Raw genomic sequence first — 72089 nt, 5'->3', positions numbered from 1 at the left:
TGCATACTATAATAAATAACATTTTAAATATTTCATTTTATAACTGTTGTTAGTATATACAAATATATTTAATTTAGTTCTAGTAGTTTTTAAATAAATGTCACAGGATTTTCTATGCATAATTATATCATAAATGAATATTGATATTTAATTATTCCTTTCTTATACATTGGTATTTCATTATTATTATACACATGTACAAGAATGGAAAAATTTTTTCCTGTTCCAGTTTTAAAGAAAAAAGATTGAATACTTCATTGAGTATGATATCAGATTCTATATTTAACATTTCAATTGAAGTTATCATTTCTCTTCCTTATTTTGTGAAAGTATTTATCATAAATGACTATCAAGTTTTCTCACATACTTTTTTTGTATATATTAAAAATTATAAGATTATTTTATCCTTTCACAAAAAGTGAAAGTTATACTGTCTAATTTTTGAATATCAGATATTCATGGGATATAACTTACTGATCATGAAGAATTCTTTGTATTTATCATATTTAATATTATTTGATTAAGAATTTCAAGTATATTTTTATGAGAACTGTTTTACAGCTTTTTCTTCTGGTAAATTTGACTGCTGTATTAGAATATTAATGTCCTAAAATGTGTTTGTAAATATTTCTTCTTGTGTTTTGTTTCTTGAAAGTTATATACGTTTTGATTATTATTCAGTAAAGATTTTTAGGCCAAGTGTTCATTGCAGAAAAATTTTTAACCACAAATTTAGTTTCTTTGTCAGATATAGATTTAATTAATTTAAACTTTTGTGTTAGTGCTAATAATTTTTGTCTTTAAAAGATCTTATACATCATGTGTGGAATGTCAGTCTACTAGACTCTATAGTGATAACTTTCGTTTTTATGATACAGTCTGTGTTATCTGTATTCTTGTTAACTGTAGAAATTATTACACTTTTTAATAAATTTAAAATGTTGGTTTTTAAATAGATTTGTGAATAAATATATCTTAATGGCAAGATGAAGCCATCACATAGAAAATCCATTTTACATTTCTGAGCCTAGCATCAATAACTAAACACTGTAGACTGGACTTTCATTACTACTCTGGGAATCTAGTCCCTTAAATCCAATAATTAAAGTTCAAAATTTTTTCATTATTTGTGTGATTTCTGTTCTTTTATTTTTTCTTTAATTGTATTTTTAAAATTTTTAAATTATTTTACTTTATTAGTAAATGTTTGCAATACTTAATGATTATGTTTACTGTAGGGAATTGGTGTGTGTGCATTACACAATTCAATTATTTTCTTTTACCTCCACTCTCTACCCCCTTTAATTTTGAAGCATCAAATTCACTTATTTATCTTATAAAGCCTTATAAAGTTAATTGTCATATATCAGATTGAAAAGTAGATTAATAATACAGTGGGAACTATGTGCCTTAATGTATACCTTGATGTAGTACAATTGTCCTGTATGTTCTATATGTTTGTATCAGTCAGATTTTACTAAAGATACAGATATAACTCAAGATACACAAATGTATAAGAAATTACAAGATAGACTTATGATGGTCAATCAAATTTAGATAAGGAAGCATGTAGAGGACGTCTGTTTGCTGGAGTCTGAAGGGTACAGTCCAAGGTCTAGAGCTCACTTCAGTGTTCTGTGCGAGTATGGAACAAGAGGCCAATGGGTATGCCAGGGAACACTAAAGCATCTACACTGCAAGGCTGAAGGGTCCCCGGCAGAAGCCAGGGGATGACATCTAACCTGGAGGCAAAGACTAGAGCTTCTAGCCGGGCATGGTGGCACACTCCTGTAATCCCAACACTTGCGAGGCTAAGGCAGGCAGATTGTGGCAAGTTCAAGACCAGACTGGGCTACAAAGTGAGCCTAAGGCCAGCCTGAACTGCATAGCGAGACCCTGTCTCAGAAAGACAAAAAGAAAAAACAAAACAAAACAAAAGAAGACTGGAGCTCCTCTGAAGAATCAGCAATCACTCCTTCTTCATTTCCCTTTTGGGAATGCCTTGGCTAACCAGCTAGCACCATCGGTCTGCACATACCAGATTATTCAGGTCATTCTTCAGCTTTTGCTATCCATTACGGTAAACAGGAGGACCCTCCCCTTGGTGACTGAGTGCTCCTACCTGACCTCTGCTATTCTGGAATTCAATCAAGCCCATTGCCCTTAACTGTCCTAACTGAGTAAACATAATTCCCTCTGTAACTTCTGGCACATAGAGAAGAACAATGACAGGGCTATTCAGGGCTGCTGGTGCACCCCTTATTGTTTCTCAAGGTGTTAGTGAAGGGTACATTTTCAGGATCATCCCAATACAGAGGATTAGGTGTAACCTGACAGATCTACTCCAGCATTTCCACTTCCCTAAGTCTCTGTATCCTCTCATTAATAGTAAACTATGGAACATCAGGTATCTCTATCACATTTACAGTGGGCTGTCTTTGAGTCATACTTCTGTCAACCAGCCAGATGAACTGTGCACACCTTTCTTTATATCACAAGCTGCAACATTAAATTGAGAATCTCAGGGCTGAGGGTTTAGCTCAGTGGTATAAGTGCCTGCCCTGCAAGCTTGAGGTTGCGGAGCTCACTCCTTGGTACCAAATAAATAAAATGAGAATTGCTGCTTAATGAGCCCCTATCAACAAATGAAACCTGACCCAGGGGTATATTTTTGTCAGTATTATCCTGCTTTCATAAAATTCACTCCCAAGATTCCTTATTAGATCTCTGCCTATAAGAGTTATAAAACTCAAGAAGTTCTTTGGGATAGTAGTGGATTTCTTTATGGGACACACTGTACTCCTCACCTTTAGGAGACATCTGCAGTTTGAGCCTGGTTATGGGTCTAGAGACAAAAATGGATGGTGAGGGCGAGTCCTGAGGAGCATTAGTATTATCCTGCATGTTCAACACAAGATTAGTTTCCCTAGACATACTGGGAGATGGCAGCACCACAGTGGGTGGAGGCATCACCATCTCCACTACCTTTTGCTATCTTCTGCTGCCTTGAAGTATTGTCTCTGTGCCATGCCACTCTAGCTTGGAGCCAGATGATTATGGACTGAAGCCTCCACAAACTGTAAGCTAAATAAACCTGTCCTTCCTTAATTTTGGGTGATGAGTATTTTGTCCCAGCACTGAGAGAAAAGTAACTAAGAGAGTACCAGGAGTGAATCTAGAGAAACATAATTACAATGATGGCATTCTTTAATGGCTTTGGGGGTGCCAAGAGTTGGTGGAGGATGGTGAGTTTCTAGATTGTGATGAGATTATTTTGCAGAGCAAGAGATTTCTCCTCCCACAGTAGCAGAGATGATACCACCTTCACTCCATTTTTCTCTAGCTGCTTTTTCTATCTTCTGCCACCTTGAAGTGCTGCCCTGGGCCACATCATCCTGTTTGGAGCCAGCTGATTATGAACTGAAACTTCCACAAATGGTGAGCTAAACAACTTTTCCCCCTTAATGTTACTTAAAAAGAATTTTGTCACAGAAATGAGATAAAATAACCAAGACAATGTTCTTTAGTCATTACAGTCTGTTCTTTTATTTTTGAGGGAACTTTGTGCTTCTTTTCCTAAATTCATAACTGTGAACTTTTCTCATAGAGAAGGGAAGGAAAGGGAAGGGAAGGGAAGGGAAGGGAAGGGAAGGGAAGGGAAAGGAAGGCAAGGCGAAGCAAAGCAAAGAGAAGAGAAAGGAGAGATGATGGGAGAGGACCAAGAGGAGAACGGAGGAAAAGAAAAGGAAATGGCAAGAAAAAAAAAGACATTTTGATACTTGTAGATCAACAGCAAATAGCATTTATGTAATAGCAGGTTCAGTATAAAAAGAGAAAATGAAAAAATGCTTGAAAAACATCCAATTTCAAACTTTCCAAAATGTTTAACCTATAGATATTAGAAGATTACTTGAAACAGAGCAGAATACATATGTAGAAAAGTTATTAACTAGGCACAGATCTTAAAAGTAAGGTGAAAAGGCTGGATAAAACTCTGTACACTTAATATGCACATAGGAAAAAACCAATAAACAAGACAGACAACTAAACAGTATGGAAAGATAAAGATGTAATAGCAAAAATATAACATATCAAAATTAAACCAATATATAACAGTTACAACCATTAATGTAAATGGTCTCAAGTTACCAATTAAAAGAAACAGACTGGCAGAATGGATCAAGAAACAACATCCAACCATATGCTTTCTACAAGAAACCCATCTAACCTAAGAGAAAACTCATAGACTGAAAGTCAAAGGTTGGAAAACAATACTACATGCAACAGCAACCCTCTCCCCCTCCAAAAAAGCAGGGGTAGCTATCTTGTTTGCAGATAATGTGAACTTCAAACCAAGAATGATCCTAAGAGATAAAGAAGATCATTACATACTGGTTAGGGGAAAATTTCAAGAGGAAGAGATAACTGTCTTAAATATATATGCACCAAATTCTAGAGCACCCAGTTATACAAAGCAACTATTAATAGAAATGAAAAATCATATTAACAATAACACCATTATAAGAGGAGACATTGATACACCATTGACACCAGGGGACAGATCAACCAGACAGAAAAACAGCAAAGAAATAACAGAATTGAACCACACTTGTGAACAAATGGACTTGATAGACATATACAGAGTGTTTCATCCAAAAACATCAGAATATACATTCTTCTCAGTGGTATATGGGACATTCTCTAAAATAGGCCCACAGAACATATTTTAAAAGTGCAAAAGAGTTGAAATTATCCCATGCATGTTATCAGATCATAGCACCATGAAACTAGAAATTAATGATAAAAGAAACTGCAAAAACCTCATAAACACATGGAAATTGAATAACACACTCTTGAGCAATCACAGAGGAAATTAAAGAAGAAATTAAACAAATGAAGATACAAGAAAATGAAACACAAATACAACTTACTGGAATCTGTGGGATGTAATGAAAGCAGTCCTCAGAGAAAAATTTATTGCACTGAGTTCCCACATCAGGAAAACAGAATGAATACAAATAAACAACCTGATGCTATACCTCAAACATCTAGAAAAAGAAGATCAAGTCAAGTCCAAAGCCCAAAGAAGAGAGGAAATCATGAAAATCAGAGCATAAATTAATGCAATAGAGACTAAGAAAACAATCCAAAGAATCAATGAATCAAAGGGTTGGTTCTTTGAAAGAATAAACAAAATTGGTAAGCCCCTAGCCTACCTAATTAAAAAAAGGAAACAAAAAGCTCAAATTCATGCAATAAGGAATGAAAAAGGTGAAATCACTATAGACCCTGTGAAAATACAGAAGATCATCAACAGCTATTTCAAACACCTCTACTGTCACAGGTTTGATAACACAGAAGAAATAGACAGATTCCTACAAACATATGAAGTACCAAAGCTGGGTCAAGAAGATGTAAAACTGTTGAATAACTGAATTTTTATTGATGAAATTGAAAATTTAATTAAGTCCTTTCCTACAAAGAAGAGCCCAGACCCAGACAGTTTCACTACAGAATTCTATAAGAATTCTACAAAGAAGACTTAATGCCAACACTCCTCAAACTCTTCAATGAAATCAAAAGGGAAGCAATTCTTCCTAAGTCACTCCTAGAAGCAAATGTTACTCTAATACCAAAACCTGAGAAAGACACAATTAAAAAAGAGAACTTTAGATCAATCTTCCTAATGAACACAGATGCAAAAATCCTCAGTAAAATATTGGCAAACAGGATGCAGCAAATCGTCAAGAAGATTATACACCATGACCAAGTGGGGTTCATCCCAGACATGCAGGGATGGTTCAACATATGTAAGTCAATAAATGTAATCCATCATAGCAATAAAGCCAAAAGTAGGAATCACATGATCATTTCTATAGATGCAGAAAAAGTTTTTGATAAGGTCCAACACCCATTCATGATAAGAACTTTACAGAAAATTGGAATTGATGGTCTTTACCTCAATATGATAAAGGCCATCTATGACAAACCAACAGCCAGCATCATATTGAATGGCCAAAAACAGAAGGCCTTTACCTTAAAATCAGGCACAAGACAAGAATGTCCCTTATCACCACTCCTATTCAATATAGAATTGGAAATACTAGCCAGAGCAATTAGACAAGAGAGAGAAGTAAAAGGGGTAAAAATAGGAAAAGAAAAAGTTAAATTATCATTGTTTGCAGTTGACATGATACTCTACATAGAAGACACCCAAAACTCCATGGAAAGACTCCTAGATATAATAAATAAATTCAGCAATGTAGCTGGATACAAAATCAATGCTCAAAAATCAATAGCATTTCTATACACTAACAACAAAATTACGGAGAGAGGAAAAGAGAAGCCACACCCTTCACACTAGAATCCAAAAAAATGAAATACTTAGCAATTAATCTCATGAAAGAAGTAAAAGATCTATACAGGGAAAATTATAATACCCTGCAAAAAGAAACTGAAGAAAATCTCAGAAAATGGAAAAACATCCCTTGTTCATGGATAAGGAGAATAAATACTGTGAAAATGACCATTCTCCCAAAATTGCTATACAGATTCAATTCAATCCCAATGAAAAAACCATCACCATACCTCAAAAATCTAGAGAAATCACTCCTAAAATTCATCTGGAACCAGAAGAGACCTAGAATAGCAAAGACAATTCTAAGCAGCAAAGGCAAGGCAGGAGGCATCACAATCCCTGACTTGAAACTATACTACAAAGCTGCTGTAATAAAATCAACATGGTACTGGAATAAAAATAGATCTGAAGATCAATGCAAGAGACTAGAAGATACAACCACAACTACCAACACATTCAACTACCTTCTCTTTGATAAAGGGGGCCAAACATATTCACTAGAAAAATGACAGTCTCTTTAATAAATGGTGTTGAAAAACTGGCTCTCCATATGCTGAAAATTAAAACTAGACACATGCCTATCATCATATACAAATCTAAAGTCTAAATGGATCAAAGATCTGAATGTTAAAACAGAAACACTAAATCTTTTGGAAGACAAAGTAGCTAAAAATCTTGAAGATGTAGGGATAGGTAGAGATTTCATGAATAGGAATCAAACCAAATGGGAACTACTTCCCAGAATCAGTAACTGGGACCACCTCTTATTAAAAAGTTTCCGCATGTCAAAAGAAATCTCCAGCATAGTGAAATGAAAAGCTACAAACTGGGAAAAAAATCTTAGTGAACTGTCTCTCACAAAAAGGACTTCTGTATAAACATATAAAGAATTAAAAAAAAAATCAGACCTCCAAAATTCAAAGACCCCATCCAAAAATGGGCGTCTGAGATGAATACACAATTCTCAGATGAAGAAATACAAATACATACATGAAAAAAATGTTCATCATCCTTAGTCATTAGAGAAATGCAAATTAAAACAACACTGAGATTCCATCTCACGCCTGAAAGAATGGCCAGGATCAAGAAAACTACCAACAACAAATGCTGGAGAGGCTGTGAGGAAAAAGGAACTCTCCTGCACTGTTGGTGTGAGTGCAGACTGGTGCAATCCCTATGAAGGTCAGTCTGGAGATTCCTCTAAAATCTGGAATTGGAGGTCCCATTTGACGCAGCTATTCCATTTCTGGGGCATATTACCAGAAGAACTGAAAACATTGTACCACAATGATATATGTGCACCCATGTTTATAGCAGCACAATTTGTAATAGCCAGATCTTGGAAACAACCTAAGTGCCCATCAACTGAGGAATGGATAAAAAAGGTGTGGTATTTTTATACAATGGAGTACTACTCAGCTATAAAGAATAGTCACATTGAGATATTTCCTAATAAATGGGCGCAGCTTGAGACCATACTCAGAAGCAGACTAAATCAAAATCACGTGTATAAATATCGTATAGTGTCCCTTGTGTAAAAATGGTAAGAGTGCATAAGAGTTTAAGGTAGTCATGATTCCGCATTACATTGATTTGAAGCCTTATAATGATCGCAGTTGTAATGTGTTTGTCCAGGTTTTTATATTTTGTTTTCTTTGATGGCATGAACAACTAATTTGAGGAAAACAAATCATTATAGTAGCCAGTATTGCTATAATATCATCTTATTCTGAAGTCTTACCATGCTCTTGCTCTCTGTTTCCATTGGCTGTTATCATGTTGTACTTTATTGGATTGTATTACGAGTGAAAGTATAAACAAATTTCCTATGGAAAATGAGATAATAATAGTAGCCATTGTTTGTTTTCTGTTATTTGGTTCTGAAAGCCCTCATTCTCTTGAATGTTTTTATACTTTTTGTTATGTTTGATACTATTGTATATGAAGTTATACTCAACTCTTACAAAGAAAGAGACATCGTGGTAGTTACTATTAGTTATGTGTTGTTTTCTGGTGAAATACAGTGTTGCTTACATTGTTCTGTTCTAATCTGCTGTTATGTCCTGTTTTGTCTTAATTTCTTTAAAATAAAAAAAAAAAAAAAGAATTCTTGCCTAGCATGGTAGCCTGAGTTCAATTTCTGTCTCTTGAAAAAAGGCAGTGTAGAAAACTAAAAACATGGCCCAGAAAAACAAGGTACATTACACAAACAAGAACGATAAAGATGATGGCTGATTTTTCACTAGGGAAAAAAAAACTATGCAAATAAATTAGCATAATACTTGATCCAATACTGTTAGGATAGACAGTATTATACTTCAAATGACTACATTAGGCTATTGCAACTTAATGGCATTACTGGTTAACAACTTTATAAACTTGTTATTGTAACAGCCAAGCATGATGGATCATACCTGTAAGCTCAGCCCTCAGGACACTGTGGTAGGGTATTGCAACTTAAAGCAAGTCTGGGGTACGCAGGGAGTTAAAGGACATCCAGACCAGAGAAGGACCGTGTAACAAAACAACAAAACAGAACCCGACAGCAAAGCATTTTACCATTGTTTCGGCAAACATCACTCAATATTTATTGTATCCTTGAAAAGCAGCACCAATGTCATCACATGACTCTTTAATCTGAATTCATATTCATACAGCAACCTTTCAAATTTCCATTTTATCTTTGGGAAGAGAGCAGGCCAAGTGCTTGATAGGAATACTATGATCTTTCAGAAAATAGAAATAATATGTTTTTCAGAATAAATAAGTGTGTTGGGATTCAGGGACGTTATTTTCAACCTTGTGAATTTATTAGTAATGTGAACTAAACTTGGGTAGCTTGATCAGATAATTTTTTAAAATTCAAGACACTAAATGGGGTAAATTGAAAAGTAACCGTTCAAGCGAGTATCTCTTTAGTGTTGATGGTGTGTGTGCTTTATCCTGCGTCAATCATGCTAAGCCCTGACCTCCGTATTTCGCAAGCAAATATTTTCATATGTAATAGTAGCCACAGCATTCACTTACTTTATTTAGTTTATTCAATGAAACACATAACCTGTGAAATATGAAATTTATGACATATAATTGATTTTTCTTGCCTTTTTCATTATAAAAACTAAATTTTTTATCCATATTGAAATATTTTTACTAGTCGATCACAGGGATTAGGTGTTATTTCACAGTGAATTTGTACCTAGATAAAATGTAAAATATATTCTGAGACCTGTTAAATGATTTTAAAAGTATGTTAAATACAGAAAAAGGAGAAGTCCAGGAATATTTTTGATAATATACTGCTTTACCACGTAATCAAAAAATAATAATGTAGTGGGAAGTAAAAGCACCACGCATTATTCTGACTCAGAATGAAAGAACACAGAAGAAAACAAAAAGTGCTTTATCTTTTGAATTACTAATAATATTGAACCTAAATAACTGGCAGGACAGAGAAGCTGGTACTCCTCTCTTTTCAAACTGTGCTTCTCCTGATGTCAGAGCAACCCGAGAAGGTCAGGGCTGCTGCTCATGCTCTCTGGCTGCAAAGCAACAGAAGACTGCTTTCAATAGTGAGATTAAAGCAACATATGGCAAGTAACCTTAGACAAAAAAGAATTAGATTTCTGTTTAGGAAGATAATTTTTGTCAAAAGTGTTGAAGGACTTGAAAAAATTGATAATTTTGCTTTTCGTTAAGCAAATTGGTATAGAAACATAATACATATTGTTATGCAATTGTAATATAATTATATATAACGTAACATATTTTTATAATAAAATGTATACTCACAATTGTTTCATTTTACTTGGACTTTGAATGTAGTTTTGAAACTGATTAGAAGATTTGAAGAACCATTTAAGGAGCTTAATTTTTGTTGTTGTTAAAAGATAAGTATTGAGGGCATTTTCTTTATCACTTTAATCTTCATAGAGCTAATGATACCGATGACTCAGATGTCAGATTAAGTTTTAAGACTGAATTTGATTGACCTTCACATTTTTAAAGGCTATTTCAGCTCAAGAGGTAATTTCTATGAGGTTGGCTTTTGTAATTTTCTCAACAGTAGTAGAATCTCTGTAAAGATTAGACACAAGACATGAAGAACTTTAGAGTAATGATTAACATAAATATTTAAAAATAAATCAGTAACAAATGTCTTGTAGATCAGCAGTCCAGAGTTAAATCTATACTCAACTGAAAATCTAATGCCTATACCAAGCAAGTTTACTGTTTTCTACTCTCAATTCTATTACAAAGACAGAAAGTTGTTTTACAGAGGGGGAAAAAAAAACCCATAGTAGCCCTGAAAAAGATAATGATAGAACAAGTTCATTTAAAATGGAAATTGTGAATGATTTCTGGAGAATAAGATTTTATTGACAAATAATTCAGATTAAGAGAAACCAGGAGGAGTCTAACATAGTTCAGCTAACCTTCTTAGATGTGTTGGGGAAAGTTCCAAATTCAGTTAGCAAGCATGAGGAAAGACAGTTTGTGCAACAGCAATTTGGATAATTATTTGTTCTGCTTGCCAACTAACAGGACTTGTGTGAATGACAGCAATGACATTTATTCCCTGGCTCACACAAGAGAACTTCCTTATAAAAATTACATAGGTTACACTGGATGGACTAACTCTTTGGAGATGATACTTGTCACTTGAGACAGAAGTAAAATTGACTTGCAGGTAATCAAAGTTCTACAGCCATACAGAGGAGATTTAAGAGGAAAATTCTCTCAGATAGGAGAAAAATATGCTGAAATGCTCCATTCCCACAATGATACTGATTTTTGGCATCTAGCTCTTTTTTCCTTGGCCACACATCCTAAAAGAATGCCTGATATTTATGTCCTTACCTATTTACAAAGATTCTTTGAGTCACCAAACTTTAGTTAGGCTCCTGAACTTTCTTTTCTATCTATCTGTATGCTTGTAAAAATAAGCTTTTGGAAAATTCCTATTGAGCCATTTTAAATAGAATCCTCCACTGCTTTTGTGTATATATGATCATTGTCAATATCTGATCAGGTTCATTATTCCCCACTGCTTCTCAGCTGATGTCTAATCACCATGGTCTGTCTGTCACAAGAATCTTGTTAGGTTGGGTTAGCTAGAACCTGCCCTAATTCCAATGTTTCCTCTTAGTAAATTTTGCCCATTGGGTTTCACTCTCTGTTATGGTTATAAATTCCTACTAGCCCAATTTTTATTTGGAGTTAAGCACAATCTTTTGGAGTTTTTATTTGGAGTTAAGCACAATCTTTTCCCCACTGCAGAATCCTGTGCAGAAGTCTTTTTATATATCAGGATGATCTTTGGTAAAATCTTTCCTATAGTGCTTTAATAGTATCATTGAATAATTTTCTATAAACATTACACAGAGAAAAACAGCAGCCTATTCTTTCCAAGGATGGACTCTTTGGAAAGACAGATCTAGACCATGCAGAAAAGATATGACAGCTCTCCTACTTAATCAGTTAAGTTCTCTATTCATTAGTTGTGAACTGTCAACTAAATATCATCAGACAGTTTAAGAAAACCAGTACCTAAATACAGAGAAAAAAGCAAAAGAGCTAGGGAAAATGAAATAATTCAATGAACAAAAGAAAACTTGAAAAATAATTCAATCACATTTTCAGAAGATTGAGTATACATGTGCACTTTAATGAAAAACAAGAGAAAATCAGACCCTTATTAAAATCAAGCAAAAGTTTTATACTTAAGAAGTATTTTTTGAAAATTTATAATAAAAATCAATTGAAAATCTCTGTATCAAATTAATGATCTATTTTGAAAGGTAAAGTTGCTAAACTCACAAAATTGAATAAAAAATGGGAAATATGAACACAAAATCAACTCAAAAACTCTAGTATATTTCTAGGAGTTTTTTTTAAGTATGGGAAAACAACATATAGAAATAGGAGTTTGCCTTGAATATTGAAAAAGCAGGAACAGATGTGGTATTAACTTATCTGCTTCTTACTCAACTTCTATTTTCCATTTCATTTTTATGGTGTTATTTGATTCCCTGTTTCTTCTACTGTAAGAGATCTCAAAATTCTTGTATTAAAAAAATTAAACATTAGCTTAATAAAACAATTGAGTGTGTTACCTAAATGGAAAAAAATGTAGGTTGACATATTTGTATTTTTGAGGAAATTAAATGAAAATAATATGTGATCCTCAACTGTTTATAGGAGGAGTTACTCATTTCTGTGCCAGAACCATTAGTCTGTGATGTCAAAGATGCAATTAGATGGTTAGTGGGAAAAGTCAACTAAGACTTTTCATACGCACACAAAAATGGAATCTCTAGATTAAGCATTCAAATTACAGAGTTTTCTACTTATGCCAAAGCAAAAAAGCTAAACCAAGATAAAGCAAGGATATCTGGTGTGAGAAAGAGGAAAACAGATTGTAATGCAGCCAAGACAGTTGTTCTAGCATAATTTGTCACAGGATGCTTAAAGGAAAACAGGATGTTGAAGAGCAATATGGTGTCCCTTTTCATCAAGAATCATGAATTTCCATAAGTTATTTTTGGAGTAAGATATTTTAAATTGATAAAACAAAGCCATGGCAAATCTGAGTCAGTAAACTGATGAGCAAACTTCATTGAGTACATTGTGTTGCAGAAGTCCTTATTGGCTATTTTAGGAAAGCATTGTCAATATCAATGCTGATGACTACCTTCGGGAATGCACTGGTGGCATTCAGAGTTCGCAAAATAAAGCCAATTCATTTTAAGCTTTTATGATTACATTTTCTTTGTAAATTCTCATCATCACATTATTTAGAATTAGAGATTAAAACAATGAATCTTACTTTGTGTCATAAAAAGTAATTTTATAATATTACTTGATCAGAAAAACATGCAATTTAGAATACAGTAGTCTATGTGAGGTTTCATTGTAGTTACACTTAGTTGAATTTATTAAAATTGACTTATGTGGCCCTTCACTTTGATTGTATAGATTTGGTTGGTGAACATTCGAAAATAAGTCAGACAGTGTGTAGCTTTAACACTTTATTCTACAAAGAATATCTTTTTAAAAATTCTGACATAAAAAAAACCTTTGAAATCCATTCCAGAGGCTTTTTTGTGCATCTTTGGCAAAAAAATAACGAGGCTTGCTTAAGATGGCAATAATGACTTACACAAGGGATTGCTTCTGAGAAAAGAAATTTATGCTCAGGTATACTTCAATGCACTGTTTTGAGCACAAACAGTCATTTAGTAGACTCTTCAGTTTTATTATTTGTATTTGTATTAGTTTTATGTTGCTCAGACAAAATATCAGGCATACACAAAGGAGAAAAGGTTTATTTTGGCTCAGGGTTTTAGAGGTTTCGTTCCATGATCAACAGGCTCCAAGAGAGAAGCAATATCGTGCAAGGGCAAGGCAGAGGAAAGCAGGCCAACTCACAGAACTTAGGAAGCAGAGACAGAAGGAGCCCAAGGAAAACATGTCCTCTAGTGCACACCCCAGTAACCTACTTTCACCAGTTAGGCTCTACTTCTTAATAGAATACGCAACTGGATGTTAGAGCTCCATGTAAAAGTAATGGTTGGATCACTTTTTAAAATCCCCACTTCTGAACACATGACCTTTGAAGGGCATTTTTGATTCAAAGCATAACATCACTTACAGGAAAACTCTCACTATTTAAATTAACCTTATGTTACTTGCTCATAATTTTTCTAGTGATTTGAACATAATGTTCAACCCTTCTACTCAGAGCATTAAGGAATTCCAACCTCTTACCCCAAACCTTCTTCCATCAATGGAAATTTGCATTATAATTTCCTCCTTCTATACTCACCATATTTTCAGTTTTCTCTTCTGTAAATGAGGCTGGAAACCTTGATGATCTTGATTCCTGTTTTGGCCCTGATGGTCAAAAGATTCTTCAGCTCACTTTGTATTTTGTCCCTCCCCATAACCTACATTTACTACCATTATGCCTTAGTCAGTGTTTGCACAGATGTCTAATTGACTGAATGTTTGTGTCCTCATTGTCTAATTTATACTGGAGCTTCTTGACAGGCAAGAACCATGTCTTACTTGTTTGATTCCAGCATTCTCCCCATTGAGACGTGTGGTGGGAAAGTACTGAGTCTGTGTGTGCTTATCAATAGGTGAATGGTATCGCTTTTCAAATTCATAGACACACAAAATATTCATTCATAGAATTGTGGGAAAGTAGCTGAAAGAAAACAGAAGTGGAGACTGAAGAGACAGGGACACTTTTTTTAAACTAAGATTTCCATTTTCTTAGACTTTAATGTGTCTTGATGTTTTATCCAAGCATGCCAAAGTAAAGGAAGCAGACCATAAATCTTCTACTTACTAACATATTCTGTATTTCTTTCATTAGCTAGTTTTCCAAACAGTTTGAGAATTTCCAAGAGTAGACCCATTAATCAGTGACTAAAGAGACCCATTACCAAGGGAACAGAAAACAGGTAGCAATTATCTGAATTTTCTCAACTTTCTTTTAGAAAATCAATTATATGGGGTTACAGAGAATGTCTATAATCAAGATCATGTCTACTCAAAAGTCCATGAAGGCATCAGAATGTGGAATAGTAGTTTCAATGTACAAGTTAGATTAAGGAGTTTATGACTGCAGTATTTGAATTAGATTTAAAAGCCCTAGAGTATTGTTGTGCTTAGCGGTCGGTGCCAGGCCTGTTGGGCTAAAAATTACGTAAGAAAATACCAAAGGGTCATATACAGTTATTTTTCCAGTCATCTGATTACTGCTTCCTTCTAGCTTTCTGTGTCACCCATCAGCATCAGGCTGGTAAATACTGTAATTGTATTAAGGAGACATTTGGTAAGATAATTTTTGTGTCATTTGAAGACTGAGTCAGATGACTGTTTCTCATTGTTATCATCTGGATGGTCATCATCAGTTACTTCAAATGATTCTTTAGAGGACACATCATCTGTGAATTGTCTTCTTTCATCCTTCTCTATATGACCCCTCTCCTGTCAGGACAACTGCTACTCACTTGGCAATCAGGTGTCACTGTAGAACTTTCTATTTCCATCTGTATCAGTGGGATTATGTCTTTACTTGTTCATCTGTGAGCTCCCTGTAAACTCAGCATATTGTATACATTTACTGTATATGATCTGGCTCTCATTCTAGCATATTCATACAAAGTATTTATAATACACTTGTAATTTAGATGATACTCTAGGTAAATGGAAAATTTCACCTGCTACCTCTAATATTATCTAACTTGATGTAACTCTTTTGCTGGAACACTCTTAGAAATTATACTCTTCATGTGTTGTTTTATTTTTCTTTTAACACTATTTTGTTCACACAAAGTGTTAACAAAGTAACTGGGAAATTCATTCACAAAAAGTAACTGATTAATCCTGCTTATAAGGACTCTTATCAACAGAAGAAAATGTGGTTATATCAAAAAATTGTAATGCACATTCTAATTTAAAATATAGATTCCACTATTCTACTCAGTCCAATAATTCTTGTATTCTTAAAACTGCTTTCTCTCATTAAAATGGCTCAGCTTACAGTGCTCTAAGGCCTGGGATCATTTATTCTCTGCCTCGCCAAGACAGCGCAAGATTTTTGTCATCTAGAAGACCTAACTTATGAGTATCTCAGCTGCCAGGAAGTATTTATAAAATAAACGTGCTATTAGACTTTTTATTACTTTACTGAAATAGTTAATTTTAATAAATATTCCAAAAAACCCGAAGAATTATAAGTATTCATAATATGTACATTGACCCCATTTTCTTGATTTTCTGACTGATTTACATTTCAACTATTTTAGTGTATTCTCCCATTATCTCACAAGTAGAATAAGTACTTTGACTTATTCAATAAATATGATTATCATATAATGCAGTTCTAATGACTTTGAAACTAATTGAGTAGGAGTTAAAAGTTAAGTAACCAGATGTTTTTGGAATTTAAAAAAATCCAACAGAAATATTCTCCAGGTTTTATTTCAAAGGCAGAAAATGAGTGGGACAATAATCACCATTACCAAATAAGAGTGGTTGCCAGATTTCTCAAAAGTAGCAAAGTATTGATTGAAAAAAATTTTTAGAAGGCAAAATTAAACTGTCCTCAAGTGTTCTAAGATATTCACAAGCTCAATTTTGATGCTCAGAACAGATAGTTTCATTTAATGTTTAGAACAGATATTCTCTGGAATGTAGCAGGATGCTGTTTCTGAAAAATAATATTAGTATAGTAGAAGAAATTTAAGTAGCTTCAAAATTCTTTTCAAAGAGTTGAATCAGTAAGCTCTTCTTACCGTAATTATGCTACATCCGCATGAGCAATTTACTTATGTAACTATAATACATAAGCTATAGAAAGAAATAAGGTAGCACATTCTGCAGTTAATAATGCAAGATTTACTCTAGGAGTTACACTTGAGTTTTTTTTTTTTTTTTTTAAAGGCTCGATCACTAATAGGAATATATCCTTGATTTTATACTCTGTCACTTCACCCAAAGGAAATACAGACTTTACTGGATCATATATACAGTGGCATCACTGAATCAGATGGTAGTTTTATTTTTAATTATTTCAAATGCCCCCAACTGTTTTGCATGCTAGTTACACTAATATTTCTACTAGGAATGCACACAGGTTTTTTTTTTTTCCCTCTTTTCTTACTAGTATGTATTATCTTTCTGATAGTAGCCATTGTATCAGTTATGAGTTGATATTTTATTATGGAGCTAATTGAATTTTCCTGATGATTGTGACATTAAATTTTATATACTTATTGAGTATTTCTATGCTTTTTTAAAAGAAATGTCTATTCAGATCATTTGCCCATTTTATGCTCTGTTTCCCCTGAGTTATTTGAATTTCTCATATATTTTGAATATTAACTTGTTAAATATGTAGTTTAGAAATATTTTCTCCTATTCTCTAGTCTCTTTATTTTGTAATTGTTGCCTTTGCTTTATAAGAACTTTTAAAATTTGATTGAATGTCACTTTTCTGTGTCTATTTTTATTGCTAGTTAAATGGACTATTATATAAAACAAATCATTGTTCAGACCAAGGTCATGGAGCTTTTCTCTTGTGTTCTTCTAATAATTTCACAGTATCAAGTCTGAGGTTTAAGTGAATTTCTACATTACAGTGCTGAATAAAGGACTAGAAGCTGGAAAGGGAGATTTAGAATTGCCTGATGAGACCGAGGTGTTTAATGAGGAAGAAAATAGTAGAATAGCGGCGATATGGAATGATACCTGGTGCACTGGAGATGGGTGCTATGGTTTGGACAAGTGTATTCCAAAAGTCCAAGTGTAAAAATATTGGTTACCACCCTGTGCCACTCTTGGAAAGTGGGGCCTAGTGACAGGAAGGTAAACCATTTTGAAATATGCTCTTGAACATGATAATAGGACCTTTGCCCATTCTCATTTTACTCTTTGCTTTTGAGCTGCCATGAAATGAGCACTTCCCTCCACTACGCATTCCCACCACCATACACTGCCTTGCCACAGGCCCAAAGATGATGCATCAGTTAATCTTAGACTAAAGTCTCTGAATATGTAGGCAAAAGTAAATCTTTCTCCTTTATAAGTTGATTTATCTCAGGTATTTTGTTATAGTGACAGATATTGGACTCACATTAAAGATTTGGTTATTTTGATAAGAACAGTTTAGATTTAATCGGCCTACTGGGCAAGATTTTGGTGAGAGACTGAATAGGAAGAAAGAAGAAATTTCGTTACCATGTTTTCCAATGAGCAGGAAAAATAATTGAAGAGGTTTGTAAATACAAGCAAAAATTTTTGTTTTATTTTAAATAGTGCAGATATGAGAGGTGCAAATTCCTCAGTCTTTAACTTCTAGACGAAGAAGGCTCTATGGAACAAAAATGATTGTAACCATAGAACTTTTGACTTGCTGATTGCTCTGAAAGACTCATTGCCTACTGGTAAACTCCTCGTGATAGGCCATCAGTAACCAATCAATGAGCAGACTCCAAACACCAGGCTAAGTTCTTTCCTACACCAGAATTCTTGTTTTGTATCTATCTGAACCTATTCTTCCTAGCTCATACATGTCTTCTCTACACAAATAAAAACTGTCTTTGCCTTTACTTAATCAATTGATTAGTGCTTTCTGGGAAGAAGAAAGATGTTGAAAAGTGTATTTACTTATTTGGGTTTTTTTTTGTTTGTTTGTTTGTTTTCAGTATTGGAGACTGAGACACCCAGAACCTTCACACTGATATATGCCCTCATCTGTTTTTATTTTTATTTTTTATTTTGAGACTAGGCTTTTCTAAGTGTTTGAGTTTCCTAGTCTGAGCTCAAATTTGATTTTCCTCCACAGTTGCTGGCATTAGAGATGCAAGGCACCATGCCCAGCACAACTTCTTGATGAAGTGAAAGAAAAAGATGAGGGCTTTTGGAATCTTTGACCAAGGAAATAACACTGCAATTTTTAAAATCTGCTTTTTTTCCTGAATGATGAGGAGTATACTTTTCAAAGAAAATATTCTACACTTTGTCCCTAGAAAACTTAAAAGTATATTTTCAGACAGTGGGTCCTGAATACTACATGTTTCTTGAAACCTTAGGATTCATAAAGATTCTTTTATTCAAATTCATGTTAGGAAAAAACATTACTGCTAAATTTTCTGTTACTGATACTTCATACTCAACACAGAACACCTCTGTGATCCCAGGTATGTGGACTTTTTTTTTCCACAGTGTTTTCCAATACTAACTGACTGTCCTTTTCTCTCTTTCTTTCTTTCTTTCTTTCTTTTTTTGTCTTTTTTATTTTTATCTGCACCAGGGATTAAACTCACGACCGCACACTTGCAAGGTAGGCGCTTACGCCACTGAGCTAAATCCCCAGCCCACTAACTGACTATCTTATGATTAAGTTCAATTCTGAAACTTCCTACCAGGAGTTAGAATCAGAGTTCACATATTCAATAAAAAGTCCAGTTCTTGGTCACTTCTGATTAATTGACTGTAAATGGGATCTTCTAAGCCCCCTCTTCTCAGGTTCAATCATTTGCCAGATAACTAAGGTTACTATAGCCAATTTTACACTGGATATTTAAAGGCTACAAATGAATACATTGATAAAAAATGATGAGCACAGGAATACAGGAGCATCTGCTCTAAAGGAATTTGATTGGGTCAACCTAGTGGCAGGTGGATGTTCTTTGTGGGTTTTTTTTTAGATTTTATTATGTAAGACTAATTTAATTATTTATCACTGGTTATCAGCTCATCCTTTAGAGCTCTACTTTAGAGGCACAAGAGATATGGTGAAAATGGAAGAAATTGCTCAAAAACAAAGGGGAACTAGAGATGGGGGAGGAAAGAAGGAAGGGCAAAGAAAAAGTAAGAAAAGGAGGATAAAGTGCAAAGAAAGCCTTGTAAATAAGGAGTGGAAGGGGGGTTGAAAGGAGGGGAGGAGAATTGGAGGGAAAAAGGATAAATCAAGGTACATCATGTGCAGGTACAAATTTCCTGAGATGAATGTGATCATTGCGTATACCTGAACTCTACCAATATACTTGATTAAATTTAAAAACAGAAGCGGCTTGATGTACCAGTTATCTTTCCTTTTATCACACAGTTGGCTTCCGTGGCAGTCAGCTCTCGTTCAGAGCACAGCTAGAAGCCCCAGCCAAGCAAGTTACTTCACTAGGACACAACGGACACTTGCCACTTGAGAGTCCTCAAGGGTTTTACAAGCTGTGCTACAGGACATGGCATTAGAAAACAAATACATATTTTATGTCACATCAGGCTACTTTTTTGCATTTTTAAAAATCTGACCAAGCTATGAACTAGAATATCATTTGTTTATAACTTTATTAGTTTCAATACCCAGAAATACTCATTAATATTATTATACCAAAGTAAAGTTTATTGGTTAAAAATAAAAGTATACTTCTCAAAATAAAAGAATAATGATTCAGTTAACTGCAAATAAGTATTCATCAATGTCTTTCTATATATAAAGTATTGTGATAAACCATGCAAAAATCCCCAAAACTGATTTATAACCAAAGATTAAAAAATGTATACCACTTAAGAGCATATATTTAATACTAAGTATACTTATACTAAATATATTTTCATATTTTAATACTAAATATATATTATATAGTACATAATATTTATTGCATATATTTTTCTACCAGCCCTGACTTTAAATACTCTTACTTTTTTATATTGCATCATATTTGATTATTCATTTTACCCATCACACTGTAACTACTAACCAATCTTAAATCCTTTATGGTTTAATGGTTAATGTATTATACAAAAGTGAGTGATTAGATAAAGAAATCTATAAATTAGGAAGTACATACATGAATAAAATAAGAAGCATATTTTATCATAATGGGCAATTTTAACTTTGAGGTATCAGTTAAATTTTGTGATAGACAATTAGACAATATTAGTAACAATTATGAACAAAGTAAAACTCTGTATTTAAGAAGTATGTAATTTTAGGAAGGATGAACAGTCCAACAAATGAATAAGTGTGGTTGCACAGGGCTGGAAATATACCTTTGATTTACAGCATGCAAGAATTAGTTGCCTGATGTAAGAATTTTAATAAGTTCATATAGAATCAAAGAAAGGAAGTCCTGTACTTGGTTCTATGTTTCAGGGAACTTGTGGTGAGCAGGAATGTAGCAGGGAGGAATGTGGAGGTAGGCTTCTTATTAAAAGACCTATACCTAGGCCACCTTTAATAATGGGAATGGAAGGAAGAGGATATTGTGTGATACACTGGAGAAAGAAATATTTTCAAAACACACCAGGAGGGAAAAGTTTTGAACTTGAGTGACTGGAAGAATGGTGAGATGAGATAGGACAGTCAGAGGAAGACTTCTTTATAGTGAAGTGCCATTTGAAACTCAGGAAGAGTCTGGCGAGAGTAATGGGTCAGCAGCTAGATATTATAGATTTGTGAACACTGGTTTAAGGTCACAGATGAAACCACTGAAGGATGACCATCGTGGGGCTATTACAGATGGAGAAAATAACATAAAAGAATAGCTCATAAAAATCAGTGTTTGCTTTTATTTTCTCCCATGTAGACATCACGTGAGGGTCTGACTAGGAGGGTGAATTGGTGACATGAATGGGTGAAGTCTCTAACAAAGAACAGAATTTTCAACCAATATATACTAGTGTCCAGAGAGTGAATGCGAATGTGGGTCCAGGAAACAAATGCAGGGTAGAAAGCAGCAGAAATAGTAGAGGCAATGTAGTAGAAATACTTATATTTGGGTACATTTTGAGTATAATACATTGCCCTTGAGACTATGAATTCTATTTAGGTAGAAAATTAGGTTTATGTTTAAAATGTAATTTAACTTTCTTTAAAAATACTAATGAATCATAAAAAGAAGTTCTGGGAGGGGCTCAGCACCAGAAAACAGATGGTATGAGCATGGAGTAGATAGAAAAGTCATTATTAAAAATAAATGTTTCACCTCACTGTCTTGTATTTGATTTGGTGGCTGTGTGTCAGAACTTGAGCAGTTATTTGGCAGCTAAATCTTTTTTTTTTTTTTGTCTTTTTCTTTTTTATTGGTACCGGGGATCGAACTCACGACTACCTGCCTGTAAGGCAGGCTCTTATGCCGCTGAGCTAAATCCCCAGGCCCTTGGCAGCTAAATTGATGTAGGTATTGCAGCAAAATTGATGAATAGTGCCATGCAATTTTATACAGAATGATAGAGTGTGCGTGTTATAATTTTTTCACATGAATTTGTTACTAAATTTTGCAAATATAACAAATTAAATAAAGATGCCCAAATATTTGTTCCATAGTCCTAAGCGTGTTTTAAATGTAGCGTTGCACATTTTGCATAAAGCAGTCCCTATGAGACCTGCTCTGTGGGTTTCATCCTCTTTGTTCTCTTTTTCGAACTTATCTGCATCCCAACTATCAAATTACATTCCAGTGTGCTGAATTGTTCACTATCCTACAGATCTGTGGTCCCTGAAGTGAGTGCGTGGCTTGTTCTCTGCTCTGTTTATCTCATGTGACTTACACAAAGTAGAGCTCAAAACCATTTTTTGACTTCTAAAAAGGAGGAATATCCCCTTCTGAACTGTATGAATCTAAAAGACGGATTGTACTTACTTATTCTTATTTAACTCTGTTTCCTTCTGTACTCATTTGCTTTTGTATATGTGTGTGTGTGTTCACGTGTGTATATGAAAATATGTCCAGCACTTAGAATAATGTCTGACATGCAATTGACACTCAAAAAAGTTGTTAATGAATTTGTGAACATTTTAACTCACCTATCACAAATGTGTCTGCATATTCTATCAGATCCTGAATATGTAAAGGGCATGGACACTCAAAACAAACTAACCAACCAACAAACTAACATAATTGCAGACTAAATGTTGTAATGACTGCTTTAGAGAAGTGCATCCGGGGCTGTAAGAGATGTCAGGTATTTAGTTAGACAGTGAGAGGAGAGCCATGTGCAGAAAGATGAGTGTGAGTAAGAACTTCCTCGAACTAGGAATTTAAGGAGAATCACGGGTCTCAGAAATGCCTCAAAGTAATGTACTAAGTTGAATTTAACACCTTATCTTTTAGTAACTTAGGGAATTTCAAAACTGATTTTCAGGTGTGGGTGATGCAAGAAAAAATTGAAAAAAAAATTCAAAAATCTGTATCTTTTTTTCTTTTCTCATGTTTGAGACTATCATACAGAAGAATTGTGTTTTTGTAAAGCACCAATCTACAATAATTTGGCATGGACCCAGATCCCAATCTCACCCTGGTAGAAGAACCCTATTCTAATAAAAAGGCTTTTGCAGGCTAAAATGATGTATTTATATGCTGAAAAGATCTTATAGGCTGATAGGTATATATTTTTATATAATGATTTTATATTTTTAATATAGAGAATTTTTTCTATTTTTTTCTTTTTATTCCTCATTTGATAGATTTGTGGAAGTTAGTGTTACTTCAAATATCTTTCAGCTTTAAACACATGCGTGTCTTTTACAATAAATGATCCTTGAGATAGAATAAAGCTGACATAAGGAATTTTTCAGGGATAAGCTAGTGAACATTTATTGAGAGAAATGGGAATATCTTTCTTTAAGATTCTACATTCAAATTTTCCTTTTGGAAGGATACATGAGGGCTATGTAAGTGAACAGTGTGTGTGCTTTCTCACATGTACATTTGGATATATCTAAATTCCATCAATAAGCAGCAAACAGATATCTGTAGAAACCTCTTCACGTTAATGCTATATTTATTAAACCAATGGGCTCTTGTTTCTTTCATTTAAGGCTCTTAGCAAATGTTTGTTGACCCTTACCAAGTGATACATTTATTCTTTTTCCCTAATACTCGTTTTTTTGATATTAGTCAGTACCCCTAATGTCACAAGAATCCTTAATGAGTGGCAGTTGAATGTACTGGTGATCCTAAATGATGACTAACTCTCTTCAAATTTTAATTTTCAATAAAATGTCAGAGAAATATCATTTTCTCACTGACCAGAAGAGAAGGAATTTCTGTGTTATGGTTTAGTTCGAAAACATCAGTCCAAAGTCTCATGTATTTAAATGGGAGCTGTTGCATGCCACCAAATCAAGTGCATGGAGGGAGCCTTTGGAAGGTGATTGGGTCATGGTGCACTGCACTCATTCGTTGGTTAATCCAGTGATGAGTTCTAGGTAAATATGCTATTAATTAGGCTGTTAGATGAGGTGATTCACCGGAAGCATACCCTGGAAGGAAGGGTATGTTTTTGTTCTTGACTCTTCTCGCCTCTCTCTTTGCTTCTTGGTTTCCATGAGTTTAACAGCTTTGGTTTTTTTTTTTTTTTTTTTTTTTTTTTTTTTTTTCTTTTTCCTTTTTATCGGTACCGGGGATCGAACTCACGACTGCCTGCTTGCAAGGCAGGCACTTTTGCCGCTGAGCTAAATCCCCAGCCCAACAGCTTTTTTCTGTCATGGACCTCCACCATGCTGTTTCTGTTACAGAGCCAGTTGACCAGAGACTGAAATGTGAACCAAATTAAACATTTCCTTTAAATCGTGGGTGTTGGGTATTGTGTCCTAGCAATGGAAAACTGACTAATACATTCCTTTAAACTTTAACATGACACTTCCAGGAATAAAATTGGCAGGCTTTTCTTTTAGAAATAGTTCTTTCTTGTTGTTTTAAAGATAAGTATTTTCTCCAAGTCATTTTTTTCCAGAAAAAGTGAAAATGTTGAGTTTTCAAATGTAAATATAATTTACAATGTATAAACCCCAAAGTGTGTATAATTCACTGTGATGGATACCTAAGTATAATTTGTTTTCTAATATATGTCTAGCTTCTAACAAGAATATTTGCATCATAATTCTTCTTAGTTCTTGGTGTTGAATAATATATTGAATGAATTAAAGAGTCTTACTTAGTTTCGATCATTTTAGAATTCCAAAGTCAAATTTAACTTAAGGGGCTTATTATTGCTTCTTCTTATTGTACTCCAGTTCTTTCTTACTTGTCTCCCAGCCCCATCTGCTTTCTTTCGCCCCTTTTAATCTCATGGTCCTAATGGTTTATAGTGTGTGTATGTGTGTGTGTGTGTGTGTGTAAGAGGGACTACGGTTTTGATTGGAGACATGATTTGGGCTGGAGACATTGTGCTGTGGAGATAAATGTTTTGGTTACCACGGAGTTCATTTTTAGACTGCTTGCTATGGTAGGACCAACAGGTTGCCAAAACTACTTTTAATCTTAATCTATTAATTGTTCTTGTATAAATCTCTAAACCCAGAGATAATTTTTTAAGCTCTGAGCATTAGAAAAATCTAATTCCCAAGCATACATTTCACAATTTTTCTTTATGAGTTCTTTCTTCACTCCAAAGACTTGAGCACAATTCTTTACGTTATAAAAAAATCTTGTTTGTGAACTTAAAAATTTTTCTATTCTCCTGAATTCTGCCCTTAGAAAGTAGCCTTTTGGATAAAAATTTTGACTTTCCTTGGAAAATTATAACTATAGTGTAGAATGTATTATTCAAGAAACTGTAGAAATTGTTAATAATGGCATATCAGATTTTAGGTGTCCCACTACAAGAAAGATGTTTTCCTTAGGGGGGAAAAAAAAGCAATTTTCAAATAGTGTTTCATCCAGAGCGTCAAAGCATTCAGGAGACATTTAGAGAGTGGCATGCTATTTCTGAGCACATATTATTAGAAGCGTCTGCTGGAAGTGTGATGCAAACTCAGCCTGGCCAGGAAATTGTGTACTCAGGCTGCCGTGCCGCCTATGACTTAGGTCACCACTGGATTCAGATCATATTGGTTTGGTGTGAGCTAAGAGACTTGCTTTAAAAAGTTCTCTGTTCATCCTCTGGGTCATTGTGTTCTAAGTTACAAGCAAATGAATTCTTTATTAGCTGCATAATTTGCTTTAATAGAGTTTTTGATGCACAAGTGCATTCATGAATATTACTCAGTCTTTCCCAGAACAGCCAGAGAAGAGTTAGCTAAATTCCTTTGGCTAACGAATGCCTGGAGGTGTCTCTTCCCTCACCACAGCAGATCTCTTAAACCAATAGGAGCTTTGGTGCTGTGAAAGAACACAGTAGAAATCATTTTCTGTACTGGTGGAGTTTCTACTCGAAGTAGAGAAATAGTACTTGATAGACAAAGAGATTAAAATTAGTGCTAATTAAGTGAAAATTAGGTTGGTAGATTATACAGGATTTTAAGCAACTAATTAATTTAAAATCTAATAGGTTTTTTGGAGCTTTTGATGAAGAGATGTGCATTGGACCAAGAATTTTTTATTGAAGGAGGAGTTACGATAATGGAGAAAGTAAGGATGACTGGACAGCCCAGCGGCCTATGATGATGCAGAGGGGGAAGACAGATTTGGAAGGCTACTGTGCTGGAGTCAGTGTAGAATTTTCATGAAGGATAATGAGCAAGAAGTGGAAATCCCGAGGACAATGCCAACAATGTAAAACTAGAAAGATAAACAGCAACTGGGAAGGTAGCAGAAAGAAAAATCTGTAGTTTCTAAAATCTGTTGTTTCTAGAGTAACAGAAGATATAATCAAATTAGCAAGATGAGTCCCATCCTAGGAGTTAAATCGAAAAAGAAAGAAACTGTAGAGATAAGGATCCTCTATTTACAGGAATGTATGCATTTTTCTTTTTAGAGTCTTTAATTTTCATACATCACAAGAAAATATTATGTATATCCGTGGAAAATTCACATTAAATCACAACTGAGTGCAAAAAACTAAGATGGTGGTTCACATTGTTTATCAGTTGGACTATCAACTAAAATTCACTGGAAATGACAGCTGTCGTTTCAGTATGTTTTTCAATTTTAAGCTTATATTTGAAGTACAAATTTAATTTTTAATAATTGTTAAATTTGTCAAATGAATAAAATATTCATAAGATTTTATTTTTATCATTGATCCATCATTCATTTTCCTTATTCTCTGTAAAGGCAAAATTTTATTAGTTATTTAACTTAGTTTTTTTTTTTTTTTTCACATCTGCCTGGCTGCTGTTTTCAAAAACAATGAAATACTTACCGACCTGCAAAAATATCTAGTACTTCTATAATGAATTTTCTATACTTTTTGAGTTAAATATATCTTGGAACTACTTTTTCTCTGTCTCTGTCTCTGTCTCTGTCTCTCTTCCCTTCCGTCCCTCTTTTCTTCTTTCCTTTATTTCTTTCTTGCTTACTTTTTTTTCTTGGATCTAGAAATCTTCCTTGTTGCACTTTCAGTGTTCCCTTTAGTGTACTTCAATAGTATATATTCAACCACTTTTTAATGTTGATGGATCTTTAATATTATAGCTAATAACTTTGCTCACAGGATGTTGACCAACATAATATAGTAATCCATAGATAATTTAGCTGAATATTTTCAAAATTTTCATCATAAACTTTATAACAATGAATGTGTCTATTATATCAGTTTCAAAAATGTTTTGTTGATCGTTTACAATTTCAAAAATTGGAGAGTTGAAACATTATTTCAGTATCTAATTTGATTTTACCTATTTTTTCCTAGCATATGTGGAACTTTTCTAGACATTATGGCTATGCTTCCCATTTTCATTTTTTGCTTTAAATCTGCAAATACACATGAGTTGTTTGAATTGCAGATACGTGTTGATGTAGCTATAATAATGTATCATTAATGAAAACTTAGAGACAATTTTGTCCTAGTGTCAAATTATAGCATAAGTAGAGAAACGTAGTTTGTTTGAGCTATATACCAAATCTTTTATAGCTGTTGCATAAAATTCAAGCAAAAAGATGTATTAAACCAATATTTTCCTTTAGAAACCAGGATGAAAGTTTCTAAGTAACTTACAACATCAAGCAAAGCAAATTTCAAAGATACTGAATTAAAAGCAGTCTCTAATTTAAAAAAATTCAAAATTTGTTAAGTGTAAGGCTTTAGTATATTTATCTAATACATCTCTTCATTAGTAATATCTTGATATTCTCATTTAATTTTAGATTAAATCAAACTGATTTTCTTTTGATATAATATACAGAATTAGAGCTACAGAATGAAAATTATGAGTTACAAATGAACAGTAATCAATATTATAAAAAATCTCAATAATCTGAGACTGATATAAATCTACCTATTTCTTGAATGAATCTATCTATTTCTAAGAATGAAATAAATCTACTGTAGTTTGTGGTATTTCAAATTATATTATTTTGAATATGCATAATTGAAATTAATTATATCATTCCAATTAATCATTGAAATTAATAATATCTGCATCTCTGAAATCTAATTTTTTGTTCTTGTACTTAGCTATTTCTTCACAAATGCACAGCAGTCATTATAAGAAATACTTAAAAAAATGAAGGACTCTGTCATGAAAAAATATTTCTCATATACTCAGCTAGTGATATTTAAACAAAAATGTTAAAGTCTACTTTATCTTTGATTGGGAAAGTGGATATATTAATTATCTTTTCTCTCCTTGTTAATGACAACAGAATGTAGCATTAAAGAGATATTTGATGTAATAAAGCTAGCAGCTGTATCAATTCTGTTTCTTAGCATTACTCTTTGCAGGAAGATCCTAGATGTTTTTTCTTGTTTTTGTCAATTGATGTTTCTACAAGGTCCAGGCATTAGTGAGCTGCAACTACAATGCTTTAAGGCCATTTGTCTCATGCCTACCAATTGTGTTAATATGAATAATAATTAAACCAAATATTGTCTTAATTTATGAAGAAAAGTAACCTTAACAGAGCAATCTAAAATTTTCATATTACATCACCATTTATCCATCTGGGGTTTCCCCTTTAAATGCATTTTTGTGTTAATTGCTTTCCAATAATAAAAGTATACTCACTGTAATGAGATAGTTTAGTTAGTACTTAAAATATCCTTAATATGCATGGGAAAACAATTAAATTTAAAATAAAGGTCATTTTTGTCTTAAGATGGAAGATCTTTAAAACTTTTGTGATTCTAGTAATGTGTGAACTTAATTATGAACTTTCAAATTCAATACATTCTAGTTAGCTCTTAAGTATTGGGTAATAAGACAGTAGGATCCCTATTAATTAAATACTCTATCCCCAAAGAGACAAAATGTCCTAAGATACTAAAATTCTAAAAGATTTCTCTTGATTTTCCATTGTTGAATTATAAACTAAGGTTTTTAAATTTACTTTAGTTGTACTTCTATACTGCTAAAATTTTTCTTCACTGTCTTGATAGTCATTGTAACAAATAAAATTATAATGTTTAATTTAGAAAAATATAGTTTCCAGTTTAAATTCTCCTATATGGGATTACATAAGATATATAAATCCATCCATTATGGTTTAATATTGATATTAAAGACTTCTTAAAATTTCATTCATTAAAAGGAGACATTGGATGTGAGGTATGCTGTTCTAGTCCCCATCTAGGAAAAGAGGCATTGAGTTTGAAAGATGATGAGGAACAAGTTAAAGCTTCACAGATCTTTTAAACACTTCTTAATTTTAACCTAGCATCCAGTCTCCTTCCTGCCTTAATGTATGCTGTGTGACTCAGCAAGACATCCTTTTGTTACTCACGTATGCCTTTGAAAGCTAGTTTAAACTCCATGAGCCAATATATCAGTGATGGCATGACAGCTCTTAGATTCCTACCACTTTTTGAGTTAAAGCAAACATCTACCTTACAAAAATCACAGTGAAATTAAAAGCAAACCAGTCTAACATATTTTGATGCTATCATAGTTATTTTATGCTATTAAAATTTTATTTTATGAGCACAGCATTTGAGTTAATAATAGCTTCATTTCAGTAATCCATCAAGAAAAATAAAAATTATTTAATGCAGTTTTCCTGCTTCTCCTCTTCTGCTCCTTCCTGCTCTCCTCTTCCTCCTATCTTTGAATTTATAGAAAACAACAGCTTTTATTATTTAAATCAAAACTATAATCATATCCTAAAGTTGCATAGATACAATCCAGGAGTTGGCATCAACATTTAACATTGTGGATTTCTATCTTCATTATTTATCAAGATTTTAGCTTTCTCATTAGGCAGAGTTCTATTTCTTATGAGGGTGCCAACTGCAAGAAATGAAGTTTTCATTTTAATCTTTTTTGGTTGTTATACTATTCTCTCTAAAGTTTAAAAAACTTCTATTTCATAAAACATACTAATAATATTACATTTGATAGCATTCACCTTATAAATTCAATTCTTAAAAATCATACTTATTTTAATAACTTTTAAAGCTCCATGTTCAGTGGTCTTCAGAAGGTTGTATATGCCAAAATTACATCAGTTTTACCTAGATAAATATTCCTTGAAGAGGGTAAAATAGTTTACAAGAAAAGAGGGAAAAGCAACACTAAATGAAGCCAAAGTACGTGGGAAGAAGGTATAAAATACAGGCCACAGCATTGGTGGTCATTTCTAGTTTTATCTTTCTCCTTTTATGTATTATGTTCTTTGCATATACTCATACTTCTAAATTTATTTTTCCATGTTTATTTTTGTATATTTATTGTCTCATAAAAAGACACTGCAGATGTTAATCTGTGTTTATGGTAACTAAATTTACAAGGATTTATAAAATAAATAAATGAATCTGATGCTGGCCAAAAAATATTTTTAAAAAGAAGGTTGGAGGGAAGGGAAAAGAGAAAATTGAGATATGTTATGTTTATGCATTAATTCCCTACAATAAATGTAATCATCATGTACTGCAAACATGCTCTAATAAAAATTAAATATTAAAAAAAGACAATGAAAGTGTTTAGAATCGGAGCTGAGTGGGCAAGCTTATGCCACATTCATCAGAGTGAAGACAATCTGTAAGAATCTGAAGTTGTGACCTCCACAGAAAAAGAGAATGAGAAGTAGCCAAATCTCCACATGAGAGAGATGTTGGACTATTTTCCAATGTCAGCCCCATCTGATTTATACAAAGTAAGCAGATTTTCTCTCTAAGACTTCCAAAAAAGAGAATAGGGAAACAACAAAAAAAAATTTTTTTAAGGATTCTAATACTGACTATGCTTTCTGATAGTCTTGAAAACAAAATAGGAAAATAAAAATTACTAAAATTATCTTTTCACTGTAGTAAATTCATATACAAAACACAAACTTGCTAACTCGTACTTGTTAAATTTTAACATTTTAAATTTTCCAGTGGATTTCATACACAAAATGAAATGGCAAAACCCATTGTTTAGCGAGCTGCATAAATCTCTTAACTCTTGGAAGCTATGAACTTGAAATTACAAAATATTTACTTCATACCAATTATTCTGATTACTAAGATAACACTTACAAAACTTCTTTGGATTGTCCAAGATTTTAACAGCTGTTAAATATTATTGTTTGACAATATCCCACCTGGAACAAATAAGGTTCTCAATCTTTAGCCATTCATTTTAGACATTCTAGTTCTTTATGTCTTGAAATAACTTGTATGCATCATGAAGAAAAAAACTGTACAGGAAAACTATTTATTTACTTACTACTTTCACTGAAGCATATTTAGAGTATCTGGGCTTCACGGTCATCTAGATTTTAGTTTTAATGTCAGCTGACTGAGTCTATTGGGTTTCAGTTGTATCATATTTGATATTTAATGTCTTCTTTCTGAGATCCTCAAATTTAATTTTAAAATGAAAATACTGTTAAGCGTTACACATTTATTTGATGAGATAACATATGCTGAAGATGGGTTCTCAGCTGGTAAAGCCCCCTTCACAGCATTTATCATTTATCCCCAACTCCCTCACCCTATAAACAATTCCCACTACATTCTACATTGTAAAGTTTGTACACTTCACTAGATTAAGAGGCTTATGAAGACATGATTGGATCATGATCAATCCATTTACATTGATAGCCGAATGTGCCGTTAGTAGGTAGGTCTCAGTAGAAGGTCGATCAGTGAGAACAGTCTTTTGCAAGGCATATCTCTTTCAGATCCTGATCCTCAATTGTGCGATGAGTGAGGCTCCACCTTGTCACTGCACCATGATGCTCCTGTCTTGGAGTCAGGGACGATGGACTGAGTCCTCAGAAACCTCTCTCCTTTAATGTGTGGGCATTGCATATTATGTCCATTAATGAAAAAGCTGATTATACCTTCCTTGGAGGCTGAAATTCTGCACAACTATTATCATGTTCAAAATTCTTTCCCCACTTTCCTTCTAGCATGCCTATGCAGAAAAATTACAGTCCTAAATAAATGTAGCTGAGTAGCTTTCCCTTGTCCAGTAGCATTACATAATGTTCAGTTTCTATGCAGTAAATACATTACCAGAACTTATTTTTCTTGTCTAAATAAAAGTTTGTGTCCTTTGACTAGTATGTCCCCTTTCCTTTAGCCTTTATCTCAGCTTCTGTTAACCACTATTCTGTGTGGTTCCATATCTTCAGATTTCATATATAAATGAGATAGTGAAATATTTGTATCTGGTTTATTTCATTTAGTATACTGCCCTCATCCAGGCTATGCCAAGGACAGATTTTTTTATCATTTTTTTCACTGAATAGTATTTCATCAAGTATATACCACATTGTAAAAATCTATTCATCTTGATGGACACATACATGCAGGTTATTGTGATATTAATTCAGTGGACATTGGAATATAGTAATTTACTCAAGGTATTGATCTGAATTTTTTGGAAGTATATTCAAATATTGGATTATACGATCATTCTATTTTTGCATTTTAAGGAATGTTTTTTAAAATGGTTGTGCTAATTTACGTTCCCACTAACAGTGTACAATGGTTATCTATTCTTCATATCCCTGCAAACGGTTATCTCTCATGTTTTTAATAAATCATCTTAACAGAGAAGAAATGAAAATTCATTATGTTTTTAATTTACATTTCCTTGATGCTTAACAGTGTTGAACATTTTCCATATATTTGTTGGCTGCTTCCTTTTGAGAAGTATCTATTTGTATCCTTTCCAGTATTTTTTAAAAGCATCTTTCTTTCTTTCTTTCTTTCTTTCTTTCTTTCTTTCTTTCTTTTTCTTCTTTCTTTCTTCTTTCTTTCTTTCTTTCTTTCTTTCTTTCTTTCTTTCTTTTTCTTCTTTCTTTCTTTCTTTTGTCTTCCTTTTTTAAGACAGGGGCTAACTATGCATTCAAGTTGGGCTTCAGTTCACTTTGTAGCTCTGGCTTGTCTTGAACTTGCAGCAATCTTCTTGCTTCAGCCTCCTGAGTCTTTCCAGTCTTTAAATTGAATTGTTTCCTTTTTCTTTAGTTGCTTGAGATTCTTATGCATTTTGGCTATTACATCCTTCTCAGCTATGTAGTTTACAATTATTTTCTCTGAATATTTTGATTGTCTCTTTACTAATTGTTTTGCTATTGTGAAGAAACTCTCCAGTTAGTCTGATTTGTCTATTTTTACTCCTTTTTTTTTTTTTGCCTGTGCTTTTAAGGTCATACACAAAAGTTATTGTTCAGACTAGTGTGATAGAACAGGTCCAATCTGTTTTCTTCTAGTAGTGTTATAATTTCAAGTTTTATATTTAACTCAATCCATTCTAAGTTGCTTTTCCCAGCCATCTTTATAGAAGAGACTATGCTTTTCCATTGTGTTCTGAACATTTCTGTAAAAGCTTAACTCACCACAGATATACATGGGTGGATTTTTGGGTTTTCTGCTCCATTTCATTGATTGGTGTGTCTGTCTTTTTGCTAATATCATGCCATTTTTATTACTAAGACTGTAGTATCTTTTGAAATCAGATAATATAAAAACATCATTCTTGTTATTTTGCATAAGATTATCCTCATCCATGCTATGCAAATGCCAGCTTTTTTTAATTAGGGTATTTTGTAGTTCCATATGAATTTTAGAACTATTTTTCCTGTATCTATGAAGAATAATCTTAGTAAAGAATCTTGCCAAAATAATACCAATCTGTATTGAATAGCACACTGAATAGATATTTCAGACTGGCATTGAATACTACATTAAATAGATATTTCATTCTGATCATATGGTATTTATTCCTGGGACATAGGGATAATTCAACATTCAACAATCAATAAATGTTATTCAACAGAATGAAAAACAAAACCATTATCTTCAAAGAAATGCAAAAAAATCTTTTAAAAATTTAATATCTTGTGGTGAAACACTATATTGCTTAAATTGTTCTGTTCTGACCTGTGTTATTATGTTATTATGTCCTCTTTTATCTTAATCTCCTTCTTTCTTTTAATTTTTAATAAAAATTAATATTTTCCTTGATAAAGTCAAAAAAGTGTCTCAAATTAATAAAGACTGTATTTGACAAGATCATCATTAGCATCATAATCAGAGGTGAAATTTGATAACATTTATCAAAGACCAAAAAGAAGACAAGAATACCTAGCACTTCTCAACATAATTCTGCAAGTCACAGCCAGAAGAAATAGGTAAGAAAAATAATCAAAAGACCTCCACTTTGAAAATATGTGTAATTGTCTCCATTTGATAACATGATCTTAAGTACAGAAAACTCTAATGGCTTTACCAAAGAAATATTTGAACTCTTAGGTGAATTCAGTAAATTTAAGGATAATAAATCAATGTATGAAAATACATTGATAATAATATAGAAATTAAGGGAGCAATTCCAATTATATTATTAAAACAAAACAAAACAAAAACCTTGGCAGTATTATAAATTCAACAAAAAGGGTAAAAGCATTTGTATACTGAAAATAGTAACAATTAAATAAATCTAAAGATAAAAAAATAGAAAGACTATATTTGCAGATTGAAAAAATAACATTTTCAAAATATTCATATTACCAATAAAAGGTCTACAGATAAGCATTCTTCCTGATTTCCTATGCTTCTTTGTAATAGTTTCAAAATTACTTTTGTAGCACATTTATTATTTTATCTCATAATGTTTTTTCTGATTATTTCTTTTGTTATTTCATAGGTCTATCTTTTTCTCCTATTCATATTTATGTCATATTTTTGCTTTTTCTTTATCTGCAGACAGACATTTATACAATGAGTCCAGTTAGAAATAAAAGATCTGAGTCACTCATTTCTCTCCATTTAATTGTAACCAGAACCCTACGATAACAACATATGTGTAAGAGATGGTCATGCCCTAGGCATTAGACCACTGCTACCAAGACAGAACCAGTGGGAGGCACCTAAAACCAGAGGCATCTGGCCTTGAAATCCAGAAAGTCTGAGATACTGGGCTCTTTCTATCCTTTCTTCTTCTTGTTGCTCTCTTTTCTGTGATCTTAAAATAGACATAGCTCTTTACTACTGGGTGTACCTTTCACAATTTTTTCCTTCAAAACATGAGAACTTGGACTATTATTGGTCCATTCAGCTGTAATATCTGGTGATACAGTTAGGATATTCTCAGCCCTTGGGAAACTTCAATAGACAATGATCCAAAGGACTTAATAGTAAGCCAGAGACCTCACCAAACATGGGAGGCATCATAACACAGAGATCTTTGGATACCTCAGCAGAAGTAACCAGCCAGTAAGAAAGATAACTTTACACTCCCTTGGGAGACCCTCTCTCTCTTTCCCCTTCAGATAAGAATGGATTCCTAAGGAGAAAGGTAGACTGGTGTCACAGAAAAGACTATTTTGGAGAACAAGAGGACCCTATGGGGACAAGAGAACCCCTGTTCATCATTAGTTAGGTGTCTATTCTTTTATTAATCAACGCAATGTGGAAGTCTATCTTGGAGGCCATGGCATATGCCTCAGCAAAGATGAATGTAAACCCAGAGGAACAGGGGATGCGACTGCCAGTAGGCAAGTGGTTTGGCATAGCTGCCCACAGCAGGGGACAAAGAGACGAGGAGCCGGCCGGCCTGAACTGTTGCTTTTCTCTGTGGAGTACTTGGTAACTTACCCTGACTGTGGGCAGCTCTTTGTTTAGCACCAAGTGTGTTTGTGCTTCTATGTAGGTCATGGATTCACGGGGAGTATTTCCTTTCCATAGGTTTTAGTAAATTTCCTTCGCCTTTTTTTGATCTCTTCTGCCTTGTTCGGCTTTTGGCTATCACAGTGTTCCATTTATTTAGTTGTCGGTTCTGCATAACTGAAAAAAATGGGGTTAAGAGGTATAGTGTTTTCCTATAAGGAAAGAGAAAATGTTTTTCTTTTTAAATCTCTTATAGCATTGGCTCACTCCCAGCTTTAGCTCACTGGTCTCTAGGTCCCAAAGCTCACCTTCCCAGAGCTGTCACTTCCTGGGCTAGTTTGTTGATGTTGCTTTTGTTTTTTTTTTTTTTTTTTTTCTTTTTTTATTTCGGTTTTACTTCCATTGTGATAATTTGTTGATTGAATTTACACAGTGCCTGACTCTCACTTTGAGATTTTTTCATTAGATGTGCTTGCTTTGTGACTTGATCTAGTGAGTTGAGTTTCTCTAGAAACAGGCTTTCTATTTGGAGATTTCCAGGCAGCTCTACACCACTGAGGATGGACCCAGGGACCGGCCTGCTGGCAGGAGAAGCCCTGTGTTGTCCCCAGTAAAGAGAACTAACCCAAGGACAAGTTTGCTAGATCCCAAGGAATTCAGTCTCACCAAGTCATGCTCCTGGGATTGAATGACTCAGGCTATTAGGAGATGCCCTGTCACATTTCCCCTAGTGGGGACTGATGGAGGCAAAGGCCAGCTTGAATTCTAGAATCTAATCTTTACTCCTTTCTTCTGCAGTTAGGAACAACCACATCTTTTTCTTCTGAGTCTCTGCTCAAATGTCTTCTTATCCAATGGAACAAGTTCTACACAAAGGCCTTTTGATGAGATCATCTTATATTTTTGTGTAATAAAAAATGGCCTATACATACAGTTGGGGAAAACAAGATGTGGCCACCCCTTGATGGCCTGAAATATAGTGCCGTATTTTAACTATATCTTTACTGTAAAGGTAAAGAGGTATCTCATGTTCAAGCTCTTATAGTTTTCTGCCAGAGACCTGATCCGTACCCAAGATGTCATTATTCCTCAAGGGCTGATGACACAGAAGTTTCATTCCTGTCATCTGTACCTCCCCACAGACTTAACTCCTGAGCAGCATGTTCAGTCAGTACCCTCAGGAGATACAGGCCATCTCCCGAGTCCACCCCATTCAAGGTCTGAGTCTACCTACCAGAACGCCCCATATTCAGGTAGCACAATATCTGAGCCCACCATACTTCTCCCCGGGTCTGAGGTCCTTTTTCAGTTATGGATGTTCAATAATGCCAGGAAAAACGGAGTAGATTTTCTGAGGTTCCTGAAAGTTTATTGACAGCTTTACTTCCTTGTTTCTGAATTCCAGGTATGAATTTCCTCTCCATCCCGCAAATCTCCACTTGTACTCATTCCCCTTTGAAGTTCTTAATCAAGATCTAACATGTCTCTCTTTTAGTTAGAAATAAGCCCTATGAATTAGTATCTTTCCATTTAATCTTGCTTAATGTATCTCTCTTTTATGTTCCAGTAGCCACAGTGATATTTTAAAAACCTACATCTTTCATGTTGTCCTGCTATGTAAATGGTTTAATGATTTTTCACTGAACTTTGGAAAATTTTCAAATACTAAGGGAGCACGCAAGGTCCTTAAAAGTGATTCAAGTGTATCATTCATTTTCTTATTAACATATGGATTGAGTAAAATATCCATTAAATATCTAGTACGGTTTTATGCATTGCAAATTTAGTAATGAAAAAATATGTTCCTGACCCTTTGAGAGCTATGTACTCTTTACACTTTATTGCTACTGCCTGGCTCTTCCCATGCTTCATTGTCATTAGATTTTTAATGGTATGCGTGGCCTGTCTTTGCTTAAAGAGACCTTTGTAGATACTTTTTATTTATTTATTAAGAGAAATGATTTCTTCAAAGTCCTTAAGTCTGACTGTCTGTTAGTCTTTTTGGATTAGGTAGCACCCCACCTCCGTTAGGAATCAGAAAAGCCTTGGTAGTATTCCAGACATACAAGAGTGAGGTACTAAACAGAAGATAGATTTAAGAGATCAAAATCAACATGGCTTTAGTGAATAAAGCAATAAGTTGAAAGAAAAGTGCTGGTTAACTCCAATACTTCTGGTTTTCTAGATTCATGGAGATGAGGATGCTTGTCAGGTGGGTAATCAGTGTGAGAAACCATGGGACCACTAACGGGAAGAGTCTGGTGAGGATGGAAAACAATTAGAGTTTAATGTAAGCTGTTGACTGAAGTTACAGGATTGCTTATAATACCCTGAGAAAGTACATAAAGTAGGAAGCATAATTGAAGTTTCCATAAGGAATCAGGAGTTTATAATTAAAAGTCGAGGTTCATTGTTTCGTACCCAATTTAAGACACAGAAACTAAGCAGTGAAAATCAAACTTTACTATATTACAAGAATCAGTATTTTAGCACTTGGGAAGCTGAGGCAGGAGAACTGTTTGTAAATTCAAGACCAGCCTGAGCTACAAAGGGAGCTCAAGGCCAGCCTGAACTGAATAGCAAGACTCTGTCTCAAAAACACACACAAAAATTCAGTACTAACATCATCTCTAAACACAATTCATCTCAAATAAAAATAATTATCAAATGTCTCAAATAAGAAAATAATAATCAAATGTCTCATTAATTTTCAAATAATTTCTTATATGACTTTCAAAAATATTTTATCTTCTTGATATGTTGAAAATTAAAAATTCATTTTACAAATAAGTGAACAAAGAGTTTTGTAGTACTTGAATCTATTGTGTATTTATAAAGGTGCCTCTATTCTGCACAATTTAGCGTGTTTCTCTGATTTATGTGTATCTGTTTCTATTAAAGATGTACAATAGGTCTTGTTGCTTTAAAGAAGCAAATAACTGAAATCTGTTAGTAGTCATGTGTAAGTTTTCAAAAATGGAACTCTATATATTCTACTCCTGCATTCTTACCATTATAGTTCTATAATACATGCACATTAAAAGCTTATATATAGCTCTTTGATATTTTTACAAGTCTTCAAAAAGTTCTTGTTCACCAAGTAAGGCGTTATTAGGGCTCAAGAGTACAGTTTTTAAATTTTCACCAATGATAGTCTGGTGAAATATTGAAATTTGTTTCTAAACCTATTATACCACTGTGTTCTATATTGTATATTATCATTGAATTTTAATAATACGAAGTCATTAATTTTATAAAACTTAAGAGTAAAGAAGTGGCTAATTTAAATATTTATGCATTTTTCATTGTGACAGTTTGCATTCTTTAATTCAAAAAGATAACAAATAATAGTAGAAATCATGTCACTAACTTATAAATGATTGCCAATAATGATGGTGACACTATTCATACAGTATATATAAATATATTCTTAGTATATAAAATACTAACATATTTTAGTATTGAAATATATATATATATGTATACTGTACAAATGCTATATACAAATATGTGTGAAAAATATTTTATATAAATTTTTTAGATTTACAAAGTTTAAAATTAGAGCAAAAGTAAATTGTTGTTTCCCTGAGTCCAGGACTTTTCAAACTGTGTCTTTGTCGTTCATTTTTTAAAAAACTGCTCTTAATTATGTGTTTTTTAAAATTTTTTTTTCATTGTGTAAATGCTTTTAATTCATGGCTTTAGAGAAAAAAGTGAAAAACTGAAAAACTCTGAGCTATTTTAAAAATCAATGATTTCCTAGTAAATCTCAAAATAAATACTCATAAATGTGTGTGGAATATTATTTTATGAATATCTGGCAAAAAATTACTATTTACTATGTCATCGGGAGTGTAACAGGAGCAGTTCTGCATTGTGTGTGTTCCTTGGAATAAAGCTACAAACTGTGGTTCTGAATGAGCCAATGAGAGGTTGCATTTGGCATTGAGCTGCCAAGGCTCTTCTGCATGGGCGATTCTGGCTTGTTTGTTACTGGGACGTGGCTGACTGCTTTCTGATGAGTTCTGATGAATTTAGCAATGTAAATTAAATGCTCATTAGCTAAAACATCTAGGGAAGGTCTGTGTTAATAGTTTAGAAGGTTGTCTCACCAGCCATCAGAAACATGGTTTCCCTCTGTAGTATTTTCTAATTATATTCTGAAACAATTATTCATATATGTATTTGAGTGGTCTTTTTGTGTTTTCTAAGGCTTTCCCTATCTATTAACTTGTTTTAGCTTCACACCAATCTAAGAAGGTAGACAAGGAGGAAGTTGTTATACCAAACAAGACAATGCATGGGAAAGTGATTTATGACCTACAAATCAATACAAATGATAATGTTAGGATTCTTGCATGCCTGATAAGAAATGAGACTAGTGACCTTATGTTCTGCTTTAGATCACAAAACTCAGATAATGGAAACACAGGTCAACTGATTTGTCCTAAAAGTGCTTTTCATGTTTTGATATTAAATGCTGACTGGTAAAGTTATAGGTAGCCAGTATAAGAATGTGATCAATTTTATCAGTCACCAAGTGCAGCACCGTCAGTCCTTCCCTGATAGGTATATAGAGAGCATATATACTTGATTGTTAGGAAGCATTTTTGCTCTAGTATCTGCCTGACATTCATGGAGCTCAGTGTGTACCTGATACTGTGGTCAAAGTTATGACATAAAATATGACAATGCAGCAGGTTTGAATCAATAATTCAAGGGGAAACTTCTTGATTCCTTAGTAAATCTTGGCTCATATTTCACTCATTAGTCTGTTTCAGATACGTTTTATTAATCATGTTCAAACTTGCAGTAATCATTCTTTTTTCCCTAGTTTCACAGTGACTACTTACTTAAGTAGATAAATTGAATTCTCAATAAACAATGAGAGTGTGGTCATGGTTTTCTCTTTTCCTTGTTTAAACATTACATTTCTGGTGTTTTCTTCTTTTCACATGCCAATGAGAATAGAATTTTGAAGGAAACATACAGCTGTGGTTTCTATCTTTTTGGCTTTTGTTTGTTTTACCCTCTGCTCGACTTCAGAACACAAGATTAGAAGGTGCATCCATAATAATACATAATAATTATGAAATAATGGAACCACTATATTTTGTGTTTACTGAACACGTTCATCTTGTCATTTTATGGAGCCTGTTGCAGGTCTTACGTGCACAGATTCTTGAAAAGCTAAAATATTTTTATATCTCTCCTTGGTGCTGGTGCCAGAACTCATATCCATATTTGCTTAGGTAAAGTTCTGTTAATCATTATACTCTTTTTCTGGCTCAACCAAAACTCAAGAACTTCAGGATAAATCTGAATAACATGGGAGTCAATGAGTTGTTAGTTCCAGAGAACTCATATGCATTTTAGTAGCCAAAATATATTTATAAAGAAAGTACCACCAAATCATATAGGCAGTTCTCCCTATTCAACAGTTACTTCTAAGATAAAAATATGCAATATATTAACTAGGGTTAATTTCCTACTTTTTTTTTGAAATTCTATATCATTTCTATTCTTTTTTCTGTTTTGCTTTTTGAAATAAAAAATAAGTAGAGGAACAAACTCAAAGATGAAGGCAATTATCTAATTATTAATGATGATGTCATGCATTCTGCTCTGTACAGTAATGATAGAAATTTCAAAGGAACCACAAATTCTAATGTGTGCTTAATGTGTATTTATTATATCAAACTTTTAATGAAATCTAAGCTTCAGATATCTCATTTGTGAGATGGAGCTAATAATTCAATACCATAGATTTTTAAAAAAAATTAAGGACATATACATGGAGAGTGTTTAGGGTATCCTTCTAAATATAATAGTCAATCTATAAATAGTATTTTTGACCCCTGTCCTAATATTTTTCTATTATGTTGTTCCCAAAGAGATAAGAGTTGAGTGTGATGTAATAACAGAACTGAGGGCAGCGGGACCAACTAGACCAGGCTAACAGGACAGTCAGGTACAGAGGAATAGTTAAATTTCAGAGAGAAAATTCTTTCTGTTTCAAACCAATCTTAATTTGGAGTAGACCAAGGTATCTCCTTTAGGTTATCCAAGTAATACAATTGAACTCTGGCAGCCAAGCAAGAACCATGTGCCTGATATTTACATGATAATGTGAGATCCTCAGGCAAATATATAGGGCTCAGATCCCTAAAAACTATTAGGCCATGACAAGAAAACTAGGAAAATCTAGATTATAGATTTCTGGGGGCTACAGGAGCAGATTATGGGTCACCTTCTCTTCTGTGAAATTCTCAACAACCCAGGAAACAGCTGCTATGATGACAGCAGATGTCAAACTTTGTAGAGACCTGTGATTGGCTTTTAGAGCCACTTCTCATAAATTTCAGATTAAGACATGAGGGCCATAACATCTCTGCCACCCAGGGAACCTTGTTGACCTGTCCTCCCAGGAACTTACAAAGCCCACTCATCAACTCTCTGCCATGCTGGGAAACATGGCCCAGAGGAACTCAGATGTGTGGTACATTCCCCTACAACATGGGATTGGCAGCCAATATGCAAAATACCCAGCAGTGGGCAATTGGCCCATCTGGATGAAACTAGGGTAAATCCACCCTAACAAGGGGAAATATTTTGCATACAAACCTCTAACTTGTGATTGGTTCTGTTATACAACTGTAGACATTGCTCCTATGCCAAAAGTACAAAAACAATAGTTACCACAATTTGTTAATTTCTAAATTGTGCTTGATGTTATTATTGCTAATCCTACTACTGTAGCTAGGATGTCATATTTATTGTAATTAATTGTTCTCCCTTGTGTAACAATATTGAAAAATTGTGGAATAATAACCTCAACACAGTGCTACACCAAAAGACTGGGAGCTGAGCCAAATAGAAACCAACATTCCACTCTCAGTTAATTGTGAATGTAGGATATGAAATAGATACAAACCAAGATTCTCCTACACACAAAAGATATCCCTGAAGACTTTTACTAAAGAGGTCTTGATACTAGTGATATTGCTACCTACCATCGAAACTCACAAGGATCATCTTAGAAAACAAAATAAAAATTTTATGAAATAGAAAATATCAAGAAAAAGGAGGAAAATGGAATCTCTGACTTCCAGCTCACCCAGAGCAAGTCCAGGAGACTTTAACATGAGAGAAATTTGAAGTCACTCCTTGAAATTTCTGAAATGACAGTAACTAGTGTAAAGAAGCAATTACATGAGTCATATAGGAAATCAGGTAGCAAATAATCTTTCAAGTAGAAAAAGAAATGACAACCAAAATAAAAAAAGAACTGCTGATGATTTCTAAAGAAGACACGGATAAAAAAAAATAGAAGAGCACAGGAAAATGATAGAAACCTTGAGCGAACAATAGAAAAAAGAATCAGAAGGCATGAATCAGATTCAAAGAGATATCTAGGAATTTAAAATCTCCACTGAAAGCTGGCAAAACCACCAAAACTGAAGATAGTCTTTCAGACCTCAAAGATAGGATTGCAGCTATTGATCATGAAAGGAAAGATTTCTTCAAAGTTACAATGAACTAGGAAATAACATTTCAACAACTACAAGATGATGCAGGAAAAACAAATGCATGACTGACAGGTGTAAATGAAAAAGCAGGAAACAACATAAATCACACAAAAAGACTATTTGCAGAAGCAATAACAGAAAATATCCTAACCACGAGAAAAGAATCCTACATGCAGATAATTGAGGCGTGGAAAATTACAATAGCCATAACCAAAATAAATCTACACCCAGACATGATAATCAAGATCCCAGAAAATCAGTACAAGAACAGAATATTAAGGGTTGTTAGATAAAAGAAATAGAATATTTGTAAAGGAAGTTCCATCAGAATCATGGCAGATTTATCAACACAAACCATCAAGTCAAGAAGAGCAAGGAGTGAATTATTGGAAGTCTTGAAAGAAAACATCTTCCAAACCAGATTCATGTATCTTTAAAGTTTAATGGGGAAACAACATACTTCCATGGCAAGAGTGACTGTAGAAATTCATATCCATCAAATCAACCCTACAAAGACTACTGAAAGATATTCTAGAAAGTGACTGAAGTTCTGAGAACAACAACAGAAAGAAACGACCAATCAGAGCAAGCAATGAAACAGAGAGGAAAAGTAGAGAACCAACAACAGGAAGATAACATGACAAAGTCAATACATATCAGTTAAAACCATTAATGCAAATTCCTCAATTCATCAATCTAAAGCAACCGACTGTCTGAGTGGATCAAGAAACAAAATTCAATAACATGCTGTAGACAAGAAACACATTTTACTCAAAAGGAAATTCATAGACTGATAGTAAAAGGATATAAGCAATACTCCATGGGGCAGGAACTCAGAAAAAAAATGGGGATTAGCTATTATGCTTGAAGACAATGTGAACATCAAATCAAGAATGATCAAAAGAGATAAAGAAGAACACTGCATACTTGTTGGAGCGAAACTTTAAGAGGAAGAGAACAATCATAAGTATAAATGTTCCAAATATAGGAATACCCAACTATATAAGACAAATCATTGTAACAGAGAACCTTAACACTCCTTTGTCACAAAGAGATAGATAAACTACACAAAAATCAGCAAAAAAAAAAAAAAAAAAATCGGAACTGAACCTAACTTGTGAAAAGTGGACTTAGTAGACATTTACAGAGTTTTCTACCCAACAATATCAGAACACACGTGCTTCTCAGGGCATATGTTTTCTGCATGTATGCAGAAGAAGCTTTTTAAAAGGCCAATACTCATTCATGATAAAAACCCAAGAGAAAATTAACATAGATGGTCTCTACCTCAATCTGATAAAAGTCATCTAAGGCAAACCAACAGCTAACATCATGATAAATAGTCAAAAACTTGAAAGCTTTTGTTGTAAAATCTGGAGCAAGATCAGGATGTGCACTATCACTACTCCTATTCAATATAGTTGTGAGAAGAGTCAATATAGTTCTTAAAAGTCACAGCAATTACACAAGAGAGAGAAATAAAAGAAATAGGAAAGGAAAGGGAAGGGAAGGGAAGGGAAGGGAAGGAAGAAGTGAAATTACCATTATTCACCTATGACATGAAACTTCTAACATAAAAGACCCCCAAAACCAAAAGACTTCTAGATTTAATAACCAAATTCAGTAGTGTAGCTGGGTACAGAGTTAACATTCAAAAATTAATATCATTCCTGTACACAAACAATAAACTCACTGAGAAAGAAATTAGGGAAAGCATAATCTTCACAATAGCATATAAAAAAAGAAATATTTAGAAACTGATATACCAAAGTGAGCCAAAGATCTATACACTGAAAGTTACAGTACTCTGAATAAAAGAAATTGAAGAGGATCTCAGAAAATGGAAAGATGTTCCTTCATCATGGACAAGAAGAACCAACATTGTAAAATGGTCATGCTCCTTGTCTTAGTTAATTTTTACCCTTTGTTGAGACAAAATACTTGATATCCAAAATTGGGAAAGGAAAAGTTTATTTCTTACAGTTTTTGGAAGTTTCAGTCCATACTCAGTTGGCTCCAAGGCAGGGTGGCATGGCAGAAAGCAAGGCAGAGAGTGATATATACCTCCTTCCTGCCATTACCTTACATCCTGGCTCTATCCCTAGGCTGGTGTAGCACTCACACCCCCAATCCAAGGGCTAGACAATGAACCAATCACAACTGCATAATGCAAATGCATGAGGCCTGGGGGACACGACATAAACCATGACACTCCCAAAACTGTTTTACAGATGTAATGCAAAAAACCATTAGCATACCTTATAAATCTAGAGAAAACATTTCTAAAATTATTCATCTGGAGCCAGAAGAGATCTAGAATAGCAAAGGCAATCCTGGGAATTGAAGGCAAGGCAAGAAGCATTACAATCCCTGATTCGAAATTGTATTATTACAAAGCTAATGTTAAAACCAGCACGATACTGGCACAAAAACAAATCTGAGGATCAATGGATCAGAACAGAAGGTGCAGACATAGCTACAAACATACTCAGCCACCTTATCTTTGACAAAGGGGCTAAACATGTTCACCGGAAAAAAGATAGCTTCTTTTATAAATGGTGCTGGAAAACTTGACATTCCACATGTCAAAGACTAAAACATGCCAATTGTTCCTCCAACAAAGCCTTTCTAGAATATACAAAGAATTTTAAAAAATCAGGCCCCCAAAATTCAAGGGCCCAATCCAAAAATTGTCATCTGAGAATAATATACACCTCTCAGATGAAAAATGTAAACGGCAAAGAAATATACAAAAAAATGTTCAACATTATTTGTCATTCAAAAAATGAAATTAAAACACTGAGATTCCATCTCATCCCAGAAAGAATGGCTATTATAAAAAAAAGAAAAAAACAACCCAACAATAAATGCTAGTGGGTCTGCAAGGAAAAACAAATGCTTCTCCACTGTTGGTGGGAGTGTAGACTGATACAACCACCAAGGAAATAATTTTGGAGGTTCCTCAGAAATCTAGGATGAGAGGTCCTATTTGACCCAGGTATTCCCCTTCTATAAATTTTTCCAGGATAAGCATCATATTACAGTGTAATATGTGCATTCATGTTTATAGGAGTATAATTTGTAATAGTTAAATCTTGGAAACAACCTAAATGCCCATCAACTGAGGAATGGATAAAAATTATGTGGTATTTTTATATAATGATGTATTACTCAGCTACAAAATAAGATAAACTCTAGGCTTTTATAGGTAAATGAATACAAGTAGAAACCATACTCATAAATGAAATAAATCATGCTTGCATGTATAAACATTATATTGTCTTCCTAGTGTAAGAAATTGAAAGAGTAAATAAAAGAAATTGAAAAAGTAAATAAAATCCAAGAAGTACAATATATATTGTGAAAGGGAAAGAAACTACTCAAAAGAAAAACGTAACTGCATGTATGAGGGAAGGAAGGAGAAATATGTAAATATATATGCAAGAAAGCTAAGATAATTATACTATTCGTTCTGTTAGCTCACTGAAAGAACAGTTTGTGCTAATCAATTTGTCATGCCCATATCTGTTAATCTGAGCAATTATTTTGAAGACAACCATATGCAATATAAGAACCATTGTTAATTTATCTTCATCTTGTTTGGAATTCTATATCATTTTTATTGTTTTTTATGCTCTTTAAAATAAAAAAATGATAAAATATTAACACTAACTCATAAAGTAGACTGTGAACAATATAAGGTAATAAAACTGCCTGCTACCAAAAACAAAAATAACACATGAATATAAAGCAGAAACTATGCTGACTAATATTTAGATAAAAACAAGTAAATGCAGAGTCAAAACTGAAAATTGTGACTAATTTCAGGAAGCTAATGGAATTATTAATGACCTACTAATACTTATCACACTAAGCTTTTTCTGACCTGGTTTGTGTTCAGTAGTAAACCTGTTAAGTTCAAAGCTCTGTATGGTTAATTTTCCATACTGGATATAGCAACAAACCTACTTATTGTCTCACAAAAACTTTATTACTGGAATATACTGTAGAACAAATTCTTTGCCACTCAAGCACAAATGTAAAACATGGGATACTTTACAGTTTTATGTCCTCATGCATAAAGTATGAAACTGAATTTAAGACAGTTGACATTTCCTATGATAACAGCTTTGTTAATAAAATCTCATTCCCACTTTTAGGTTTAAATATGTGATCACAACATATTGGATTAAAATGAATTTTCATCACTTAATTTATTTTCTTCCTTTTCTTTGGAGGCGTGTGTTGACACAAATGCAAAGTCTCATGCATACAAGACAAGCAATCTATAACTCAGCTACGCTTAATGACTTTTCAGAAGTATCGCAGCACTACATAATGAAATAAGGATTTAATGCTTTACATTTACATTAATTAGTAAGTACTGTTTTTATGATTTCTAATACTTCATGACCAGAACCGAAGATCTAGTTATGATCAAATCAGAATGTGATTTCTGAAAGGAGATGAATCTAGCAAACTTGTTTTTCATTTCTCTGAATTCAAGGGCTTAGGAATACATATTACAAACATATATGCATACTTTTGGCTAGAGCTCTGCCTTCAAGAGCCTTTGGATTTTATAGACCAAATCATAATGATTATGAACTTTCACTTTAATATACCTTAGGCGTTATTGAGTGTTAAAGGATTTGGTGACAAACTAAGGATTTTACCTGTAATAAAATGTATTCACTGTAAGTCTTGACAGGTTCAACTATGAATGTAAAGTATAATTCTCTGACTGTGATAAAAGTTATATCACTGAAAATATGACTCAGAGTGCTTGTACACGCCATAGAATGCAGGCACAAGCAAAGGCAGTATCTCATGATGATAGGAATTCTTTTCCCATCGTGTGAGACATAAGGTTTGGTGGCTAAAATCTTAAGATCTAGAAACAGATAAATTATTTAGTGTCTAATTTGACACTTAATCTTTTTAAATCTCCATTTTTACACACATAAAATGGAAATAGTTTCAAGTCTACATAAATTCCTATCAATTTAAGGATTATATGAGGTGATACTGATAAATTTCTCAACCCAGAGAAGATACACAATAAATGGTAGGTATAAATCATAAAATAAAAAATACTGAAGAAAATGAATAACCAATAGTAGAAAAGGTAGAAATAAACTAAATATGATTGTTTTTAGAATGCAAAAATTTTGATACCCTGTAATACACATTTAAGATATTTGGTGTTCTACACTTCTGATATCTGAAACTGAACTCTCCTTAAACTACTTTAGGTCAAAATACTTGAACTGTAAATAATTTCTAAAATATGTAAAATGTGGAATAAAAATATATTTTCAGCTGTGGTAATATCCAGTAACTGAAGAAAAACTAAGATATTCCTCAAATTTAAGTGAATCGGTAAATTATGATTTAGTAAATTGGGTACTAACCACTGTGAAGAGAGCATTATAAATCAGATATTTAGGAGAGGTGAGAGAAATGTGTCACCGAGGACTGAATAGCTAGAAAGCTGAGATAGTGTAGTTACTGTTTGGTTTTCCATTTAAAGTAGTGTGTTTGTAGAAGTATTCATGACTCCACATCTTTTTCTCTGGAGATCCACAAAACGTGAAGGCAGGTGCTGGAACTGGCTCTTGGAACACTGCCTATTGAAAGAGTCTCAGTCCTTCCTGAAAGGAACAATCTTGTTTTAAGGAGAAAGTTCTTGAACTTTTAATACTTGAATTATCTTGAGTTATTTCTTGGCTATCAGTCAGAAAAAGAACATGAAGCAGCAGAGTGGACATAAGCTCCTGCTTGGAAAGCACCAGCCTGTGGTCTTCACTGGGCTGCCCAGACGCCATTAGCTCTTCTGAGGTTCAGTCTTGCCCTCATTAAAAAAATTCAGGAGTTGGACAAGAGTTGGGACTTTCAGATTTATTTTACCTGAAATTTTATTCTAATAAAATTTAAAGAGAAACTAAATATGCAAAGCAAAAAAGAAATACATCTTTGAAACTAGAGGTGTGTGTGTGTGTGTGTGTGTGTGTGTGTGTGTGTGTGTGCATACTTCAGGATACAGGCACTATTACTGTAATTTCTCTACAGCATATCTTCTTCCCCATAATTGCTCCCTCACTCTAATTCAGTTTCCAAGTAGAAACATTTAGAACATTTACAAAGTACTGCATCAAATGATCTGCATTGTCTGATCACAATTTCTGAATTTTTTGAAGAATTTAGATAGTCTATTTAAAAAGATTAAATATATATATATATATATATATATATATATGAGCTAAAAGCTGACTTGTTTAAAATTTGACTCAAAATGTTTAAAATTTTAAAAATTGTTTTAAAATATTAGCAAAGCTTAGGATAAATGATATCACCAAGAGTGATACGTTTCTGGAGAGCAAGGTGCTGTCATTCAGGATAGTTCACCAATTCACTAAAACAACTTTAACATTTTTAGTTTATGTTTGACAATATATATTGAAAGCTTTGAGACATATATAACATTGAAGCACAGATTTCCTCTTCATGTAATTTGATTTAATGAAGTAGATGGAAAAGAAGATGGAAATTTGAGCTTATTTAGAGTTACTTATAATGAAGACCGGAAAACACTTTAGTTGTGTTTTAAATTTATTATTAAATGTAAGTATTTAAACATACAAAAGATTAATTTTTTGTAATTAAAACATGAAGAACTTTGAAGAACGTAGCAATAGGGAATATAAATTTTCTGCTTCTTTCTGTGTGCTATTGGGGGAAAATTAAAATCAGGAGGTGATTAACCACTACGGTAAGATGATGTGAAAGCCCAAGGGTCTTCTAAGCAACACACAAACTGACTTTTACCCTCAGAAGTGAGATAATAAAACATAAGCAGATATAGGGCACAGGCTTCACTTCTAAAGACAGAAAAGCCCCAGAGAATATTTCTCCTTACTCCTCCCAAGACTTAGTAAAACTCTGGATCCTGATTGCAATAATGTTTGACCCTGAGGTAGCAAAAAGAGACTTAAAGTTAACAGACTTGAAAATCTTGAAATTCTAGATTCCTTTGAACAGGAAACCTGTACTTGAAGCTTAGCATTTCTCCACTGACAATTTAAAACAAGGCAGAAGCCTCTTTCTTACAAGGCAATACACAATCTTTAAGGATTGCCATTTGTCCTCCTCGTCATCAGAAAATAGCTGGATCAAGTCACAAAACAGTCCTGTGTTAGAAACACTGGGACTAACTAGGGGGCTACAGAAACGGTCCCTCGTGTATTACAGCTTCTGCTCTTAAGAGTGGGTTTTGCTGGTGTTGAATTAAGGTGAGAGTTGACCATGACATTGGATTGGAGTGAGTTTATGAGAAGACCAACTCATAATATAAGGTAATATTATCCCTTTGATGACCTTAAGAAACAGTGATAACATGCCACCATCCTCAGAATCTCTGAGGAGTAATATTCCTCAGTAAATAGATTTAAGTGGCTAGAACCACTGTGGTAGGCAGTTGAGTAAGGGGTTAAGAGGTTTAGAGAGGAAAGCATGCTGATAGAGTGAGCCATGGCAGGCAGTACTCCTCCTCTCCACTGGAAAGTTCACTCCAAGGCACCCACATTTGTGAACAGTTCGGTGATGGACATGTCCTATAGGGTAGAGGTGGCATAAAAAATAGTATTACAGTACTGAATTCCTGATAGTAATGAGGATGATTGTTTTTTATATAATACAGGCTAATGGGCATCTAAAGCAATCAAAGATCATAATTGGCACAAAAGTCTCAGAGATCTGCCTTACAAAGAGCTACAAGAGTTTTATAGAACATATTTCTCTTTCACAGATATCTTCATCGTGAAATACTCTTGTCATGAAATAATCTTGCACCGTTGCTAAAATTCCTTCTCTCCTTCTAAACTTGTAGAAAAAAAAAACATCTCACTTTGCAGTGAAGAGTAAATTCATAATAACAATTTAGATCAAAATTTTAATGGTTTTAATTTTTTAACTCTTTTATTTTTACCTGACATGTCTCTTTTGCATTTTTTTATTGATTAATTCTTATTAATTTTATTTGCTTTTTAAACTCTACCAGTGCTTCACAATGTTTAGCCTGGTTTTGGGTAGCCCCTATCAGTTGCTACTCTCACTCTGAGTTTCCTGCCTTATTTCATATAAACCCATCCCTTCTATCCCCTGCTTTTAAAAGTTTGTCTGGGACTAATTTATCTTTTTTCAGGGACTTTGTCTACCATGCCTTCTACTCAAGTTTCTTTTATTACTTATGTTCAGTCTAGGAATACTGTCAGATTAACCATATAGATTAAGAGCAAAAAAGTGACCCGCTGTCTCCAATGTCTCTTCTGGTTACCATCCACTCAATCTTCTATTCTAATTTTTTATAACTTTGAGAAAACAAATATTTGAAAATAATTTTTGGATATTTTATAATGCATTCAAAGCAGCATAAAAACAACTATAGAATATAAGATATAGATACATTTACTGAATTAAACTTAGGTATCCCAACTTCTTGATGTTGAACATAAATATTCAAGAAAAGATTGTCTGGTACAGTGGTACACATCTGTGATCCTGACCTATCGGAGGTTCATAGTGATTTCAAGGATATCCAGATGTACACAGTGAGCTTCTGTTTAAACTGTTCCTCTCCAACTAGAGAAAAAATTAAAATTTCCTCAGAAAGATAAAGCATACTTTTTATTAATTTTATAATAGATTTCATCATTTTAAAAAGATACAATGATTTTGGTATTTTTATAAATGAACATATCTATAAAATATAGAACTGGTATAAAGTGTCATGTTCAAATGATAAAAATAGTATCAAATGGTTATCACATTCATTAATAAAAAATCCATTCCCATTACTTTGAACTCTATTGTGTTTCTTTCTCCTGACCCATCTGAATTTTGCAATTTTCATTTTTGTCTGCAATTTTATTGTATTGTTTGTAGATGAAATATTGCTTCCTTTTATATACTTTCAGTATTTATAAGTGGACTTATACCATGTATCTTGCTTATAGTTGATCAGCATTATAATCATTTTATTAAACATATAAAAGTCAATTATTTTAAAGTATTTTAGTGGATGCATATTAGTTATGTATTCTACTGTTAAAAACCACAAGCAATTTCAGTTTTCACTTGTTTTCTTTATTCTATTACAGTGTTTCTATAAATATATTTGTGCAAATCTCTTGCATACATTTTCTGAGGGTTTGTTCTCTAGATAACATTTGTGTCCTTTGCATGATTGACTGACTATATGCCCAGGGCCAACTATTCTATAGTATGCTCTTTATTTTCTTATATCATTATGAAAATATACTAAAATTTTCATTTTCCATTTGTGTAAGTTATTCACTTGCCAAAGTAATCTATATAGTACTCCTTGTGTGGGAAGAGGCTGAAATACCATGGGACAGGTGATGGAATGGAAGGAATGATTTAAGTGCATGCTATTATGTGGCTCAGGAACTCTTCTTTCCTCACTAAAGGATACCTGAAATTATGGGGAAAAGTTACAGAAATTAAAGAGACTAAGGCCTAACATCTAATTGTTAGACAAATGACTAAAACCTGTAACTGCTAAATGATTACGGTACTGTGTCCATGAAAAAAAAAAAAAAGAGGAAATAGGAATATATATATATATATATATATATATATATATATATATATGGATTAAACTCATAAGCCCATGTTTGCCAGGCAAGTGCTTATGCCACTGAGCTAAGCCCGAGCCCTAGTAAAAATATTACTAATATTTTTTTCTGTAGTCTTATTTCCTTTTGTTTTAAACCTAAAATTAAATCATGATTAAAAGATGGCTTTTGCATTTAACTCAAAAGGATTTTACTAAATGGAAGCATAATTTACAAGAATTTTTATAAAGAAATGTCGTGTTAATTACCTTTTTATCATCAATTTTTTCTTTATAAATGCTGACTCAATTTCTGTCAAGATTGCTATATAAAAATTTTTCCCTTCAAATCTTTAATTAAAGCTAAAAATGGAAATTTACCTTTTCTTGGTTTGATTTTGTTTAATTTGAGATCTTACACTATTTAGATTTTACATGTCATGTTACAAGTAAATTTCTCAAATATCTTGCTGTGTTTCAAATATAATGTGCACACAGGGCAAATTAAAAAGATTCAGTTGCTTCCATGTGGAAACTTGGAGGCTGTAAGGTTTCTGGATTAGGCCCAAAAAGAGGACATTGGTAATCCACTTGACAGAGATAAAATGTCCATGCCAACAATCTTACTTTTTTATTAGAAGTTAGGACAACATATGCTGTAAATGTAAGAAGATACATCCAGTTCAGCATAGCCAAAGTCTACTCTCTCTGAAACATTTCTATAAAATAGGAAACAATAAATTTATGGAGGCTGAGAAAAAATCAATAAAAATCTCAGAACACTAAATTATGGGAAAATCAGCATTACAAATAGGTTTTAAATAAAGAACCATTTATTTTATCTAATTTGAGAGACTTTGTTGTGGCTTGTATCTAGATGTTCCCCAAAATTTCAGGAGCTAATAGGTGGGGTTTTTCAGAGGTGGCTGGATCTAAATTGTGTGACATGGGGATTAGAATGTTAACTAAATTGGTTTAGCACAGTGTAGATAACAGAAGCCTCACCCTGTTAGCACCAACCAATAGACACATACTGGGCGGGACAGAAAGAAGGTAGGCAGATGCTTGATGCTTGACTGTCTTCAGCCTGCCCTGCCATGAGCTGTTTTTCCTTTGTGATGCCGCTCTGCCATGACACCTTGCCTAGAAACCATCTGATGATAGCCTGGAATCTCTAAAAATTACAGTAAGTCTTTACTCCTTTAACTTTGGGTGTCTGGCATTTTATCTCAGCAATGAGAAAAATAACTAAGATGGTTCCCCACAAGATTGTCATAATTCCATTTTTTATTTTTCTTCTTTCTGTTCATCTTCCTTCCTGTGAGCCGTAAGTAGTGTATACAATCTCATTACAATGTGTTAAATCACTGATAGTTATTATCAAGGTGTCAATACCCTGAAGTGCTTCACTGAGTTCAAGACAATGTTGAGCCATGATGTTCAGCTATCACTAGAGATAGTAGCCCTTTGTTCACATTGGAACTCCCTGGAAAATTAAAGGAAAGGTGACTAGTAAACTCACTATGCTCAATAGGAAGTGCTTTTGAAATTGAAAGGAACTATAAAATTAGTAAGAAGTTTTGGGAAAATTCATATTAATATATGAAGAAAATCTTGATAAATCTAGTCAAGATAAATCTAATCTTTATAAATCTAAGGGAATTTAATATTAATTGAAAGGAGATAAAAAGTTATTGAAGAGGGTTATTGAAACAAACCTCAGATAATATATATATATTTATATAGATAGATAGATAGATAGATAGATAATATATATGTATGTAAATGAGTATACAACATAATATACTACATTGTTTAACATTTATCTTTTTATAAACCAAAACATATTGAGGTAAAATAAAAAATACAAATAGAAAGAAAGCAATTTGTTCAAAATCACAAAATGTTTATAATTTCACTAAAGACACTGGATTACTCTTCTATTACCACCTAGTAGTATAATTGGTAAATTGATGTAAAGTTTATATGGCTTTATAATATTATTTTTGTAGTTTTTTGATTTATTGACTTCCCAGTGTAACTACAGACTCTAAAAACAGCATTAGATTTAAATAAATTTCTAAATTTTCAGTAATGTAAATAATTGTAATAATATTTATTTCTTATCAAATGTTTTTGATACATAATAATTACTTTCATTATTATTATTTGGTGTATGTGCATGATGCATCTTAATTGTTCTCACATCTCTTCCCTTCCTCTCCTCGCCCTTCTTCGCTCCCTTCAGCTGTTAGTCATCTATTCCTTTGCAAAAGTTTCATCTCCCTGCTTTTTTACACGACCTTTTATTTTGCTCTTTAATTTATACTTTCAATTTCTTGTGTAAGAGAATCCATTCAATATTTATACTTACGTCTAATTTATTTCACTTAACGTTATGATTTCAAAATGTATCTGTTTTCCTGCAAATTATTCAAATTTTGCCTTCTTTGTAGCAAAATAGTAATCCATTGTGTACAAATACCACATTTTAAAACATCTTTTTACACCTGAATTTTTATTTTCTATTTTAATGTTTGCACTCGTTATATTTTTCTTTTCTTTTTCACTTACTCTTTATTTTTATTTTTTTCAGTTTTAATTTTTACTAATACGTTTGCAGTTTTATATACATGTACCAATTCCTCATGAGGAATGTAATCATTATGTACTACAAACACCCTTTCTGTACCAATTCTTCTGTTGATGGGTATGTATAAGATTCCAAGATCTAGCTACTCTGAATTAATGTGCTATAAATATGAGTATTCATGTATCATTGTAATATGATCTCTTTAATTCTTTCAGTAAGATGTCTTATAGGGATAACTGGTTAATTGGAATTTTTAGCTTTGTTTTTGTGGAGTCCTCATATTGTATTAATTCACATTCTCACCAACAGTAAGCTGTTTCTTTCCACTCATAAACTCTTGTGCTATTTAAGTTAAAGAAGCATTATCAATATATTTCATGAAGACCTGAATGTTTTTTTGACTGAGAGGGGCTCAGGGGATCCTGCTTGGTCCTCTAAGAAGAGGTTCAGAGAACCCTACTTCACACATTCACAAAGAGGAAACTTGCAGCACCCTGATTCATTGGCTGACGATCCAACCCACTTGGAATTCTGATCCTGCTTCACCTCTTCATTCTAACCCCCAACTAACAAGCACTTTTCAGGTCTGTTTCAATGTTAGAATCAGTTGGATAGTACCTTTAAAATACTGATACTGGTACCGCATTCCAGACCAACTATATCAGAGTCTTTAGGAGGGAAAAGACTTTCTGATAAGTTTTCTAGATGATTCTATTGAACAGTTAAAGTTGACAACATAGATGAATAAAATAGATTCCAAATGACTTTTTATGCTCTTTAATATTTAAAAAAAAATGTGACTTTTTCATAAATCTGCTAAAAGATGTAATCTTGAATGTCATTGGTCCCAAATACATGGAACTACAAACTAAGAGTGAAAGAAAGAAATAAAAATTATCTGGCCAGCATTTAAAGATTTTAAGATATTACTTTAGCAAAATTTCTAGTAAAGGATTATAAACCAAAGGAGTCAGAGGTAATTTTAGAAATCCAAAAAGTCAAATGGCTGCTGGAAAACTTTGTTTTGTAAATGAAAGACAGGCAGTTTTAAGGGGCCACTGAGATGGAAGGAGGCCTTCACAAGCAGAATTGCACAGAGGTAAAACAGTCAAATGTATCAGGAAATAATTCTCATGTAACTAATTTTATTGGCAATGACTGAAATTTCAAGGTCTAAATATAAATATAAATATAAAGCATCAGACTACATGCTTTTTAGTCAAAATGTGTTTTGGTAATTCCAGTTTAATTTCAACTTATGAAATAAAACAACTGGATGAATCATTGTATCCCAAACCATGGAATTTTCACTACTATTGTTCTCTTTTTAATAGGGTTTTAAATTTTGGCATTGACTAGCCCCTCAGTTCATATTTGCTTTGGCCTGTGTTCATTCTCAGACTGTATAAAATGTCTAAAGTGTTGTGTTATTTCTAACAGAGAAATCAATTTAGCAAGATTAGAAAGAATTTAAAATGTTAATCTTGAAACCATTATCAAGACAATATGCTATAAGCCTATTAAATTATTTGTTTTTATCATAATGCATGTCTCCTATTTCTAAAAACAGGAAGAATCATTCACATTAAAATTAGACAGATAGAAATAAGCATTTCACATTTAAATTAGACAGATAGAAATAAACACCTAATTCCAGATACCTTTATTATTATTATTACCCAAACATAGTTTGTAATCTGTAATCTCATTTATCTTTGCCTGTCATTTTGTTTGGCATTTTTTGAAGAAGAAAAAAAGAAAAACGTACATTCAACTTGTGACCTATCTCATAATTTCATAAGTTTAGGACATTGAAAAAGTTATGTTTAATTAAACATTTTTTCTTGGATTACAAGGAAATGAGTTTCTTATTCCACTTATTTTAAGTTCTAGATCCATGAAATGTTGTGGAGAGCTTATGTACAAGTACCTAATTTAACTTTTCAAAACTTGTGAGTATATTCAGAAATTGTTTTAAATGACCAGGAACTTGTTGAAGATTGAATGTAGAGATCATTTAACAGGGTATAAATTTTAGGAATCATTAGCAAGATGTTTCTCTTAGTCTGAACTGTTATAACAAAATAACATACACTAGATAGCTCACAAACAACAGAATATTTGCTGTCACTTTTCTGAAGGCTCAAAAGTTTAAGATCATGGTGTGGGAAAAGTCAATTCCTAATAAGAGTTTACTTTCTGATTCATGTGAGGCACTTTTTACTGTGTCTCCAGGTAATGAAAGTGATAAACAGGCTTCCTTGGGACTCATAAAAACACTAATCCCATTCATCGAGATCCATCCTCTGCTAGACACTCAGGCACCCCCATACTAATGCATATGAATTTGCAGAGGAAGAATCAACCTGTCTTATTTATCATAATAATCTACAAAGATTGTTAAAAATCAGTGGGGCTTTTCAGATTACAAGAAATTTTTGATAGACTTTCCATTATTAGAACCCATAGCTTTTTCTAGGACAAGAAAAAAATTTTGAATTAAGCCATTGTGAAAAATGTTCCTGATACATATTTTTATAAGCAAAACTATGGGCAATAAAAAGTCTTCTAAACTGTGGGAAAATGAGCAGAGATGGCAGAAATGATTAGATAATCCAAAGGACCAAAATTTTTCAGGACAAACTAATGTGATCAGAATAACTTGAGCCTTGACCAAGAAAGTGGAATCATTTTAGAGGATAAATTTCATGGGTTTCTGAGATAATTTTGGTTTATAACTCTATTTTAGAACACATTTTTATGCTTTAAAAACAAACAGCTGTACAAACTAAAGTTGAATATTTGTATATTTCCAGTCTAAATACTTGATTCTGTTCTCTGTTTCTTTGTTTTGATGCTAGTTTTAATCTACCATATCCTAGTTTGTTACAAAGCTATCCTCCTGAGACCAGTGGAATAAACATCAAAATGTGCTTTTCATTTTTCCTGAACTACAATCTCCATTATTTTCTGCTGTGCATTTTAATTTACTCTTAATTCCTACAAAAGGAATAACAGTACAGTGTAGTACAACTCAGATGCCATTTCCTGCTTCTTTATCAAAAGTCAGGTAATTGACAACATAAATCAATTGTGAGATTTGAGCTCCTGAGCTGGAGAAGTTCCTAAAATATGTTATGTGGTCTTAGATCCTCTCCCAGCTTTGATAGCAGCTACTCATTCTTAAAATCATATAGGTCCAACCCTATGTATATGTTTTGTGAGACTTCTCTCATAGCATTATCTTGAGGCATTAAATGATAATTGATATACTAGCTATTAAGGTTGACTAATTATGTAGTTTATTCATTCTCCACTTTCTGTAAATAAGGGGTAAAATGCTGAGCCATTTGGGAGTAGGTCTGGTCACACAGTGGATTCTCAGGGGAGTAATGTGTAAGCAAAGTAAGCTTCTCCAATCATAAAAGCCAGTGTAACTTTACAAAGCTCATGCCACAGCAAAGTCATTTATGAATGAAAACTTCCCAATGAAATTGAAAGGTGCTATGAATTTCGAGCTTCCTAAACTATAGAGAGAGTCCCATGATGACCTATACAGTTATTCAAATCTTTATTTTTATAGAGAATACCCTCACTTGTTTGGTATTGAAAATTAAATAGACTTACACACCAGAAAAAATATAGTTCCAATTTAGGATATTAACATTATATATACATGATAAGTTAATTTCCTACTTACTATGCTACTAGCCATTACTTTTTCCATCATTATAAAGTTGTACTACTACACTTTAAAGCAAAGTAATATCTATGAATCTCATTTCATTGTCTTAAATTTACCATTAAAATATTAATTAAAATCAACAGTACTTGAAACATTAGCTAGAGCAATCAGGCAAGAGAAAGAAATAAAAGTGATAGGTGTAAGAAAGGCAGAACTCAAATCATTATTGCAGACGACATACAATACTCTACATAGAAGACCCAAAGTACTACACCAAAAATTACAATTAATAAACAGTTTCAGTAACAGTGAAATACAAAATCATCACAAAAAAACCATTAGCATTCATGTACACCAATAATTAACTTAATGAGAAGGATATTATGGAAATAATTATGTAGTTTCAATAAAAGTGAAACACTTGCAAATTACCCTAGCCAAAGAAGTAAAAGACAGCCACATTAAAAACTACAAAAGTCTGAAAAAAAAAAAAGATTGAAGAGGACATCAGAAAATGGAAAGATATTTCCAATACAGGCAGAAACAATATTGTCATAAAGATCATACTTCCACAACTTTTACAGATTTGATGGAGTCCCAATCAAAACACCAAGAGCATACATTACAGGACTAGGGAGGACAGTCTTAAAATTCATTTGGAACCAGAAGAGACCTAGATTAAGAAAGGCAATTTAAGCTGACAAGAGCAAAGCAGGCCTTACACTACCTGACTTCATGCTGTACTGCAAAACAGCAGTGATAAAAATGGGAGGGTTGGAACAAAAACAGGCACAGTGATCAAGGGAACAGAACAGAAGACAGAGAAAAACCCTGGACAGTGCACATTGAACTATTTGACCTTTGACAAAGAATCCGAAAGTGTATGTTGGAGGAAAGATAGCATATTTAACAAATAGTACTGAGAAAATTGGATATTTGTTTGCAGAAGATTGAAACCACCAATATCTTTCATTAAATACTAAACTAAGATAAAAACTGATCAAAGATATAAACATTAACACAGAAACATTGAGCCCATAGGAAGATAAAATAGTTAAAAACACTTAAAGCCATACGTGCAGGTGAAGATTTTCTAACCAGAATCTCAACTATGTAGGAAATAACAGCAAGAATCAATAAAAGGGATTGTGTAAGACAAGATTCGGTAGAGCAAAGGGATCAATTGTAGAGTGAAGAGACAGCTTAAAGAATGGGTAGTTTTGTTCCCACATATTCCTAGGACAGAGAACAAATATATAGAATGTATAAAGAACTGAAACAAATTAAACCACGTAAAATTAAAGACACAGAAATGAGCAATATACTTTACAGAAATGGGCAAGAGAAATGAACAAGAATGATGGACAGATGTTCACAGAGGAAGATGTACAGATAGTTAACAAATACACGAAAAAATGCCCAACATCTTGGGCATGCATTAGTAAAATGAAAATTAGGAAAACTTTACGGTTCCATCAAACTCCAGAAAGAATGCAAATCACAAGAAATCAAATAATAACAGATGCTTCATGACTAGTAAAAAAAAAAAAACCTACATTGTTGCTGGGAATGTAAACTAGTACAGCCATTATGGAAACCAGTTTGAAGGTTTCTCAAAGAACTGAAATTAGGAATTGATATATGGTGCAGCTGTCACCCTTGGAGGTATCTTCCCCCACAAAATCTTAAGCCATCATATTACAGAAATATATGGATACCAATGCTTACAGCAGCAAAATTCATACTACTAACTCCTGGAGACCTTTTGTATAACCATCAACAGATAACGGGATAAAGAAAATGTGGTTTCTATGTATAGTGAAATACTACTCAGCTATAAAGAATGACAAATTTGAGACATTTATGGGAAAATGGATGTACCTGGAAAATACAATGTTGAGTGGAATAAAACAGTCACACAATTCTACACAATGTACTGTATCCCTCATTTGAGTAAGGTAAACTACAAACAAAAAAATGAAGAATGAAGAAAAAAGATGAAGCTCTTGCAAGAGGAACAAGGGAACAAGGACAAGGAGTCAGAAGGAAGGCAGGGAAAATAAGTAGAATAAACACATGCCATGTACAGGAACCTAATGATCCAGCGAATGCAAACGTTACACCATAAGCATATGCTGGCATCAGTAATATCTACAAGGATGAAAACTGGGATGGGGGAAGGGAAAGTGTATTATGAACATTTACTGGAAAAACCTCATGCACTACAAACAAGAACTGATAAAAAAAATACTGCTAAGAGCTATGATGATATTGTACAGAAACAATACCAGTTTAGGTTATTTTCTTTTATATTTCTATGGATGTGTTGCACTAGAATCGAACTTATAAATAGAGGAGATACAGAACTTCTCTTTAGGTGCTACTTGAAGCTATCATTTTAACATTGGCTGCTGTAAAGATATTACCAGAACCAGTGGAAAACATAAAAAGCAGAATCCCAAATTTCAGTTGTACAATAAAACTAGAACCAGGTGTGAGTCAAGACAACACAAAGCACCTTAAACCCCACACATCGTCCTGCATCAGAGTGTGTGATGAATGAAATCTGCAAACCTATATTAAACCCAGAGGGGAAAAGTGGTTGTACCCCTTCTGTGGATCTCAAAGGGGATGTGGTTGGCAAAGAGCTAAAATGGTCCCATGAGGTGGGTTAATTTATTCTTTACCTTCAGGGAATGATCTCCACAAAGAGGGAACTATATAGCCAGGGAATGTGGGCATGATGGAGGCAGCACATGCAATGCTGGGAAGTCATCTGGGGAGAAGTAAGAACTGTGCTGTCCCCTGAACAAGCAGCAGAGGGCCTGGCGTTAACAGAGAGGAGCACAACATGCCAGGTGGGTGGAAGGCTGTACAGATGCCCTGGAGAAGTGAGACGGCATACGTATTCCTAAATAAGGAGCCGCGGAGCTTGAGTTAAGCAGAGAACGATCAGCCTGTGATGAAAGTGAGGGCTCATTAGATAGAGTGACTCAAAATCTTATAGCTAGCACTCTCCATTGTTTGTGGTTATGTTGTAGCCGCAAAAAAATGTGTCTGTAAGAAACTATGTGTGGTTAGTGGGTGGAGATAGTAAAATGTGCTGCTTAAAAATTTTGGAGATGGACTTTGGAAGTGGAAATGTTAAAGCCATTCTTTGGTTAGTTCTGTGATTTGGGGGCAAAGTATTTTATATATTAAATCTTTTTGACTTGCTTGTCTGTGTAATGAGATTAATGATAACACTGACCTTTACAAGACTCTAGAGAATTAAATAAACAAATCTATGTGTGAGTACTTAACCCACAGTTCCATGTATACAAAACGTTCATTGGAATTAAAAAAAAAAAAAAAAAAGGTCTAGAACTCTAGAAGAATTCACACCCAGTAGAAAGGGTACTAATGTTATAATTTTCCACTTCGTTTCTTCCTATATACATCTCCATAATCAAAGGAAATGGTGAAGAGGTAAAACAGGGAAGATTATTTTTTGGCAAAGAAATTATCCTCAAATATCAAGTTGGTGTATCTGAACAAATGGCTTCTGAAGAGAGGATAGTTTAAGTGTTATCACGGAGGTAAGCCCAACATTTGACCAATTTGTGTTGCCACATAAGCAGCTCATAACTTCATGACTAATCAGAAAGGGGCAAGATAGAAAATGTGGATAACATAAGACTATGTAACTGATAGGTGAGGCAGTTCTCTAAAGGAATGAGACCACATGGAACTGTTTCACTTTAGGCTAAAATTCCTTAAAATTTAGACCAATAAATTGCTTACTTTCATGAATTCGTTATCTCACTGCCTTGGTTATTTTTTCTTTCATTACTGGGACACAATATGCACCCAAAATTAAGGAAAGAAAGGTTTATTTAGATCACAGTGTGTGGAGGTTTCAGTCCATAACCAGCTGGTTCCAAGGCAGGGGTCATGGCCGAGGGGTCATAGGTCAAGGCAGCAGAAGACAGCAAAAGCAGTAAGAACAAAAAGGGGAGGGAGGAGGAGCAAGCCTCTTTTCCTCCCCGTATTTTAAGCAGAAGATCCCCCAGCCAATAACAGTCACTCTTACTATGGTATCAAATACAGACTGAGCATATTTAATCTGAAATAATTGAGACTGTAGTTTTTCAGAATTCAGATGTTTTTGCATTTTGGAATATTAGTATGTACATAATGAAGTATCTTATGAATCAGAACAACAAGCTTTAACATAAAATTCACTTATGTCTCATGAATCATTTACAGTTCGCTTGAAGTTAATCTTATGCAATATTTTTATATTCCTACACTTGTCTATGACCCATCACATGAATTCAGGTATGGAACTTTCTATTTGTGGTATGAAACTTTAAAAGTTTTGGGTTTTGGAGTATTTCAGATATTAAATTTTCTAGTTAGGTGTTTTCAACTTGTGTCTCTTCAAATGATAGTTTATCCACTTTTTATGAGCCTTTTAACTTTGAACATGTTAAGATAGGTGCCTTATGACAGCTCATCTAGAATATTGGAATAATTATCAGACAGTTCTTCTTTGGTTATGAGAATGAGTGAAATATCAAAGACACTAAGCACAGAGTTTGGTGCCTATTAGTTGGTCAGCCAATAGTAGTCTATGTAATCTCTCCAAAAGTGTTTCACAGGTCACAAAGGGGTTTAAAATATGAGTGGCCACACGATGATTCTGACCAGTGGTTTCCAAGACTCAGTTTGTACCCAAGAGAAACTCAGGCATGTAAGTATTTTGGGAATGCTCTGGGCAATATTCTCTCTCTTTCCAAATGTTCCACTTGGATGGTAGGCAGTAAAGAACTGACTGGATTAACATCATTTGACCACAGTGTCACATAAGTTAAATTGGTATGGATTTTTTTGCACTCAGAGTGACCAGAAATGCCATGTACTGTGAATGATGAATTATGATTAATCATTTGTAAGAAGATAATAAAATAATTTATTGACCAGAATGTCTTTCAGGATGAGTATTCTGGGATGATTGGTGGTCAATGAGATTATCTTCATATTTCCTTGGGTATGATCTGATAGTAGAAGCTGGGGGTGAACAATCGTCTGGTGTGGGGGGAAGGGAGGAGTGATTCAGTACACAAGGGAGTCTGGAAGAGTGAGAAAAACAGAAAGAACTCAGTGCAGTGGACAGATCTGATGATAGATGAAGGCATCAGATGTCATTGTAACAGTTTGAAGAAGTGGCAGAACTTAAAAAATCTAAGATATTTGAGCAAGGAGATAAAACTACATCTTAATATCACTTGACTCCCAAGCTTCTAAAAGATACAAAGAAAAAGTATTAAGTCAAATTCCAGTTATTCCAAACTCTCTGCTCTTCTTCAAAGGTGCCTTGGTATAATTTCCTTCCCATTCCAACACTGATACATTTCTACTTATCTGTTTTAGTCACATCTTATGATACCTTCATGAACTGCAGCACTATGTGGTAAATTTGGATACTGATTCCTCTATGCTACATCAGGATTTGTTCAGGCATTTTTGCGGTATTTGAATGTTCCTCCATGGAATTGTGAAGTCTTTAGGGCTGATACTGAAGCCTGTTCACTTTTACACACCACCCTTCATTAGCACTGCCCTTTGTATCCAAGTTTAATGTAATATTCTCTGTGTAAATGAAATCAAGAGGAATTGTAAACAATAGTTTATGCTAATGGAGGGCTGCTACACTTATTTAATTCATCCAGTCCTCTTCAATTTGGGGTAAACCTGCCGAGTTGACTTTTGTTCACTCTTTCCCTGTTTTTTTTTTTTTTTTTTTTTTCTCAGTCTTTGGGAAAACTATTTGGAGTGAAGGGAAAGATTTTTCCCTTCTACCCTTATTTTATCTTAATCTTCCTTCTTCTCATTCTTTTCTTCCTTTAAACAGATTTTTTAACTTCTATACTGCTCCAGGCACTATACTAGACACAGAAAATACGGAAAGGGCCAATATTTCAGTTCCAGTAGAAAAAATACTTATACAAATGAAGTTTTGCCTTGAGGTAAGACAGGGTGAACTGTTGAGATCATATGGGAGAGGTTCATGAAATCCAGGAAACATCTCCCAGGAGAAAATGAAGCATCAGTGAAAGAATGCCATTTATCAACAAACTGAAAGGCGACAGAGAGAACTGGCTATAAGGACACAACTTGCAAAGGTATGGAGAGACAGGAGCACATCTTGTTTAGGAAATAAAAAGGTTGTTGATGACAGTAGAGTGAAAAGTACAATTTTCTGGTTAAGAAGGACAGACAAAACATCCTAAAAGAGCTATTGTACTAGCAAATGTATTTGCCCTTCATTCTGAAACTTTTAATGAATTGGAACTTCTAAGGACTTTAAAGATTTTAGAAAACTAAGAGTTATGATTCCATATGAATTACTAAAGAGAAAATTGGCTACAAGATGAATATATAATGGAAAGTCAGCAGGACAGAGAAGGGGAAAATAGTTAGGAGACTCCCAAAAAAATCAGGTAAGGTCATCAGGATGGTTTGGAAGAAGTAGCACCATGGTAGACTCTTGGACTATTTTATAGAGTCATCAAGTCTATCTCCAGAAACTTGACATTGCCAGTGAAATAATAAAAAGAATTTGACAATAAATCTAGGGTTATTCTCCAAGGGAGAGGAAAGATATGATGAGGATGGTTTCAGCAATTATCAATAGTGTAATATTAGTTTTGCAGAGTATCAAATAGAACTGAATATCGTATAACAATAAGGAACTCTAGAAAATGGGATTCATTTCTATCCCTTCAAGCTTTATACCAAGAATGTTTCCTCAAGTTTCAGCAATCATGATGATCTGAAAAATAAGGCTTTGTTACTTCCAGCCTGATTTTCACGTCCTGTAATTCTCATATAACAAAGGTTATTTATTCAGATGTTACACTATGGCTCCATGCTAAAGAAAAAAAGTTCATTGTCCCCTGTTTTTGGATTTATTTGCCTTTGCAATTTTTCTATTTAATTCTGAAATATGCAGACATTTACAAATTTGTAATATCACTGGTTCTTTTCCTTATTCTTCAACAAAAGTTAGCCCCCAAATTTCTGTTTTTCTTCCCCTAGGACTCCAGCCCTTCTTCTAGTGTACAGCTATTACCACACTTCTACTCAAGTGCACCAAAATTGTAATAGAACTAGGTAGGACATACCCATACAAAACAGAGTCTATATTTCAATTCTTAATTGGATGCACCTTAGTGGCCACAGCCACTTAGCTGGTTTCACATATCTTTAGTCCTGTCACTTCATTCAGTCCTACACAAAGAGCATGAGTCATCCCCTACAAGTGCTGTTTTGATCATCTCTCTCCTTCTCTGAACCCTGCAGGATGTCTGAGTTTCTGCTGACGTCAAATCAAAACTGATCATGAGTCACCCTTTATCTAACTGGCCCTCACTTTCATCACAGCCTGATTGTTCTCTCTGCTTAATTCAAGCTGGCTGGCTCTTTATTTAGGAATACGTATGCTGTCTCACTTCTCCAGGGCATCTGTACAGCCTTCCACCCACCTGGCATATTTCCGCTCCTCTCTGTTATGCCAGTCTCTCTGCTGTTTGATTCAGGGGGCAGCACACTTCTTACTTCTCCCCAGACAACTTCCCAGCATTGCACGTGCTTGTCTGTATCATGCCCACATTCTCCTTGCCACTGTGCTCCATCTTTACATCCTACTAATTAATACTCTTTCTCATTTATGTATTCATTTATTGATGTATACTAAAGAGGAGCATTTATGTGTTCACTTACATAGAACATACTTTTCATATCTATAATGGATCTGGCTGTGATGTGATACTGAAAATAGAATTTGAACATATAAAGAATGCCTTCATGCTGAGTGTCTTACTCTCTAGTACAGAAGATAGATAGATAAATAGTAAAAGATTAACCCAAGAGGCTCACAGCCACGAAAAGTAATGATTGCTATGAAATGAAGAATGAAAAGAGATCTTGACAGAAATTTTGACTTAGTTGAGCTGAGCTAGGAAGACTATTTGAGAAAGTGGCAAAGGTTAAATGGAATTTTACAGGTTAAAGAGTTGACAGATGATTTTTCCAAACTAGCAAAGAGGAAGGGCAAAGTCTGATGGGGAACAGTTTAGGGATAACGTAGGGACTGTGAGGAGTCTGGGTGAACATGGCACAGCCTGGGGAGAGCTTTACTTCGTGTGTGACTTCATTACAATATGGGTCATGATGAACTTGTCTCATGCACACAGAACCCCACCCATGTCACAAAAATTTCCAAAGTACACCATTACCTTCTAGATCAGCATTTTTCAACCTTCTCTTTGATAAGAATCCCCTGTGGTACTTGTTAGTACTATTTTCCAGACTCTGTCTCCCCTTGAAATTCTGATACAGTAGGTCCTTGAGATTTTATTTTTTGAAGAGAACTTTTATTTAATCAGTAGAAATGAGGGGATTCATTGTTTATTGATTTATACAATGCTTGCGTAATTCTAGATTAATATAAAATTAGAAAATGTGCTAACAGCAAATAAAACCAGAATGGAATTTCTTAAGTTCTTGCATGTTTTATCTTGGTTCAAAGAAAATGTTACTGGTGATATCCATGCTAACCAATTTTTGAATTTACTTACATAAATACATGGTATTGTCCAAATGACCGCACAGGAGACATGCTGACTTAGAATACAGACCTGTATAGCCATTGGTTACACATCATGTTTTACAAGTTTAAAGTCACACAGCTAAGGAGAGTGGGTGGATCAGTTGTTCAAACAACTGAAAGTACTTTTTTTTTTTTTAACAAAAATTGTATTTAAAGAAAGACTAAACAAAACAAAAAACTGGTAGAACTAATACATACTTTCAAAGAAAAAAATAAACAGTAAGAAATCACTAGTTGATGATTACAGATTGTCCTCTTATAAATAGTTATTCAACATACTAAAGAGGAGCATACAAAGTGGGGATTCAGACAGTGAGACTGCAGCCAGTTCTGTTCAACTATCCAACAAAAACTTAAGATATATGGTTATCAATCCTGTACACTTAAACATACATGCAGTTATCCATACCTTCACTTAGGTTGAGATTGAACAAAATCAAGCAGGCTAAAATCACACCTTGAGCAAAGAATAATAGTATTGCTGGGTTTCGCATTATGACACTCCGGGATCAGCACTGGATAATTTAGTGTCTCTTTTTCTTTAAAGTATTTGTTAATTGAATCATGTGTCATAAGATCAGTTCTCATAAACTGTTTATAGGTTCTACACATGCATGAATCTTAACATGTATTTCTATCCTTTTTGTATTAGAGGAGAAAAAAAAAACAAATCAAGACAAAACAAAACATATTCCTATAAACACATGAAACGAAAAAGACATATAAGACCGTTGGATAAGGAGATCTACCATAGTTCCTGTGCTGTCCCTTGTTATCTTCAATAGAACTGGCTATGCCATCAGACATAGTATAATTGAATATATCGGTACATAACAGTATTAATAAAAACACAACTTTGTATATAGTATAAAACTTCAAAAACAGGCAGTAATCAAACCAGAATGTGTATCGTAGTGAGTCTTGTCATCTTCAGTGTAGTTGCCTGTGCTCTCAGACTTGATACTATTAATCATAGCAGTTTTGAATAATATCTGTCAATACCAAACAGCAGTCAAACAAACCAGATTTAACTAAGATCAGTCATGATAAAACAGTATAAGTCACACAGGGCTCCAGATTAAGTTATTAGAAAATTAAAGATGATTACTGTGCTATATACTGATATTTTTGGGATAGCTGTCTGTGCCCTCAAATCTAATTGGGACAGAATAAAATCTATCTAAGCAGAGTGGTGTGAGTAATGTGGGTTTTAAATCCTGATACACTATTAACAATATCTTCTGCCCTCTTCTTTAAGACTCTCCCTCCCCTTTCACTTCCCCAGGGAACACTGCATTTTTGGGTCTCACCAAGACTCTTGGTTTTAAATTGGGGGAGGGGCAACCTGCTATTTAGCTAAGTGGTTCCAAACCTTCTCTCTCCTGGACTTGATCTCTAATTGTATTCCTTTACCTATTAAAGCCTGTCTTTCCAACCTATCCACAAATACTGGTCTAGTTGCCCCTAATACTCTCTGGTTCTCTGTCACATAGAACATTGTTTTCTCATGTTTGATTTTCAGTCCATGTACTCTTTTTCATGTTAATTATATTTTCTAAAAATAACATCTCGGTGGACCCTACCTCCTCACCTACTCTATGTGTGGTTCTTTTTTAATTTAGTGTTCAAGGCCATCTATTTTAGAGATTATAACCAACCTTCTCTGCCTAATTTCTGGTATGCTCTTTTTTTTTTTTTTTCATCAGTTGTCTGCTTGTCTTCTTCATTCTGTTTTCTGCTCCATTCATTGAGGCGTCTCTGCCACTGTTCCTGGAATCCTGGTACTTTTCTTTCTCTCTAGAATGCCCTGCAGTATTCTCTGTAGAGTTGGATTGGTGGTCGCAAATTTTTAAGTGGTGATAGCAGGCCCCAAGAAAAGCATAAAGAAAGCATAGTATATCACCTACTTTCACACGAATTCAAAATCAGTTGTGGGAAAGCCTACTGAAGACCAAGATCCTCCGATAAAATTTTCAAAAAAGCACAAGCCCACACAATAACACCAATGTCTTGGTTGGGATGTTGGGGGAACTCTACTAAGAAGCCAGGCTCTGTGGACAATACGATAGATGCATGTAAGCAATATCCAAACACAGGTTAACATGCACAGTAATATTTACTTGGAACCAAGATAAAAAAAATGTGAGAATTTAAGAAATTGTTTTGTTTTAATTTCCTATTTGTACATTTTCTGTTTTTGTATTAATTCAAAATATGCAAACATGTTAAAAATGATATTGTAACCTTCAAGCATGTCCATGATTCCTCAGGAAAAGAATCAGAAACTCAGATGTTTAATGCACCTCATTAGAAGACATATTCCTTGTCAGTGGCAGAACAGTTACTGCACAAATTCCTGTCTCATAACATGCAAGCGCTATTTTAGTGCCTGTATCACAAGTAGCAACAGTGGAGAGGTTCAGCAAACGTCCTTAAAACAAAAAGTACACTGTTAGCTATATTTTATAAAAATGTAGAAACATAGAATACAGGAGGCAGGATTGTGTCACTTGTCAGCTCACTCTGCATGGGAATGACTGTATTAATTGTAGCAGGGTAGACTGCAAATCCTAGTACTGGTCTCAACTAACTACTATCATCTCAGGAAATGGGCCGGAATAACAGGAAGAACAGGCACTCTTAGGACCACGCAGTGGTCACAATGACCAAGAAAGTGAGAGCAACTGGGATTCAATAAGTGGGCAAGGTAAAGCCATGGGCAATTAAAGACGTGTGACATTCAGAGATACTTGGATACAGAAGAGTATTTGATACTAAAAAAAGAAATTGAATCACATGGCAGGATTTTAGCTCCTGTGCTGTACAAAGGGGAAAACATACTATCATACCACTCCTTTCCAATGGATTGGAACACAATTCATGTTGTATTTGGTAAGCAACTCAAAAAGTGACTCTGACTCTGGTGACATGCTTTATGCTGCTATAATGGAGAACTTAACAATGGGGACAGATTATAAGCCTCAAGTTCATGTTTTGCTTATTTTACAAATGGTAAATATTTATCCAGTAACAATAAAGATAACTTAATCCTAAATCCAGTGTTTTGGACTTGAATCTCCTGAATTTTTCTGTGGGAAGCCGCCTATGAATGGTGCCCATTTCCTGCTTCCGGGTTCTTCCCGGCCTGAACAAGCCCGCCAAATTGTCATATCTGCCCAGTTACCCGTGACGCTAGCCTATCAGCTTGTTAGGCGCGCTTCTCTGTGATTGGATACTGCTTCCCCTTATAAGAGGTTGTTCCTGCCCCCAACGGCGGAAGAGGAACCAACGTTGAGGGTGGCGGACCTTGTTAGGTCCGGTTCGCTGTACGTAATAAAGTTTGAGAGCTGATCCTGCTCGAGTTTGGTCTCCTGTCTCCCGCGGCTCCGGTCATCTGGTGGCCCCCGTACGGGGAATAAAAGACTCAGCGACGTGCCTCTTCGGCCGGGAGGTGCGATTGCTGTCGCCTGCGGTACGACAGAGGACCTGGCCCAATAACAACGGAAGGCCGCGAGCACCTCTTCTCTTCACCCTGATCAGCTACGTGAGATACAGCGGTTCCCGGGACAGGTGAGTACTGGGTCACCTGGGTTGGGTGGACGCACCTAACAGATTTTGAGCGCCACACGAGTGGACGCCGGTTTTTTTTTTCTTTTCTTTTCCCTTTGCATCTGTTTTGCTTTCGCTTCGCTAATACAGCCCGACAGGCTTTTGATAGAGCTCGATCAGAATGCTCAGAGGAGCCCGGAGCCACTGCCGATTGTGGGTCTCCGGAGGACCCTCAGGGCTCTAATTCTGATTCTGAATCGGAAGGTTCAGAAGAGGAGGTTGTCTTCGCTAAACAGGACCCTCCTGCACAGCTTAAAGAGGAATTCAGGGCTCGGGAAGATAAAAAGGGGAACCAAACATCACCCTGCTCGAGCTACTCCGCCTTACGGGAGGAGCTTAAGCCCTTCCGCCCTTTGGCAAGTTCGGGAAGATAGCACCGCCGTGGCCGGAAGAGGAGTTGCTCCCTGGGCTGCCACCACAACCTATGGCACCGCCCTGGTTAGAGGGAGAGCTACTTCCTGGGTTGCCTTCTGCGCCCCCATCTGGGGAGGGAGGAGGACGTTCCTTCCACCAGAGGGTATGGTCGCGGCTTCCCTTTGAGTGTCCCGGTCTCCATGCATTCCCGGTACAAGTAGGAGGCAGGGGA

This window comes from Cavia porcellus, unplaced genomic scaffold (assembly GCF_034190915.1).
Source record: "Cavia porcellus strain 051 isolate PalLab524CR breed Dunkin Hartley unplaced genomic scaffold, mCavPor4.1 scaffold_22, whole genome shotgun sequence".
Classification (NCBI taxonomy): domain Eukaryota; kingdom Metazoa; phylum Chordata; class Mammalia; order Rodentia; family Caviidae; genus Cavia; species Cavia porcellus.
The sequence above is the reverse complement of the archived record's forward strand: the minus strand, read 5'-3'. Positions refer to the sequence as shown.